General features: G+C 44.9%; 3 protein-coding genes across 4 annotated transcripts in view; 1 reads left to right on the forward strand and 2 right to left on the reverse strand.

Annotated features, from left to right (window-relative positions):
* Positions 1-3751, reverse strand: part of USP10 (ubiquitin specific peptidase 10) — a 34764-nt gene extending 31013 nt beyond the window's left edge. The window contains exon 1 of the mRNA XM_075576675.1: positions 3604-3751. Within this exon, the coding sequence (XP_075432790.1) occupies positions 3604-3663 (60 nt within the window). The 5' untranslated portion in view covers positions 3664-3751. The remainder of the gene's footprint in view (positions 1-3603) is intronic.
* Positions 3752-8325: 4574 nt separating this feature from the next.
* KLHL36 (kelch like family member 36) lies at positions 8326-27040 on the reverse strand. Of its 2 annotated transcripts, none has more exons than XM_075576676.1 (6): positions 26649-27040; positions 22368-22499; positions 21760-21837; positions 18686-19759; positions 17432-17589; positions 8326-11667 (listed from the first exon to the last, which is right to left on the reverse strand). In XM_075576676.1, the coding sequence occupies exons 3-6, from the start codon at positions 21817-21819 to the stop codon at positions 11112-11114; spliced, it is 1848 nt and encodes a 615-aa protein (XP_075432791.1). In that variant the 5' UTR covers positions 21820-21837; positions 22368-22499; positions 26649-27040; the 3' UTR covers positions 8326-11111. The 2 variants fall into 2 exon arrangements, with proteins under 2 accessions (XP_075432791.1, XP_075432792.1); XM_075576677.1 differs by lacking the exon at positions 26649-27040 and adding an exon at positions 23003-23694.
* COTL1 (coactosin like F-actin binding protein 1) lies at positions 27033-58442 on the forward strand. The gene is made up of 4 exons (XM_075576678.1): positions 27033-27680; positions 28495-28577; positions 55508-55665; positions 56791-58442. The coding sequence occupies exons 1-4, from the start codon at positions 27604-27606 to the stop codon at positions 56899-56901; spliced, it is 429 nt and encodes a 142-aa protein (XP_075432793.1). The 5' UTR covers positions 27033-27603; the 3' UTR covers positions 56902-58442.
* The last annotated feature ends 5405 nt before the right edge of the window (positions 58443-63847 follow it).

The following is a 63847-nucleotide window of genomic DNA, read 5'->3' on the forward strand; positions in this document are numbered from 1 at the left end:
CCCACTTATCGATGCATGTACTGTACTGCAATCGTCATATACGTGCATAACTGATGTAAATAACGCATGTGTAACAGGCTCTATAGTCTCCCCGCTTGCGCACAGCTTCGGTACAGGTAGGGAGCCGGTATTGCTATTCAGGACATGCTGACAGACGCATGCGCAAGCTGCCGTTTGCCTATTGAGCAATATGTACTTACTCGCGAGTGTACTTAAAGTGAGTGTCCTTAAACCGGGGTATGCCTGTATGCTCTCACACTTAAGAGATCTTTCTCTTCCTCGCTAACATAGAAATCTCCTAACTGTAAAGTTTCTAAAGTGTTGCTCTTACAGTATTTATCTGGGCAACATGTGTACTTGTATGGCTCTTCAGTGTCTTTACATTAAGGTGGCCAGAATCCTGTACACCATTTCCTGCGCTGGACAGGTGAAAGTTTGGTGCATGGCCAACTTACAATATGAAATGTAATATTTCAAGCGTACCACTAATTTACTTCTGCAGTTTTCAGACCGATTGCCCAAACTTTTCACTATGTCAAAAACATGTTTAACTATTTGAAACGTACGCAATCAGAAAGACCTGAATGTGAGAGAAATGTTTTACACAGAGGACTGAACCACATAAGCTACTTTTGCAATGCAAATAATGATTACACAAACACTAGTCCTTACCCATCATAGAATGAGAATGCCCTACAAATGAAAAAATACATAAATAACTGCCTATGCAGCAAGTAATCAAAGACACACAAAGGCTACTGATCAACTAACAGCAGATTAGTCCCAAGGAGAGAAAAGGCGGTGAAAAGTGTAGTTCAGCACAATCAAAAATGGTTAAAAATTATTTATTGGAAGGATGACATGGGAGGCATCAGGATAACGGGCATAACAAACTATATACATGATCAAGTGTGTTGCATAAATCTGTTTAATCACCATAATGCATTCTTATGCCTGACTCCAATATTCGGGACTTTATCAGATACAGACAATTTGCCTTTGCCATACTTGGTCGCACTGTTTTTTTGATCACCAAGCCCAGTCTCTCCTAATGATCAACTAAATCTAACTAATAGACCAAATAATAATTGTAAGTAAATGGCAGGTGCACACTATGGAAAGACTAAGCTAAACAAAATAAGAGAACAACTAAGGGCTCCCAAAAAGAAATCCACTTTGTTGCACACCACCAAAATAAATAAGTGTATAGAAAATAACTTTATTCAAAAAGAGGGTTTGCATAAAACATATCACTGTATAAATAGAACCAGTGATTAAAATATATAAAGTGTAGGCAGCGTAGCTACTAAAGCTTCACTAGTTAAACTGGTTGAAAAAATACCAGGTGTGGAGCAAGGAATGTAGAAATGATGGTTAATATCTCATCATCTCAAATATTGTGGCTAAATGGCCTGGCTAGAACATAAATAACCAGGTGCGCAATGGTGATAATAAATTCACCAATGTATAAAGCCACTGGGGGATTAACGATGAATACAACTATAGTAGTAGCCAGCAAAGAGTGTTAGCAGATGCACTACATAAATACCTATAGATATAGGAGTCAAAAACAGGTCAATATAAAACTGATCACTCTGTACTAGTATAGTGGCTGGTGGATACTCATTGCCAACTAATAGATACACCCGATACAATATATAGCAAGATGACAACACTGTAAGCTATAAGAATAAGTGTAATATTGGTGGTAGGCAAATGCCTACACAGCACATAATATAGCCAGATAGTGTTGACTAAGCTAGAATCAGAGTGTATCTGCCAATGCACGAGGACCAGCTACTAAATGATTAACCTAAACCTGCATGTATATCTCCCAAATTAGTACAAAGTAGCAAGAACCTCCATATATCATAAAAACAGACCCATAGCGGTTGGTGTCTGATGACGTGTGTGTGATGTGCCCGATGCACGTTTCCCTACTACTACGGAGCTTCGTCATGGTAACGAGAAAACTTTATCGAGCTACCATGCAGTTATAGGTCCAGATGTCTACCTTTGAAATTAAATCTCATTTCAAGTACCATAATAAATACACATGGAGACGTGATATATTTAAAAACCTCTATATACAGTATTACATCTATAAATAACTATTTGTTGGCTTAATTAAAAGTAATTACAATATGCAGATCTACACGTTGCTAAAACACACCTGTGCCAAATGCCATGCAAAAGGAGATTGAGCAACTAACTTCTGGTACACAACTGTGTAAGTGTGTATCCATTTACAGGAATCTTCTCCATTATCTAAAATTAAGGTAGGCGAAAGGAAGAGGCACATAAAATGTGTGCCTCTTCCTTTCTCCTACCTTGCCAGTACTTTTGGATCCAGCTTTGGGGCCCCAGGATCAACGGAAGGTGAGCACCAAAAACAAACACCTTGAGAATTTTTTCCCTTAAACAGTGGTGTGCCACTTATAATCTCCTTTGTATTATCTAAAATTAACACATTTTAACTTTCTGCACTTGAAAAAAAAACATGTTTCTGCACTCTCCTCCTGTAGGGATCTGTCATACATTGTTCTGCAGTGTTGCAGGCCTCTTTGGCAGGTAAAGGAAAAGTGAAAGCCCCCCCAAAAAATCAGCAACTTCTACCCAAGCTTCCTGGCAAAGTCACATGTCCAATACAAAATTGACATATTTAAACTGTTTTGCAACCACCAATGCAAATCCTTACAACATAGTATACCCAGCAACCATCAATGAATCAAAAAAACCTTCAGAAACCCTTGTCAATGATAATATTTCTCCAGTTTCCTAGAGATTTTCAATCTATGGTACAAAAAAAATGCATAAGAAAAAAAAAAGTAAATATTTAACATGTACATGTTGGTAGGAAAACAAGACTTTGATGAGACGGTTTCACTTCATCCCATGCTTAATACTGAGCCAACCCTGTCACACCAGCGTAATAACAGGCAATGGAGTCCATGTGGGCTGTATGAATGGATGGGAGTCTCTGGGTTGGGTCTATGGTTGGCTCCCCTTAAGTGACACTGTTCTGTGTGACAATGAGTGATACAAAGTGATCCCCCTTAGGGGCGAAGTTGTGGAGTTATATTCCTCTCCTCCCCAAACCTCTCCCACATGGTCTCCCCCCTCCTCGGGCCTGGCTCTCCTCCCCAAACCTCTCCCACAGGGTCTCCCCCTCCTCGGGCCTGGCGCTCTTTCTCCCCTCCTCGGGCCTGGCTCTCTCCCCTACTCGGGCCTGGCTCGCTCTCTCCCCTACTCGGGCCTGGCTCGCTCTCTCCCCTACTCGGGCCTGGCTCGCTCTCTCCCCTACTCGGGCCTGGCTCGCTCTCTCCCCTACTCGGGCCTGGCTCGCTCTCTCCCCTACTCGGGCCTGGCTCTCTCTCCCCCTCCTCGAGCCTGTCTCTCCCCCTCCTCGAGCCTGTCTCTCCCCCTCCTCGGGCCTGGCTCTCCCCCCATCTTAGTTGAATGAGGCTGCAGAAATCGAGCAGGGCCTCCCCGGTCACGGCCTCCCCCGCCTCCCCGGTCACTCCCAGGCCTCCAGCGCGTCCCCGGGGGGAAGGATAGCGAGGCCGCGGTGTGAGCCCCGGCAGAGGGGAGGTCGCTGCATACCTGAGCGCTCGGGGAAGCCATGGCGAAGCGTTTCAATGGAGCTGGGTGCGGGCCGCTCATGCTGCTTCCCCCGCCGCCGCCATCTTCTCTCGCGCGCGCAGACCGCGCTTCGCTTCCACGAGCGCATGCGCAGTGCGCTACACGAGGCGAGCTGGTGTGTGTGTGTGTGTGTGTGTGTGTGTGTGTGTGTGTGTGTGTGTGTGTGTGTGTGTGTGTGTGTGTGTGTGTGTGTGTGTGTGTGTGTGTGTGTGTGTGTGTGTGTGTGTGTGTGTGTGTGTGTGTGTGTGTGTGTGTGTGTGTTTTTTTTTTTTTGTTTGTTTTTTTGTTTTTTAAATACATAAAATGAAACATTTAAAAACCACCTAGTATTTTAAGTGTACTTTTCTGCCAGCTATCTGTACGATGCAGAAATTCCCTAAAGCATATTACTCACCGCTTCATACTTTTGCTTCTTGTGAAGTCTTTTGTCATGTAGCTATTAGGCTGCGGCCACGCGGCGCTTGCCGAGTTTAGTTCCTGCAATTCAAATTATCCCGTCTCCGCTCACGCGGTGTGCGCAGGCACGCACGCTCTCCCAAGCTTGGCTCTTGGGGAGACAAAAAAAAAGAGAGTTTGAAGCGTGCTCAACATGCCCCCACGCGCGCGCTTGCAAAATAGCCAGGACACCCGGCGCTCATGCTTGGAGAGCTGATGACGACACCGCTCTGAAGCATGAGCGCGGTCAGCACCAGTGGGGACGCAGCCTTAGGAATAGTCCATAGAGACTGAAGCCGTGCGGAGGCGCGCTGAGGCTCAGGGAAAGCGGTGCTTTCCCTGGCCTTAGAGCGCGCGCCGTCCGTGGGCGGACCAGTGACGTCATGGAGCTGGTTCACCCTCATTGGGCGAACCGCTCACGTGACCGGCCCTGCGCTCCGGCAAGCGAAGAAACTAAAGATTTCTTAAGACACACGCTTCCGCAGGCGTGCGAAAGCGTGCGCTAGCCCCTGCTAAAGCCGCTCTCATTGCGGCTGCAGGGGCTCAGTGCCGAGCAGCAGCGCGCCTCAGCACGGGTCAGCGCATGCCCGAGGCCTTAAACTGCAGCTGTAAAGATTTTCATAACTGTTAACCGAGACCAGTACTTGTTTAGAGCAATATCCACTCCTAAGAAACCAAAGTATTTTTTTTTCCAGCCCAGTAGTTTAAACAGGTTTTCAGTCTGCTTGCAATGGCTGTGCCTTCATTACTTTATTCTAGAAATTCAGTGATTAACTTGGAGATGGTACATTTCAGTAATAACCAAACTTGGCTATAAATTTCTAACCAGACACATGTCCATTGCTCATGTCTGCTTGTTTATGGTATGGGTTTTTGTATTTTATGTGACTGGATCTACAAAGGAAAATCTGATGGTCAACATAAGATTATTGTTTACCACTGGGGTGTGAATAAAACCTAGTATTTTCAGGGGGAAAAAAAGATATACCAGCTTTTATGCAGCATAATATAAGTTATAAAGTTGGGTTTTAGTGCACCACGGACCCTGTGTGTGACATATCTCACATCTGATCCCTCTTGCATTCTGCTCAACAATGTCTCCTGCCTACCCCATTTTTTTTTTATCTAAAACCGTCTGCCGACTAAGGCTGCATCCATAGAAGCACCGACAGCGCTGAGCAGTGTGGACGCTCCGCAATGAGCCCCGTCATCCTCAATGAGGATGTCTTCAGAAGGGGCTTCAGCGAGTGTCCGCATGCGCGCTTAAGTGCTGGGATTTTCAGCCGATAGCTGAAATTGTTCCCGAGCGCGCTGTCGTTTGAAACACCCAATCGGAGCGAAGCAGCGTGACGACATCGGCGCTTCGCAGGCTATTGGCCCAGTGACGTCAGTGCCCCACCTCCAATCGCGCACGCTGGCTCGCCTGCTAGTCCATGTAATCGCTCCTGATTGAGCAGGCGATGCTCAGCGTCAGCGCGTAGGAGCGCTGTCGGTGTTTCTATTGACGCAGCCTAAACCTTTGCTGCCCCACACCTCTGGAATCTGTCAAGCACCTTCTCTCTCCACCTTTAAAGACCATCTCAAACCTCACCTTTTTTGCAAAGCTTTTCCAGAGCTCCGAAGTACTCACCCCTTGCATACGCACTAACCTTAACACCTTTCTCCCTACATACCACTCACATTGTAAGCCCTGTAGGGAGAAGAAACTCCTTTTTCTAATGTTTACTGTTTAAAGCACTTCTTCCTATTATGTTTCACATCTCATATTATTATTATGTACCGTCTATTACTTTTGTGAAGCACTGTGTACATAGAAAGTACTATACAAATCAAGATATACATGGTAAGGCTGTGTATATCACGTCAGCTCTAACTGATTATTTTAGCATCAACAGGCTTCAATGGAGTCCCACTGATAAAATTCAGTACTTTAATATTAAAATGCCATGCTGTATTCCAAAGGTGTTATCTGTCCAAATCTTATTTTAATAAGTGCTAATGTTTATACTAAACTTTATAAAGTGAACAGAATGGAATTCACCAAGATGTCCATTTCCGGACGGTATCAGACTATAATTATAATAATTATTTGTTCTTGTACAGTGCTGCTATTTTTACATAGGGCTTTACAGACACAGTGCCTGCCCCATCGAGCTTACAATCTATGTTTTTTTGGTGCCTGAGGCACAGGGAGGTAGTGACTTGCCCAAGGTCACATGGAGACAACACCGGGAATTGAACCAGGTTCCCCTGCTGCAAACTCAATGCCAGTCAGTGTCTTTACTCACTGAGCCGCTCCTTCTCCAAACTACATTTTATAAATTCCAAAAATGCTGTCCAGCCTGTTCTCAGCCGATAATCCGTATTGAAATCAATGTGGATTTTCAACCAAAAATGTCCCGAACGTCTGCTTTGGGGTATATAACATTTACCTCTAAGCAGATCTGTTTTATAACTTTTTTACTTTTAGAGGCACGCAACACACACATCTACTGTAAATCAGGAACTTGATAAAGGGCTGTATTGACCCAAAACGTCACCCAGTTTTTAAAATGTGTTGTATTTTTGATGGATTGAATAAAAGTTTACTTCGGTGTGCTGTGAACATTCTTCTCTTCTTCCTGTATGTTCCTGGTCATCTATGGTGATTTTCGACCGTCCTACACACACCCTGATAAGTTAAACTGACTGTTACTATATAAGAGATGTTTAGTTCCCAGCTATTGTTCGTTTGTATATATACAGTATATATCAAAAAAAGTGCAATAAGCACTTACTACATTTGTATCAATAATGTAAATAATTGTGCTAGTGCAGTAACATCTAAGTGATCTAAAGAATCTCAGTGTTTTGTAAACAACAAATATAAAATGAATCTATAAAATATACATTACACAATTGTGACAGTGCTAAACGTTACAAATCCTACTGTGAAACATGTCCAAAGTAAATGTCCAAAGCAATATATCTGGAGACTTGGGCAGCTTCTTCATAGATGTACCACACCCAAAAAGGTAAGATCTAAAGGAAAAAAATAAGAAGCTCACGCTCCACAGTGCAGTACATTTTAATAAATGGGTAAAAAAACGTGAGTGACAAATGCCCACTCACAAGAAATCTGAGATAAAAGTACAGTTTAGCACAAAGTGCTGGTTACCACATCAGCTGAGAGATCTGTGAACCTCGAGTCTCGAGCCGCAAGATGTCCTCAGCATTATGCTGAATAGAGCCCTGTCCTCTGTGTAGGACCAAAACGTTGGATATCGGTTTCATTGGACTACAAATATCTTCCTCTTCAACCTATGACATATGGAGTGCTATCTATCACTCCATATACAGTATATATGTTTACGTACATACACTGGCGACACACTTTATTCGAGCTTGGCTAGTCCCACGAATTCGGGTATACCCGGGTGTATTGAGGTTTGTGACTGTTTTCTGCCCGAGTGCATTGAGTTATTTTCCAAGCAGGGATTGAAGCATTTTATTCCCGCTGGCTGCAATACTGCACAGTATATATATATAAACTGCATTACAATTCATGAATTTATGCCATCTGGTAGACACGCGAAGCATTGCAGCCTATTAAATCCTAATCATTATCATTTAACAGATCAGCCGCCCATCAGCCAGGCATGAACCCAGGCTGGGAAGGCAAACGCAACGGGGCTTGTCAGAGGTGAGGAGCGGCGCATTCCAGGTATCTGCCAGGTACATACCGGGTATTTGCTCGAATAAAGTGTGTCGGTGCAGTACAGTATATACATATACACACACGGCTTGACAAATTACCCAAAAAGGTACTGGCCCAACCCAAAAAGCTACTCGCCACCTAGCCCTACCCCAGTCCCTCCATTTTTTTGCCTGCAGAAACAAAAAAGGAAATCACCAATTATGCTGAATAAAACTGCACCATAATCCTAAAATGCAGCTTCTCTGCACCATAATCCTAACATGCAGCTTCTCTGCACCAAAATCCTAACATGCAGCTTCTCTGCTTTCCTGGTATTGATCCCTGAACACACCACACCACTTCTGTATCATTACCACACCTTTGCTGCACCATTTACATTACTCCCATTACTTCCACCTTCTGCTCTTTTGACAATGGGATGGTATGTACCCAGGCTGAACTTTACCTACTAATACGTGGGTGCCTGTGTCTCTCACACACACACACACATTCAATAATCAATAAAAGAGAGGAAAAAAGCATATTGCCAAATGACATCTCCCACACTGCACTAAACAAACACTTTTTTATTGACATAAGGCATGGACAATGTTTTTGTGAGGTCTTTCAATATCTCCATAACAGCATTAAAAAAAATGACAAAGGCACAGCTAAAAAAACAAAAGTGCAATTTCACGCGATGTTATAACAGAGCCCAGTCTAAGTTGTTCTAATTCACAGACAGATCATGGTTAGGAGAGAAAAAAACTCTGATACACAGTAACCTCCTTATTTCCTAGCAAATGCAGGAATAGAAATAAAACAATCTCATAAAATAGGTTAAAAAAAAAAACATTGAAGAGGCAGCATTTTTTTTTTTAAAAACATCTCCTTCACCAGCATGTGTGTAATTATTAATACATTGCACTGCGATGCACTGCGGTCCCCCTTAGCTGTGAATGGGGTTAATTAAGAACTACACACAATACCTTAAGAACAAGTATCTAACTACAGAATAATTGAATGCGAGTAACACTGACTGTAGACACAGAAATGACGGCTGCCACCAGCAGCATGAATAACCCGGGATTAACATTAATGTCTTGCTCCGCCAGAGCAACAACCAATTGGAGGCTTTCTACCATTGGTATGAAGAAAGGCAGCCATCTTTAACCAGTGCCCAATAATACATTTTAGGGCATGTTTACTAAGCTGTGCTACTCCAGAAGTCGCCTTCCAATTGCGGAAGACATCTTTTGGCTCATTTAAAGTGACTATACCTCGTTTTATTTGTGTACTAGTTTTGAAGCAGGGGGTCTCTGGAGCAGGACTGCGTTGATTTTAGCTCCAGGGACCGCCTGCTTTCCGAGATCCTTACATTGGAAGGGGCTGCCGGTACCAGCTCCGGTAGGGCACAGGAAATGTCTATTTAAAAGGTCTTGCGAGCCAATAGGAAGCCGCAACATCATCCATTGTGACTCCTATTGTCCCACGTAAAACAGGACCTTCAAAAACAGCAGTGAGATACCGGCATCACCTTCCGATGGAAGTATCTCGAATCAGGGGGTCCCACGGCGCTGAAATCAACGTGGTTCAGCTCTGGAGACCACAGAAAAAGCAGAGCACTGTAAAAGGTCCTGAGATGACTGAGATGACTGCTGGAACGATGTTATTTTTGTATTTTCAATACAAGTTTTTCTTCGTGCCTTTTAGTCCAGCTTCATTACAGGTAGTCCTCGCTATCCAACGTTTCACTTTACAACGAATGGCATATCCAACGCAACCCGCCACTTATTAACATGGGACTCGCTTTACAACGGTTTCACTATCCAACACTACTTCCAGAACAGATTCCGTTGGATAACCGAGGACCGCCTGTACCGGCTTTTGCAGTGCTCCGCTTTTTCTGCCTTTTTCTATTTTGCGTTACCCTTCCAGCTGGAGCACGTTCCAACCAGGAGAATCAGAGGCTGCATCACATCGCAACTCTTATGGACATGGACATTCGGGGGAACGTGAGTTCTTTTCATACTTTGTCCCCCGTTCACGATCTGCTTTTGGCCAGGGTGTGACAGCAGGAACTATTTGGGGACTTGACTGCGGCGAGGCTGGATATACCGTCACGCTGCGGGAGCACCCCAGCTCCCCCTCTCTTGTCCTTCCCCTACCTGCTTTATTGTCCACAGATATATGGGACACAGAATTTAGCAATTGTTGTGCAGCAGTAACATATATATCCTGGACTACTGGAATTGTATTATTGCCTGTTCATATGGACTTCTATACAGTCATCATATCTCCATTAATTGTCTAGTGCACCGGCTGCAGGGTTCGATCCCCCTTTTTTCTGCAGCTCTGGAGACCCCCATGATCCCCACCTAGCAGCATATGACATTTTGTTTCAAAGTCAAAAAGAACCTTTAAGTGAATAATCTTAAAAATGTTAAAACAAATAATATAGGCACAGATTAAAAAAACGTACAAAGTCTAAATGAAATGACAGCAATGTTTTAAACTTCTGATAAATCACGAGGGCGCCATCTTGGATTTATGATGTCATCTGTTACTCAGGAAGTGAATGGAGATGCCCCATGAATATTCCCTGCATCAGCAGAAAACAAATGAGGGCAGGTTTATGCAGTTGGAAAATAAGAAAGAAAAAAAAAAGGACAAGAGAACTACTCTGAGGAATCTCAATACGTTTAATCCTCATTGGGACTTTCAGGGTCTTTGTATCAGAGCAACACTGGTGCATTTCTGGGCCGAAAACAATTGCACCAGATGGATCACAGAAAAGAATACTACTGATTTCAATTGCCATTTTTTTTTCCAGATAAATCTGGTGCATTTTTTTGCCCCGGAATTGCACTTTTGTCTTAAAAAATAGAACCCTTCATGTCATAGTAAATTCCCACCTCCTGCCCAAATCATCCTCTTGTTGTTCTGAAAGATTGCGTATACATTTCAGCACGCTGTCCCCATATCCAATACGCTGTGTAGATGTTTCACCTTGCTGAAACGGGGTTTAAATCTACCCTAGTAAGAAGAAGACACCTACACGGCATATGAAATAGGGGCCAATTTTTACGAAGTCCTGTTTTTACGGATTAGACGCTGCTAAATTATAGTTAACATAAAATAATCACTGCCTAACGGGACAAAAAAGATCCTGTAGGAAGTGCTGATTATTTAATGGCAACTCAACTCCTGCAATGCCTTATAACCTTCCCAACCTGATAACATCACATACTGTGTGTATATATTATATAGCCTTGTTTTTTTAATTTCTGGTTTTCCATCCTATGCATCGTGTATAAAGAGGTCACACCACAAGTCCTGTTCTCCTTGTACCGTCTTCTCACCGGCCTCTGTCCGGATGTCTCTTTGTCTTGGTTTTCTTGTTTCGGTCATCGGCTCTGGTTTTCAGCACGCAGACGCAGGCGGACACCCCAGCAATAGCTTTGGGCAGGTCCGTCCCCCTGGCCCATTTTTTCCTCTCCTTGTCGTACACCTGCACGGTTCTGGAAAACGCAGTGTTCTCCCAGCTGTAACCTCCAAGGATGTATATTTTGTTGTCCCAAACAGCTACCCCTGATTCGCTGGTAGGCTGGAGCAAGGGGGCAATTCGCGTCCACTGATCACACTGGGGGCTGTAACACTCCACACTCAGTATGTCGAAGCGCTCCATGGACTCCAAGTTGTCATCACTGCCGCCGATGGCATATATACTATCGTCCAACGTACACATGCTGTGCCAGCCCCGTGCCGTGATCATGGGCCTCCTCTCCTCCCATACGTCCGCGCGGTGGTCGTAGCATAGCAAGTTCTTCCTGTAAGGCCCAATTTGGTAATCGTGTCCCCCGGAGATATAGATACACTCCTTGTGCACAGTCCCAGCATGGCCATACGTGAATCTGGAAGGAAACGTAAAAATATATAAAAAAACAGTCGTTCTTGTACATCTCCTCATGCATCGCAGATTTCTATGTGGCAGTGACACTGTTTGCCGTCTCATATATAACTGGGCACGCACATTAACAGTTGTGACTGTGGATATATTACAAACCATGAGACTGTAAGCTGCTTTAACCCTTGCCACAATATGTACCCTTGCACATCATGTGGCCAGGCCTCATAACGTAGGGCAGAGGTGCGCAAACTGGTGGGCGTGAGATTTTTGGGGGGGGAGGTGGGGTGCGGCGCTTGCAGAGGCCCCGTGCTCTTCCCCAAAACATTTAAATGAAATGCCGGGGGAAGTGCGCGAGGCCTCTGAAAGTTCCTTTACCACGTCTAGGACGGCTTCGGGCGAAGTATCGCCATGGCAACGCGGCGTCAAAATGACGCCAGAGACAAGGTAAGGGGGGGGGGGGCGAGGGTGTGAGCAGGGGGGGCGCAGGGGAAAAAAAGTTTGTGCACCCCTGACATAGGGTAGGCCATGCTGGAAATACTAGTTTTCTAGGGAGATGGTGATAAACGAAAGTGGAGGATACTCCCCTTCCGTTCATATCCTGCCCACAGCCACGTGATCTTTACACCAAGAGATACCGTGGTTGGTTGCCAACGACCGGTAGCACTCAGGTGCCGCTGGTTTTATGCGCTCAAATAAACATAGATTTTGACGGGAAATAAGAACCATTTGGCCCACTTAGTCTGCCCATTTCCCTATCTGCTGTGAAACCCCAAACCCTAGTCGATCCTCAGCTTTCTTTCCTATTTAGCCTTATGTATATCCCAAGCATGTTTGAATTCCCTTGTTGTATTAGCCACCACCACCTCTGCTGAGAGCCTATTCCACAAATCCACCGCCCTTTCCGAGAAGTACAGGCAGTCCTCGTTTTACAACGCTGCGCTTTACAATGAATGGCTTATCCAACGCATACCTATGCTCATTTTTACAACACCAAAATGGCTTATTCAACGCTCTTACGACGCTTTGCAACGTTGTGTATGTGTGTATATATATATATATATATATATATACACACACATATTCACATAAACAACGTTGCAAAGCGCCGTAAGAGCGTATATATATAATATTATACTATATAATATTATACTATATAACATATTATTTATTATGTTATATTATATATATATAATACAGTATATACACTATATAATGAATGTGTGTGCTGTATATCTTATTGCCTGCATGAAATATTTGGTGTATTTTAGTGTTAAAAATGCCTTCGGGAACGGAACCTTTCATTTAAACAGTGTTCCTATGGGAAAACGTGTTTCGCTTTACAACGCCATTTTGAGTAACGCATTGTGTCGGATAACCGAGGACTGCCTGTACGCCTAAAAGTGGCAAGTGAATAGTCGGTCATTGAAAGAGAACAAGGGCTTTATCTGATCTTAAGGACGGCAACAAAATATTAGGTGCCAGTGGTCAAAGCATCATGCTATTATTTTTATCCAACGCCAAAGTACAACTACTTTTTATTTACAAACGTATAATAGCACATTCTTTTTATACCATAAATACTTGTAATATTTTTCTAAAAAGAGCTCTGACCTAATGTTTAATCAATGTAGATCTTTTCATTCATTTTAAAATCAGGCCCGCGGCTGTTGAATTTGAATGGTGTTTAAATCTCCCCAAGTAAGAGGAAGACGACTTTGCATGCACATTAAAAAGGGTCCATTGTGATGCTGCAAAAACCCAAAGACCTCAGGTATTAATGGGAAAGCTTGTCATTTATTGCAGTCTAAGGCCTCGTTCAGGGTGGCAGAGGCAGGAGGTGGATGGCGCGCGTTTCGGGTGTGCACGCGCGTCAGTCTGCTGGGCGATGTGTGCTCATCACCCCCCAGCAGACCTTTGCTAGCGTTGAGGAGGCGGGGCTACAGACCCGAGGTTAGGGATGGGTGTTGCTCTTCTCACTACACTTTCCCGAATGATTTGATTGGCTGCCGAAGTACCAGTGACGCTGCTGCAGCTTGAAAAAACAACTTGAGTTGTTTATGCAAACTGTAGCCAGCGTCAACTCCGTACTTCGGCGACGGGGCAGCTGCTACCCTGACACCGATATTTACTTTAAATACTTTGTTTCGAACGTGCGCGCGCGCACACGTCGCGAAGCAGGCACCCTGAACGAGGCCTGAATGTATGGCAAGCAGAAGGGATATGGTGAATGACAGGAGGAAGTAGGGATTGAAGTATTTAGTAGGGTTGGGGTACTTGGGACTAGAAGCTGAACATCTGTGGCTAGTTAATAATCAGGTTCCATTAAGACACCAGAGGGTCTGGGCGGTTGCACCATTAACACCTGTATTGAAAGGAAGTTGATCCTTTGTAAAGCTCTACAAAAGCGTTGCTATTCATATTGACTGTTGCACATTACCATGACAGAAATGATCTCCCACCCTTTTAGAAACACTGAAAAGATTCATCTTTAAAGGATCCAAACCTAAACCATTGTCAAACTGCAGGAGTGTTTGCACTGCAGGGGGTCAAACCATGCATATTCTTAAGCAATTTATCAGTGTAATTCACCTATGACGGCTTCATAATTACTTTGCAGACAAAAAACAAGAGCAAATTTAACCATGTCCCTGTGCCTTTAACCACTGACAAATCAACTAAAGACGTAAGATAAAGATGGTAAAAGTTCTCCAAAGGTTTTGCTTACCATAGAAATGTTACATTATTTGCAAAAGTGGAACGGGACGACCAAAAAATAAAAGTGTTTATTGAAGCTTGGCAAACATATGAAATGGTCCCAGAGCTGACGCTCTAACGCGTTTCACACGCAAAGTGCTTTATCAAAGAGCCAGATCAACGAGTCAGGTCTTTATCAACGTGTCAGATCATGTTCTGTGCTGGAAAACCAGCATGAAAAGGGCGTGACGTCGCATGGAGTGCCAGACCCCAGGGTGAGCACGTCCTGGGGCAACCACAGGGTTGAACATCCAAGTGCCCTCAGTTGGCTAATGGCAGGACGCTGAACCAAATTACATCCAGTGGTTTAACCCCTTCGTTGCCAAATGGACAAACAACACGTTGTCCTTGTTGCAGGCCACGCTAGCGCTGGTTTAATTTTACTTTGGTGCTGCAACAAAAGGGATTAACCCGCTCGCGTTGCTATGACTCAAGGGGTTGTCCCCTCCCCGGAGACGTTCTCCCTGCAACCAAAGTCATGCTGGAGGGAGCTGCAATGCATTATGGGTCAGCGCAGCACAGCAAATGGATGCAGCGGTACTGCGTTGCTATTACTGCTTCCCAGGCACAGCAAGCATTAGCAATAGCAACAACACCCTCCAAACACGCATACGTGCTCAATATTATGCTTCATACATTAACCCTTCAATGTGTGGCCCGGGAAGGGTCTCGGAGCGGCGCTTGGGCGGTCTGTCCCTCTCATTGGTTTGCAGTTAATGCTGAAATGTACGTCTAAGCATGGTTAACAGAATTATGTATGATACAGAGGATAGCAAAATGTAAGTATAGTATTTTGAAGTTTATGGTAAATGATGTTACATTACAATGTTTTACTGCAGGACTGCGCAACGTTTTTTGCTGCGCCGTCCCTTGTGTGCCGGTCCCAGCGCTCGTGCTCCACCTCTCAAGTGACCTGGCATCAAATGACGCCAAGAGTCACGTGACCCCGCAGCATAATTTTACGTGCGTTACCATGACGGCGCATCACGTCACATGACCCGTCATGGCGATGTGACCAGAAGCCGGCTGAATCCCGGTAAGTTGATGTTGCCGAGGCCTCGCACGGACCCACGGCATTTAAATGCCTCGGGGAAGAGAGTGGGGCCTCTGCCACCGCCACGCTCCCCCCCCCCCACTGAAAAATCCCACATCCCCCCCAGTTTGCGCACCCCGCAATGTTTTTGGCCCTGCGCCTGCTCATCCCCAGTGCTCGCACTCCCCACCTCCCACCCACCTGGTATCCGGCGTCATTTGACGGCACATCACCATGGCATTGCGGGACGTCACATGACCCCGCAGCGTCATTTGACGTGGTGTTTGGCTTGGCGACGCATCGCCCAAAGCCGTCGGAGAGAAGGTAAGTGAGTAATACAGAGGCCTCGCCCGCTCCCCGGCATTTCATTTAAATGCTTTGGGGGAAGAGTGCAGGACCTCTGTAACCGCCGCACCCCCAAATTTGTGCACCCCTGCTTTAGTGGCCCTCATTTTTTCCGATCCGGCCCCTTTGGAAAGCTAGTTGAAGAACTATGCAAAGGGTTAGGCGACTAAAAGCAGCTCTTTGCCCGGCGGCAAAAACACCAGCCCACACTCATCCAGCCTTTGATTTCCCTGTCTTGGCTGCCTCGGAGTGGGGGATCCAGCAGGAACCCGATCACCACAAACAAAGTCTTTGCCTTTCTCTGAGGCACTCTGCTAATCCACTGGCAAGGATAACCGTGTTCAAATCAACACCTGGCCTTGCTGTGCTGTCCCATCTTGTTGTTGGTTGTACTTTCGCTGGCACGGACTGGAGGTGAATTAGGGAAAGCCAGGGCCGAGCACAGCACACACAATGCCCGTGGCGAATTTCATCAGCTCTGATTACTTAGCTCTATTACTTAAAATTAAAAGCAGCAGACCAAGTTACTTGTTTTTTTTTATTTTTTACATTTTAGTTTGTTTCCCCTTTAATCTGTGCATCAATACAATCCACACGACGATAAGTCATTAGCTAAGTTGCAGATCGATCCGTGAAGATTCGGCTTGGGGGGTTCACTAAATGGCTGTCAGTGCAGCAGAAGAGGACCCAAGATTCAAAGTTCTGTGGGGAAGATCATGTGACCAGGCAGTCACTAGATACAATTGGTGCACTGCTAAAGTGTGGGCAGGGTCAAAAAAAAAAAGGGGTGTGCCAGAACTTGTTTCAGAAGAGGAAGGGGGTGTGACTTTGTAAATGGTTGCTATAGAAACCAAAAATGCTTGTTACATTATGATACACTAAAAATGTCAGAGTTGTTTAAAAAAAATGCTACAAGTATTTTCTCATAGTAGAGAACTGATTTTTTATTTTAAAACCCACACATGTAGGATATTGCTTGGTCTGCAGCTTTAAAGGGACAGTCCAACATAGGCCCAAATTCACTAAACGGTACTAAGCTTTAGCACAATCTAACGTGCATTAAAATGAATGGGATTGAAGTCGTGCTAATGCTTAGCCCCTTTTAGTAAATATGGGCCATAATAGGTAAAAAAATTAAACAGCTGTTTAACGTAATCAGCTTCCTTAAAAAGTCCAATTTTCTTTCAAGTAAAAAGTTTACTTATTTTGTGTGTCCTGAGGGGGGAAAAAAAAAACATTTTATTTTCTATTTACTGGGAACTATCAAATGTCTTATCAAATACTTATTGCGCTACCTGGTTAAGCGTTTCTATAATTACTTTTAAAACAAAAAAGGACAAAGACACAATGTACCTGTAGGTTTTAGGAATCCGAATGTTAAACGTTTCATTGCCACTTAACTTTGTATGTAAGTTACAGTGCCAGCCAGCTAATTACCAGCCTATCTGCTCCTGTATTAAGGAGCCTGCAATAGTAATGATTTACAATATAGGATTAAACATGACAAGAAAACGCCCTAGTCTAAATTAATAGATTATCTCATAAACATGTTACCCAGCCACCCAACAGGTTTAATTAATTATACGGCCCAAAACGCTGAATGGTTTTTTTAATTACTATGTAATAACATGGCTACCTTGGCAGTTCTGACACGTATGTCCAGGTGTCCTGATGAGGGCAGTAGGATTCAACTGAAGATAGTGCCCCATTTTCATTCCTGCCACCTACTGCTACCAGTTTTTCAGCTGCAGCCGCGAGATAGAAGTCTACTCTGCTTTGGTTCATAGATGCCACCTGCGGAAAAGAAAGCATTTGTCCATATTTGGGATGAAGCATCTTTTCCCAATCATTATACACCTTGAGGATCTCAAAGCTTGTGTAAAAAAAAAAAAACATCCAAGAAGGACTCTTGTTTCTCTCCATAAACAAAATGTATCACAATCAACAAATTAACCAGATAATATCATGACGCCACTGCTAGAGTAAGCGAATTCCAAGCATGTCCCAGACATCTAGGTACCACCACTCTATGTGTTACCCGTGAAATGTAAACATGCTTTAAGGGGCTGCTGACGTGTCTAGAAAACGTTATGGGTTACAGACAACTCTCCAATCGGATCTACACCAGGGAAATCCACAAGGGTAAATGATGAAGCAGAAAGGGTATCACTTACCAAGAGCTACAGTAAAAACCAAACACTAAAAGGGCTTTAAAAATCCAAATGAGAAAAGGAGTGAGAATATTTGAAATTCCAATATCTTATAGTCTATGAATGGAAAGAAATAAGGCAATACATGGGCCCGAGCATGGAGGCAAGAAAAGGGCATTGTTTTTGGCTGTAGATAGGAACTATCAAATAAGTATTTTGAATTCCAACTACACCATTAGCAGAACAGGCCCTATTGATGGACTAGCTGAAATTATGTATTTTGTTGCCTTCTTTTTCATCTTTAAATTGTAGCAATTAAATGGTCTCTTAACAACGTGATTCATTTACTCTTATTTTCACTTGCATCGTGGTAAAATGTGTGTTTCCTGGTAGTTGTACATTATAAATAAGTTATGTGAGGCAGCATCAAAGATTATCCTTAATAATGTATTGAGGAGCACCCTGGAGGAACAGACCTCTCGGGTCTCAGTCACACATGGGAAGCAGCTTCTGCCATTTGGACATTCAAATATATTAGAATGGTTTCATTACAATGTCCTATTTTGTTTAAGAACCACCCAATCTCTCCGACATGGGCCTTGTGGAGTGTTTGATACGTTTGATTACTTGCATATAGTGGTATGGAGACTAAAACGCTATCATGTATTGCAGATGATGGGTGATCTAGCAGTACCACATTTGTAGGTATTTGTCTGCTTCTAACTCCGTTAGAGTCTCACCTTGATCCACTGATTCCAGCGGGGATCATACCTGTAGAGGAGGTTGGAGGCAGCGTCCCCTCCATTGTCCCTTGAGAAACTTCCCCCAGCAACAAAGATGAAGTTGCCGAGATCTGTAACACAGTGGTGACTCCGTCTAGCTGGTAGCTGCGTCTCAGACAGCCACTGCTCCTTCTTGGTGTCCAGACTGCAGACATCATCACTCAGCTCCAGGCAATGTTCAGAAACCTCCCCGCCAACGAACAGAAGCCTCTCGTTACCTGTGCGCAGGGAGCTGCGCGTGTTCTGGAGGAGAGGCTGTGCAGCCACATTGTTCTGATAAAATACGGCTTCCTCCACCAAGCCCTCACAGTTTGCTTCCTTTGGGAGGAGAGAGCACACCGCAGGCTTCACTCGTTGTAGCAGATCACTCTTAGGGATCAGTTGGAAATGAATGTTCTGTAGGACCTGGTATGCCTGGCTTTCCCTCTCAGAACACTGAGTGAGCCACTGCAGAGCAGACTGCAGAAGGTCGTGTTCGCATTGATGCTGCACTTGGTTGCTTGTCAAGTACTGGCACAGTTTCTGGGTGGAGATATTTTGCAGGAAGTCGGTTGTGAAGGAAAGTGTGCTATAGTTCTGCAGAATGAAGGAGTCAATATAAGAGCCCAGGCGTTCCAGGCTGTAAATCGAAGCCAGCTCCTGGAGGTACAGATAGTTTTCGTCGCTCACTTCATTCTCCAGGTACTCGCAGCAAAAGTCCACCACCTTCCAGATCTGCAGGAGGTGAGCTGTCTCCAGTACATAGTCAATGTTTCCCCCATCCAAGGACAGATCACTGTTGTACAGGAAGTCAATCACGGCCTTGAGGCCTATATAAGAGGCACCCACCAGTTCCACCTCCTTCTGATGGACCTCACGCATGCCAATGGTGAACATCGAGTTGAAGTAGTCGCTGCAGGCGGCCAGGAGGTTCCTGTGGGCTGGGACTCTCTGTTCATCGGCCACCAGGACAATGTCACAGAATAGATTCTTTTGCCTCTGTTCATTCAGACTGTGAATGACCAGACTGGAGTGGTCCGCCCATCTGTACAGCTGTGCAACCAAGAAACACCAATAAATCAAGTACAGGAAAGCATAGGTTCCTCTACCCTATGATACAATAACTATGCCCCTTCAGAAGAAAGGCCAAGAGCTCATATAGATCTCATACTTATTCTTAATGCTTATTTCTCCCTGGTTTTCTATTTGGAAAATTTTTAAGAGATAGGGCACATAATAGGGGGCATATTTAACCTTTCCAGTGCCCTAACAAACGTACCCGGTATGGCATGCGTCCTGGGACAGCAGAGGCCTTTATTATGTACCAAGTACATCATGGGCATTCAATCTTTTTTAGGGGCTGATCAGGTTGAGTGCTCTGATGAAGCATCCAGCTGATCTAAATGGAAGTGGAACTCCCTGGCACTTGGGCACGTCATGTGATTACTTCTGTAGCAATCACATGATGCTGAAGTGTCAGAAGTCTTGTGGCACCAGACCCCGGGCACTACAAAGGTTATTAAGAAGCCCCATATGGCCTAGTCACTTGAATGTGATGTAAGGTGCCTTAAGGGGTTAACAACACTTCGTAAATATGGCCTTAAAATGTTCAGCAAAGATTACTATGAATACATGTTCAAGAATCCTAATGACTATTTGAAAACGAGCGCAAGCCGGAAAAAACAAAAACAGAAACAGCAAAATGTAAGTCACACAATAGCCTAAAAATGCTAAAAATTGAATGGGTGATGGGAGGGGAAATAGGATGGAAGGAAGTAATACAAAATCACTCACATGGCCATGCGTGAGTGTATACACATCACAACAAAAGTGGCTTTAGCCTACGGCTTGCTTCATTGATCACTGGTCCTGACGGAGATCTCAGGAGAGAAGGAGGGGAGAACAGCAATAGGTGTATGACACTGTCAAGTGACAATAAATGGTGGGGTGGATAAAATAGATATATAAAAACCATTCACATGGCCATATGTGAGTGCAGACACTCAGAGATAATCCCAGCCTTAGAGGTGGCGCACAATCTTCTTTAGTAAATCACAGGCAGGGTACGCCAGGTAAAAAACAGAACTTTAATGAATAAAAGAAGTAAAAAGTCCAATTGGAAATGTCCCAGAACTCACGGCAGCTCTCCTGTATGGCGCGATCGGTGTTGTACCGACTTCCGCATCAGAAAAGTCTGGCGGCGAACGGCGATCCAGGTGAAACTGCGGTGGTATAAAATGTCCAAAAATCCTCCTTTTATTCATTAAACTTCTGTTTTTTACCTGGCTTACCCTGCCTGTGATTTACTAAAGAAGATTGTGCTCCACCTCTAAGGCTGGGATTATCTCTGAGTGTCTGCACTCACATATGGCCATGTGAGTGGTTTTTATATATCTATTTTATCCACCCCACCATTTATTGTCACTTGACAGTGTTATACACCTATTGCTGTTCTCCCCTCCTTCTCTCCTGAGATCTCCGTCAGGACCAGTGATCAATGAAGCAAGCCGTAGGCTAAAGCCACCTTTGTTGTGATGTGTATACACTCACGCATGGCCATGAGAGTGATTTTGTATTACTTCCTTCCATCCTATTTACCCTCCTATCACCCATTCCATTTTTAGCATTTTTAGGCTATTGTGTGACTTACATTTTGCTGTTTTTGTTTTTTTTCTGGCTTGCGCTCGCCTTATTGTGTCTTCATACTGTGTGAGGATTGTGGGAGATCCGTTACCGACTGAGCAGCAGCAAAGACCAGCAGCTAGTATTGCATGATTTTATTATTTATGTGCATCATTGCCGCCTATCTACATCCACTTTGAACTCCAACTAGATTTTGGGTATCAGTGTGTATAATTGTGAGGAGCGCCCCAGTTTTCTTGTATATTTTAAAACGAGCCATACACAGCAAAACGTGCAAGAGACAATGTAAAAACACTTTACATAACCAGAGTGTGGGAATATGAATTGAGACTTGTTGGTTCTATAGCATTAAATATTAAGAAGAACATGGAATTAGGGTTGTGAGAGAAAATGTCAGAAGGTTTACATACCTTTGAAGACTCACTGATCTTGTGTGGTCGGGACACTCGAGACTGTCTTGAACCTTCCATTTTTGCTTAGATGGTTCTCTATGAAAAAGAATAACCAAAGAATAAGCCAACCACAGCTCTCAAGACAAAGTATCCTGCAAAAACAGACCTGCACCTGGCCGCATAATACTATACTGTGTCAGGTCCTTCACAGCTCAGAGGAAGACAATTAAAAACTGCAGCATATGCCACATAGTCTCCAAGTATTTCACGCACGGGGAACTACTGTAGGTTCAACATTTTCACAAGTAGGTTTGTTGACTATATTCATCGATCTGCAAAGTATTCTTTATGCAAGATCTCAATTTACGTCATTGCTGATAGGGTTTGTAATGCACTGGAATACCCCCCAGACACTATAGAATTTGCTCAAGCAGAGGCCAAATTAGAGAAAATATAGGTCATTCTGACTAGCAACTGAAATGTTTTCTATCTGCAGGTATCCAGCTTCTTGATGCTTTCAGTCAGCATATTACTGTCAATATCTAGTTTTGTAACAATACACTTTCTCACACTACAAATTAGGACATCGTGGCCACAAATGCTGCATGAACAACACGGTTAGATACCTTGCAGTGGGTGGTTGTAGTCCCTTCAGTCTCTAGTTGATGGTAACAGCACAATGTCTTGTTGCTGTGAATAAGGAGTAGCCTTTTCCATCTATACACGTGCATATCTCAGGAAGGTCGGATCTAACAACACTGAAAACAGATAGATGACAGGCAAGTGACATTGAAATCTTAACGCAAAACAAGAGAAAAAGGTGTCCTATTCCAGTACTGCATGTGACAACGTGGATTGCAGACATTTGAAATATATATATAGTAAAAAGTAGCAATAACAAATTCATAATTAATTGTGCATCCTGAGACTCTGCCAACATTTACAAGATACTTTAATACCAGACTTTGGTTGTAAGAATCACCAGGTCAACCAATAAGTTTAGTTTTGACATCCAGTTTTGACACCCATCCACTGCTCGATAGAAATGGAATACATTCTGATGTTGTTGCATAAGATTATGTCACCAGACACTGTGCTGATGTAACCAAATAACTTACATCACCAGGCAATCAGAATCCCAATATAAAATGTGATCAGCTTCAAAAAGTACACAGCAAAATCTCCATTTGACCTTTATCAGCAAAGGACCACTTAATGTAGTATAAATGTAGATACCATCTGCCTGACATTGCAATCTCACCTCACCAGCCTTGTCTGCAACCCTCCTACCCTTAGGACCGAGCCTGCTGCTTTAATAGTAGGGTGGCAGGCCTCTCAAAACCAAGAACACAGTCAGGGTTCATGAATTTAGGTGGAGTCAGTGGATCTTATCATTGTGTGAGACCTACAGTATTCGTCAGTTAGTAACTGCCATTACTTTCATTGTAGTTGTGAGTGCAGAGTTACTGTAGCAGAAGCGCTAAAGGGACAGGGTTATGGTGGTATTGTGAAGCACATCTATCTGTAACAATACACAAGCAAATTAACTGCCAGCATTGGCCCTTATACAATATTCTGCAAAGACGCTTGCCTGTAAGAGTTTAGTCCCATTTATTTCAAAGGAGCTGGTCTTTTCACCAGTACCAGGAAGTAACTTCACAGCATATTGAATAGGAGTCATAATGGAGAGGGCAGCGACATCAGGATACAGGTAGTCCTCGCTATCCAACGTTTCGCTTTACAACGAATGGCATATCCAACGCTTTACAATGCAACCCAAAGGGCTGTTTTTCTACGCCGGAATGCGTTATCCAACGCTCACCGCCACTGATTAACATGGGACTCACTTTACAACGGTTTCACTGTCCGACGCTACTTCCAGAACGGATTCTGGTGGATAACCGAGGACTGCCTGTACTTGATAGACAGCAAATAGGAATAGAGAAAAACTGCGACGCACCAACGATGAGAATGAAGAGAGCGAAGGTGACTTCAAAAATAAAAAAGGTTTATCGGATCATGTGCAATAGAACCGACATGTTTCGCTCTTATGGCGCTTTCTCAAGGCTATATATATATATATATATATATATATATATATATACACATGTAGAGGTATCAGTACCGTGTTAGCCAAGCTTCAATAATCAAAAAATAAATAGATGATACCGTTCTGTGGCTAACGAAATGCTTTTATTTGTGCGAGCTTTCGAGATACACTGATCTCTTCTTCCGGCGATGTTACAATGAATGAAGCAAGGATTACTTAAAAACAGTGTCTCTTGGAATGTTATCTTTGCTGTTCCTTCCCCCGGTGTGGATGTGTTTTATGGCTAGAGGTGTCAAAGGGTAACTGAAGGCAAGTGAAGAAAGAGTGTGTATGTGTATCAGTGTGAATAAAAATGAATGGAGAGCCCACAGTATAAACAGTGCTCTACACAAGGTGTGTGTGGAGTGAGAGGGGATATAAATGGTGTGGGTGGGTGTGGAAATGTGAGAGTTTGTAGCACAACTAAAAGTGTGTGTGGATACTATGTGGTCCCTATTGGTGTATAGGGATGGAAAAATAAGGAGTATTAGTATGTGTGAGAGACAGCTGTGTGTGCATACATATAGCACAGTATGTACATACATGGCCTTTAGCGCTCATGGGAAGAGAGTTCGCTACTGTCAGTAATGACTCATAAAATTTCGATCTCTGTTTAGGCCACTGCTAAGTGTCCCGAACAGTTGCATAAATTTGTATTCATGCAACCGTCTCTCTTTCGGGGTTTTAAGATTACCTTTGAGTATGGCAACCCTCAGATCGTTCATCTTATGGCCAGAGTCAGAGAAATGTTCGCCAACAGGACCAATAGGGACCACATAGTATCCACACACACTTTTAGTTGTGCTACAAACTCTCACATTTCCACACCCACCCACACCATTTATATCCCCTCTCACTCCACACACACCTTGTGTAGAGCACTGTTTATACTGTGGGCTCTCCATTCATTTTTATTCACACTGATACACATACACACTCTTTCTTCACTTGCTTTCAGTTACCCTTTGACACCTCTAGCCATAAAACACATCCACACCGGGGGAAGGAGAAGCAAAGATAACATTCCAAGAGACACTGTTTTTAAGTAATCCTTGCTTCATTCATTGTAACATCGCCGGAAGAAGAGATCAGTGTATCTCGAAAGCTCGCACAAATAAAAGCATTTGGTTAGCCACAGAACGGTATCATCTATTTATTTTTTGATTTTATATATATATACAATGTTCGACAAACCTATACATTTGCACGCCCCGGGAAAGTGGATTTAACATCGTGGCGAGCTCCTATTGGCCCAAGCAGCACAAGTGTGGTACTAGGTGGCGAGTAGATTTTTTGGTGATTTGTCGACCACTATATATATATATATATATATATATGCAAATATAGCTGTATGCTCATCTGCATGTCTTAGGCAGGTCTGCAACCCCGCCTTTCCCCATTATCACCCAGCATACAGCACTTCCACTGCAGCAAGGGATTCTGGGAAATGACGTGCAAATGAGCACACAGTGTCACTTTTTGCCTCAATAACCATTTTTAACATGGTTCCCTATAGGCTTAAGCTTGCTGCATGGTCACAGCTTTGAGCACAGCCAGGGTTAAGGTGCATACCCAGAAAACCACCCACAGACAGCTGTTTCGACCTTGATGGGTCTCATCAGTGTGGGGTTGATTTTACTGGGAATGCAAGAGAGGCTATGGGATAGGCTAAACCATAATACTGAGTTAAGTTATGGTGAGTAAAAAAGTGACAAAAACCCTCCACAGGAAAGCAAATATGCAAATATAGCTGTATGCTCATCTGCATGTCTTAGGCAGGTCTGCAACCCCGCCTTTCCCCATTATCACCCAGCATACAGCACTTCCACTGCAGCAAGGGATTCTGGGAAATGACGTGCAAATGAGCACACAGTGGCACTTTTTGCCTCAATAACCATTTTTAACATGGTTCCCTATAGGCTCATAATGTGTGCTCATTTGCACGTCATTTCCCAGAATCCCTTGCTGCAGTGGAAGTGCTGTATGATAATGGGGAAAGGCGGGGTTGCAGACCTGCCTAAGACATGCAGATGAGCATACAGCTATATTTGCATATTTGCTTTCCTGTGGAGGGTTTTTGTCACTTTTTTTACTCACCATAACTTAACTCAGTATCACACACACACACACACACACACACACACACACACACACACACACACACACACACACACACACACACACACACACACACACACACACACACACACACACACACACACACACACACACACACACACACACACACACACACACACACACACACACACACACACACACTATTCATGTACTAATTGTAGTATTTTCTCAGTGTTGATAAATAGTAGTATATATATATATATATATATATATATATATATATATATATATATATATATATATATAAATAAAAGCTCATGTCTTTTCACTGTTGTAACAACAGAGGGAGGTATAACATTCACAAAGAATAAATGATTCCTCTGTGCAGACATATTTATCCTCTGCAGCCATTAGAAAGACAAGCGGGCATGCTGGTTATTCTGATCAAACCACGACATGACCACACCGGAGGGTGGAACACACACACACACAGTGTGTGTGTGTGTGTGTGTGTATATATATATATATCTCCCATGTGCTGTGATCTTGCTATGCAGTCCTGTCACTGCCGTCCTGCTGCCATTGACATCCCACCGCTACATGTCACATACACAACCCCGAATCTGCAAGAACCTTTAACTCTTTCAGTGCCTCCCCCCACCCCCTCCCACAACCTCCGGTCCCGGAGGGGGGGTTACCCCAACCCGGGGGGGTTACCCCAACCCTTGCCGTTCCCTACCTCCAGCGCCTTGCTGCCCTCCTCCGTCATGTCTTCCTGATCCGGTGATCATGTTGATTGTGTCTTTTCTATGCAAAGTACGATAGAAATGTCACATTGAGCTGCCTGGGAGGTGACATGTACTGCTGCCACACACTGGGGGGTGGGTGCTGCAGGCAAAGAGCTGAGTTTTCTGCAGCATTTGTGTGTCTGCTCATCTTTATTAGGGAGAGGCCTGGAATGGGGGGTGGTGGGGTATCAAGGCCTGGAATGGGGGGTGCTGAGGTACCAGGCCCGGAATGGGGGGTGGTGGGGGCTCCTTCTGGCACCATTCATTGACTCCCCTATAGTGTGTGTGCTCAGACTATGACATCACCCACATGAATATCCCAGTAATGCCCTGCTGGTCATTAACCACCAAACAGGAAGCAGACAAGGGGAAACCATCAGGCAGCAAAGCCAAAGGGGTGAGCCTAACCCTACTTCTTTTTTTTTATTGGCAGAAATCTGAGCTGAGAGAACCTCCCCTTGCAGGAAAATGTATATATCAGCAGTGTGCCCTCAAGCAGTGGTTTTTTTTCCTGAGCAGGGAGGAAGGGGTTAACAGCTTGCCGCCTGCTGCTGCTCATTCAGTGGCTGTGACTGAGATCAGCAGCATTAGCAACATAGTATCCCCAGCACACTCACAGCCCTGCTGCATCCCAGGATTGTTACATTGTATCCCCAGCACACTCACAGCCCTGCTGCATCCCAGGATTGTTACATTGTATCCCCAGCACACTCACAGCCCTGCTGCATCCCAGGATTGTTACATTGTATCCCCAGCACACTCACAGCCCTGCTGCATCCCAGGATTGTTACACTGCACCCATCTGGTTAAAGGATTTAGCTTTTTTTTCCTTCTGTCTGCAAAGAATTTGTTGGCTTTTTTGGGGGACCATTCATTGACTTCACAAGCAGTTTCCCCATCAACCCAATGGCTACTAAAATTGACAAAGAGGCATGCAGGGAATCCTACAATCTGGTCAGGGATGACACCAATGGGATCAGCTGGTAAGTTGCAGGATTTGGAACCTTTCTACATCTTTAAATCCTATTATACTGCTCAGGTCTGGCACTACTGGTAAACTGGCATTGCCACACCCTCAGACCCCTTCATACAGAGAGGAGGGGAGGTCTATTTGATAGTTTTCTCTTATTCCAGTAAATCCTGTTCTATGATGGACTGATATGCACAGTATAATCCTTTTCTGTATACCTGAGATTAGCTGACTCTAGCTATCCCCAGTGCTGTATAATAATAATAATACTGTACAACCACTAGGAAATTCAGAGAAATATGTATTAAGGAACATCAGTTCTAAAGTTAAACATTGGGATAATGAGCGCCTGGCCAATGAGTTTAAGCATTTATCATTTAAATGATTATAATGAGCTGGTATATGCAACGCAAATTACAATGTTTATGTTCCAGCATACCTGAGATTAATTATGTTATTTTTATATAGAACATTCGCCACGCAGACTGTGCTATACAGCACAAATATACATGCACTGTGAAATACAGGGGGATGCTAATACCATGTAGGTTTTAGGGCACCAAGAGTAAATAAACATTGAGGTAAACCCTAATGGGATTCTATGCAAAATACAGTGTTACTTTTGTGTGTACCTAGCTGAGTGTCTCTGTAGGGGGAGATTATATATATATATATATATATATATATATATATATATATATATATATATATATATATATATATATATATATATATATATATACACACACACACATACACACACACTATTTATTTGTATGTATGTATGTGCGGAACCCATTTGTATTAATATATATCTCTTTCCCAAGGGTAACATTTAAATACGATGGACCTAAAATAGTTCCTGGAGATCAAGGCTCAGACTTTAACGAATTTGTAAGCATATGCACAGGTAAGAAATCCCCATTACCTTCCCTAGAAATCCTATGAATGCTGACATCTACACCTCCTGGTTGCAATTGGTTCATTCTTTAAATAAGAACTAGTATGTGTTTAAATGTTAACATAGAGGCCACGTTATTGGCTTAGAAATGTTTGTAGCTGTAGCAATATAATAGAAAGTATAGGCAAAGGATGGCAATTATCAGTTGAGATTAGGAGGGGCTGGGACTGCCATGTTTGGAATGTGCAGCATAGATCTGACTAGGGGCTCACATGTTCAGTCCTGCAACACTGGACAATTGGACCATGAGAATGATCTTAACTTCTTCGCTGCTGTAAAGGTGACCAAAGCATTGAGTTACAGTCCCCAGCATCAGCAAACTGTTTCATATAATACAGAATGACGCAAGATGTAACAGCGATTTTGCCAGGCGATCCAACAGTGTGTTGTTGCAGCTGCCTCTAGAAGAGCATTGCACACTATACCTGTATTTATTGTTTCTCTTGGCCTTGCCATTTTGTACAGCGATCTGTATTACGTTGGCACATCATGTAAAAAGACTAATTATTTGAAATTTTTTGGCGGTGTGCAGAATTAATTAATCAGATATTTGTAATAGGTTACTGAGGTGCATTGAGTTTGGTTACCATCGGTGCGTAATAATAATAATAGCATGTTCTTGTATAGCGCTGCTAGTTATACGTAGCGCTTTACAGAGACATTTTACAGGATCGGGTCCCTGCCCCGTGGAGCTTACAGTCTATGTTTTTGGTGCCTGAGGCACAGGGAGATGAAGTGATTTTCCCAAGATCACAAGGAGCCAACACTGAGGAATTGAACCAGGTTCCCCTGCTCCAAACTCGGTGCCAGTCAGTGTCTTTACTCACTGAGCCACTCCTTCTCAAAGCCTGAACAGCAGTTATTGGCATGCCCATATGGTGGCTACCAAACCCTTTCAGTGCTTAGCTGTCATGTAACCGTAAAACCCAGCAATGATGTCTAATTGCAATGTAACTGTAGGATGTTACGGGATAATGTAAAAGTGCCTGGTTCACTGTGTTTAAAATGTTAACATCAACTTAATATGTAACAAAGTCAAATGTGTTATCTGAGTTCATTGTGCTACTGACCCTTCTTCCTATTCATCTTATCTCCTCATGCTGCCAATAGCTCTATTAATGTACATGTCAGCACATGCATAATGTATCTGCTCCTTAATTGAAGAGCATGGTTGAATTGTTTCAAGGTCCCATAACCAGTGTTCTAAATTAGATTTGATGCAAGGGCGTCCAAATAATTTGTTTTTTTTTCCCCTGTTGGTGAATAACCAATGTTGTCTGGATCTCGAGCCAGCAGAACAATCACTACTACTTTAACCCCTTTACTGCCAGACTGGTCTGCACTATGGTGCAGAGAAGGCCAGTTACACGATGACTGCCCAACTTTCAATGGACAGCTTTTCACCGTTGTCTGCTAGCATACAGTGCTTCCACTGCAGCAAGGGATTCTGGGAAAGGACATGCAAATAATCACAGTAACCTTTTGCTTCAAATCCATTTTAACATGGACCCCTTAAGGCCTTGATCCCGCTGCGGCCGCCAGCTGCTTGCCCCCTTTCTAGATGCCCCCGCTGGCTCCTTCTGGCGTGGCTGACTGCGTGCTGTGACGCGTCAGTCAGCCGGAGCTACAAGGAGCTTGTGGTTTTGACGAGTGTCGCATCACGCTACATCCCAGCAGCCAATCAGATTCCCCCCCCCCGTTCCGATTCACCCCCCATGTGTATTTGTGTATTTGTGTGTGTGTGTGAGTGCCTGTGTGTGTCCTTCCCTCTGTGCCTGGCTTCAGAGTGCGAGGGGCTCCGGGAGTGAAAGAGGGATCAAAGGGGGAGGGGGGTGTATGACAGCACGAGAGCCCCCCCACTCAAACCACGCCCCCCCGCTCCGGCTCCCTACAGACCGCAGGTAGCGGTCAATTGCCTGTCAGCGCGCTGACTGAGGGAGCGGGGCCTTAGGCTACGGCCCCAGTGGTCACGGCTCTGGCGGTGCGTGCAACCGTTTCAGCTGCGACCTGTGGTCTTGCAATGGAAAGCAGGAGATCCGACGGGGGTGGGGGGGGGATGGGGGCGTGGCCATGACGTCACGTGGCTGGTTCGCCCTCATTGGCTGAACCGCCTCCGTGACGTGGCCAATGCTTGTCCGCCATGCCAAAAGACAAAAATCTTGTCCTTTGGTCAAGGCGGTCGTGCATCGCACCTTATGCACGCAAACACGCCGACTGGGCCTGCCCTGTAGAGGGGTGTGCCCTGGTGTGTAGTGCGCACGCTGTACCGCGCGCAGCAGCGACCACTGGGGACCCAGCTTTAAGCTTGTCCGCCATATTGCATGGCTTTTTCAGCATAGTCTGGGTTAAAGTGAGTAACCAGTAAACCTACCCCAGACAACATTCATGGAAACGTTCTGACAGATGTAAACTACATTCAACTGTATGAGACCAGTGACAATAAGTGATGGGCTCTTTCTTTGGCCCCCTATAAAATATGTTGTGAAGCCATCTTCCCCTATCCAGGTGGTTGTACATAGAACATAATTGAGTCTGGTGCTACTTCTGTAAAGTGTAACATTCATGGTCCTCTATATCTGTCATCTTAAGCCCTTGTGCCCCCAATGCTGGGTGAAGCCTCCCCAATGATCCCCCAGGTACTGTGCTTGCAACTCTTGTTCTCCACGTCACTCCAACACATTGTCTGATTTCATCCTCCCATCTTGGTCGTCTTGCTCCATTAATTTCCCTTGGAATCCAGTAGAGTGCCATTCCTGCCCAATGATTTTTTTGCATGCATACATAGCAGTACGCCAACTTTCAATGCTGCTTTCACCTTGCTGCCGGAGGGGCCCAGAAACGTGCAGCCACGGGAAGGGCCGCTCCCGGGAAGGGCCCCTCCCTTACAAACCATTCACTGCTCACGGCTACAGAGCATGACATGACTTCTCAAGTGAGAAGTGTGTACAGTTTACAGTAAGTAGGAAGCTGCTGTTATTTGTGTAACTCGCGTAGCTGTGGCCGCTTCCCTTCCTTGTATAACTTCCTGCTGGTTATCTTGGAGCGTGGTGCCAAGCTGTCCTCCCTGCAGTGCAATGAGCAGAACTGAGGCCAGGATCTGCAGCTGCTTTAGTAGTTTGCCTGTTTCTCTCCCGGGAACGGTTATATTAATAATTGTCTTGCAGAGTGGCAGGAGAGAAGAGATCTAGGCCCTGATTGCCCCACATGGCACTAAATTAAATAAAAGCGTGGGATATGTTTAATAAGATAAAACTGGATGATTAATGCATTTGAAAACCTTTTTTAATGTATTTTTAAAAAAAATTGATGTTTGCCAGCATTTCAGTAGAGATAAGTGAACATTTTTTGAGAGACTCTTATCTTATAAAAGGATAAAGACAGTGGGCCATATTTACTAAGCAGTGTTCTGCCATAAGGCACCTACATTACAGCCAATTCAAATAGATGGACTGTAAGGGGTCTTCCCGTGCCAGGTGTCTCATGGCAGAAGACTTCTTATTGGACACAGTATGCGTCTCTATCCCAGAAGAGGGTAAAGTGCTCTGTACAGGTAAGAGCAGTAGAGCTCAGAACGAAGTACACTGTGACAGTGGTGCTAGCCATCCGCTGGTTTAGCTCACACTGTTAGTGCTGCTGTCCTGAATAAGGCCGCGAGTTATAGTGCTTGCGGCAGCGCCAAATCAAATACCTGCATTCCGTCGAAGGTGCACATAGTGCGCACGACAGAGCGGCTGTATTCTGGCATCATTTGTTTTCGATGCGACGGCTGCATCACGTGAATGTCGCACGCACCAAAGCCGGCACTATAAACGCGGCCTAACAGCAGTTGTGTGGGTTCAACTACTGATCTGGGTCTGTTCCTCATAAGGTGCCTTAAATGCAGGGCCGCAGACAGACTTCCCGGGGCCCAGGACTAGAGTTACGACCAGGCCCCACCCCGCCAACCCGTGTCGGCGGCCTTGGCCCCATCTCTTTTGCCCCCCATCCCATGCATTTCTCTCCCCTCCGTCTCACTCACTATGTTCCTCAATCGCCCCATCAAGTACCCGTTCTCCCTCAATCGTTCCCCGCCTTACATGTATTTCTCTCCCCTGTATCTCACTCTTACTCCCTTTTCCTCACTTATTCCCTCACTCACCCCCTCTCTCCTGTCACTCTCCCCCATCTGTCATTTACCCCACTCCTCATTCATTCCCTCCCCCCTCACATAATCCCCACCGCCATCAAATACAAAAAAACCTTCCCACCCCCCAAATACATAAAAAAAATCTTCACCTTCCAAATACATACAAAAAAACCTACACTCCAAATATATACACCCCCCCCCAAATGCATATAAACCGAACACCCCCTCGAATCTTATACTATATTAGTGAAAGCACTGTATGTTTGCCTGCCTGGATGTCCGGTGTCCCTAGCGGCAATCTGATTGGTCCCTTGGGCCGCCCGCCCCCGCACACCTTTCATTGGCCTCACACACTCACACCACCCCCTTGGCCCGCCCCCCACACCTCTCATTGGCCTGAGGCGGAGCGACGGGCCAAAGGTCCACAAAAAAAAAAAACACACACACTGTCACACACACACACACACACACACACACACACACACACACACACTGTCACACACACACTGTCACACACACACACACACACTGTCACACACACACACACACACACACACAACGGGGGGGGGGTGTTACATACATTAGCGGGGCTCATAGTGTTAGCAGCACATCTCCCGCTCTCTTCCCCACCGGTCCCGGAGGCTCCGCCTCTTCCTGTTTCCCGCGCTTTCATCCCCCCCCTCCACGTGGGAGCTGCCGAACGGGTGAGTGAGCTGCCGGACGGGTGAGTGAGCGGTCTTCACGTCCCCTCACCCCCCTTCACCTCCCCTCACTCACTTCCCCTCCACCCCCCCCCCGGCGCCGCTACAGTCAGCGGGGGAGCGGAGTGATCACCTCCCCTCACTCACTTCCCCTCCACCCCCCCCGGCGCCGCTACAGTCAGCGGGGGAGCGGAATGATCACCTCCCCTCACTCACTTCCCCTCCACCCCCCCGGCGCCGCTACACTCAGCGGGGGAGCGGAGTGATCACCTCCCCTCACTCACTTACCCTCCACCCCCCCCCCGGCGCCGCTACACTCAGCGGGGGAGCGGAGTGATCACCTCCCCTCACTCGCTTCCCCTCCACCCCCCCCCCCCCGGCGCCGCTACAGTCAGCGGGGGAGCGGCCACAACACGCTGCCTCCCGCCTCAGATCCACGTGGGAGCTGCCGGACGGGTGAGTGAGCGGCCTTCACCTCCCCTCACCCACCCCTCACTACACTTCCCCTCCCTTCCACATCCCCTCCACCCCCCTCCACCTCCCCTCACCCACCCCTCACTACACTTCCCCTCCCTTCCACCTCCCCTCCACTTCACCCCCCCTTCACCTCACTTCCACCCCCCCTTCACCTCACCTCCACCCCCCCCCTAACCACCCCACCACCCCCCCTCCACCCCCCCTTCACCTCCCCTCCACCCCACCTTCACCCCCACCCCCACCTCACCCCCCTTCACCTTCCCTCACTCCCCCTTACAACCTCCCACCACCTCCCCACCTCCCACCACCTCCCCCCTCTTCCCACCACCTCCCCCCCCCTTTCCACTGCCCACCCCTCCCCCCCTTCCCACCTTCCCACCCCCTCCCCCCCTTCCCACCTTCCCACCCCCTTCCCACCACCTCCCCCCCCTTCCCACCTCCCCCCCTTCCCACCACCTCCCCCCCCTTCCCACCTCCTCCCCCCCCTTCCCACCACCCCCCCCTCCCCCCTTCCCACCACCTCCCCCCTCCCCACTTCCCACCACCTCCCCCCTCTTCCCACCACCTCCCCCTTCCCCTCCTCCATCTCCCCCTTCCCCTCCTCCATCTCCCCCCTTCCCCTCCACCACCACCCCCCCCCTCCTTCCCCTCCTCCACCTCCCCCCTTCCATTCCTCCACCTCCCCCCTTCCCCTCCTCCACCTCCCCACTTCCCCTCCTCACCTCCCCCCTTACCCTCCTCACCTCCCCACTTCCCCTCCTCCCCTCCTCCACCTCCCCCCTTTCCCCATCTCCCCTCTTCCCCCATCTCCCCCCTTCCCCCCCTCCACCCCTCTTTCCCCCCTTCCCCCCTCTTTCCCCCCTTTCCCTCCTCCCCCACCTTTCCCCCCTTTTCCCCTCCCCCACCTTTACCCCCTTTCCCCCTTCACCCCTCCCCCCTTCACCCTTACCTCCCCCTTCCCCGCCCTTCCCACCACCTCCCCCCCTTCCCACCACCTCCCCCCCCTTCCCACCACCTCCCCCCCCTTCACACCTCCCCCCTTCCCACCACCTCCCCCCTCTTCCCCCCTTCCCACCACCTCCCCCCTCTTCCCACCACCTCCCCCCTTCCCCTCCTCCATCTCCCCCTTCCCCTCCTCCATCTCCCCCTTCCCCTCCTCCATCTCCCCCCTTCCCCTCCTCCACCTCCCCCCCCTCCTTCCCCTCCTCCACCTCCCCCCTTCCATTCCTCCACCTCCCCCCTTCCCCTCCTCCACCTCCCCACTTCCCCTCCTCACCTCCCCCCTTACCCTCCTCACCTCCCCACTTCCCCTCCTCCCCTCCTCCACCTCCCCCCTTTCCCCATCTCCCCTCTTCCCCCATCTCCCCTCTTCCCCCCCTCCACCCCCTTCCCCCCCTCCACCCCTCTTTCCCCCCTTCCCCCCTCTTTCCCCCCTTCCCCCCTCTTTCCCCCCTTTCCCTCCTCCCCCACCTTTCCCCCCTTTTCCCCTCCCCCACCTTTACCCCCTTTCCCCCTTCACCCCTCCCCCCTTCACCCTTACCTCCCCCTTCCCCGCCCTTCCCACCACCTCCCCCCCTTCCCACCACCTCCCCCCCCTTCCCACCACCTCCCCCCCCTTCACACCTCCCCCCTTCCCACCACCTCCCCCCTCTTCCCCCCTTCCCACCACCTCCCCCCTCTTCCCACCACCTCCCCCCTTCCCCTCCTCCATCTCCCCCGTTCCCCTCCTCCACCTCCCCCCTCCTCCACCTCCCCCCTTCCCCTCCTCCACCTCCCCCCTCTTCCCACCACCTCCCCCCTTCCCCTCCTCCATCTCCCCCGTTCCCCTCCTCCACCTCCCCCCTCCTCCACCTCCCCCCCTTCCCCTCCTCCACCTCCCCCCTTCCCCTCCTCCACCTCCCCCCTTCCCTTCCTCCACCTCCCCCCTTCCCCTCCTCCACCTCACCCCTTCCCTTCCTCCACCTCCCCCCTTCCCCTCCTCCACCTCCCCCCTTACCCTCCTCACCTCCCCCCTTACCCTCCTCCCCTCCTCCACCTCCCCCCTTTCCCCATCTCCCCTCTTCCCCCCCTCCACCCCCTTCCCCCCCTCCACCCCTTCCCCCCCTCCACCCCCTTCCCCCCTCCACCCCTCTTTCCCCCCTTCCCCCCTCTTTCCCCACTTTCCCTCCTCCCCCACCTTTCCCCCCTTTTCCCCTCCCCCACCTTTACCCCCTTTCCCCCTTCACCCCTCCCCCCTTCACCCTTTCCCCCACCTCCCCCCTTCACCCTTTCCCCCACCTCCCCTCCTCCCTCTTCCCCCTTCCTCTCCTCCACCTCCCCCTTCCCTTCCTCCCTTCACACCCCCTTCACCTCCTGTCACCACCCCCCCTTCGCCTCCTGTCACCCCCCTCCTGTCACCCCTCCCCCCCTTTACCTCCCCTCACCCCTCCTTCACCTCCCCTCACCCCCCCTTCACCTCCCCTCCGCCCCCCCTTCACCTCCCCTCCGCCCCCCCTTCACCTCCCCTCACCACCCATCCTCACCTCCCCTCCGACCTCCCCTCCGCCCCCCTTCACCTCCCCTCCCCACCCCCCACCACCCCTCCGACCTCACCTCCCCTCCTTCAACGCCTTTCGTCCGCCCTCCCGCCTCTGCCTTTCGCCCACCCGCACTTCTGCCTTTCACCCGCCCACCGCTCACACCCCTGCGCCACACAGCCGCTGCACGCACTCAACAGACACCCGCCACTCGACACACCCGCCGCCTCTCACCCACCCCACACACTCGACACACACCTGCCGCCTCCTGCCCCTACGCAACAATATCACTGACCAGCTGTCACCCGCACTCGCCACACACCCGCCGCCTCACACCCTAGCAGGACCCCGACCCACAGCCAGCACTCACTACCCATGCGCCACCCGTACTGAACACCCACCTGCCGCCTCACACCCTAGCAGGACACACGCCTCACATTTTCACATCACTTATGTCACCAAAATATACATTGTACTGTGGTGTGTTTACAATAAACCATTTTTATACAACATCGTATTACATTTTCTTCCATCTTTCTTTTCAACATTATTATCCAACCTTTACAACAAATACTCACCTATTGTTCCACGATTTATAAATAATACTACCTATTACGCATTTACATCCCGGGCAACGCCGGGTCTCTCAGCTAGTACATAATAAAAAAGAAAAAAAAACGAATACATATAAACCCACAAAATACATATACATATATATATAAAATAAAAACTCCAATACATATACAATGCAGACTTACCTTGGGGGCTCAAAGTCCTAACATACCAGATAAAATGCTAATATACCTCTATTAGGATTACAATTCTCATTTACCTCTATTAAGAGGGAGAAAGACCAACATTGGATCTATATCCAGTAAAATGAAAGGGACCTGCGAACAGGTGTCTGCCTTGTCGTGGCTCACCGGCTTACAATGCTTTGGCCAAAGGGTTAAACAAAATGACCCTTTTTCAAGAGAATATATAAGTATTTTACTGTGTATTTTTGTCATATGGGATGTAGCATTGGGCTTCTCTGTTGCTTGTTCTTGCTACATTACTTTGCAAGAATTCCCCTCTATGTTTTTGTTTTCTGTTCCCCACTCAATTTTGAAATTTAAAAAAAATAATCCTATTAGTGTGTGTGTGTGTGTGTGTGTGTGTGTGTGTGTGTGTGTGTGTGTGTGTGTGTGTGTGTGTGTGTCTATATCTCAGTTCTAATAACACTAATAGCTACTGTATCTCACTTTAGTGAATTTAGCCCTATGTATCTAAAATTAAAAGGTTTAGTTATAAACACGTCTGACATAATCTCTGCACATCTTGTAATTACACTGTCTTGGCAAAACTCCCCTCTTCTTTGCACTATATAATTATTCCATTCCCCTGGGAATCTGTGGCATGCGCACTGCTCTGTTTGCCTTTCATATTGCACTTTTATGTAGCCACAATAACAGGACTCCCAATACATCGCTCTTCTGTTTGTGTCGAGATAGCACCTGTTCCTTTTTGCACGCAACATACAAAACCACTCTTTCTCTCCCCTGTTCTCCATCTCAATCTTCTTAACAAATATATATAGAGGAGGCGGAAGAAAAATACTCCGAAAAGCTCCACACCCCAATGTATTGTCCCCCTGCATCATTTTGCTGTAATAGGACTCTGTGTAATATTATTATATTTTTCCATATTTATTTTGTTTTTGGACGTTGTTTGCAATGTCAAAAGAAATTATAATATTCCGTTTACATGGCAGCGGAAAATATAGAATCTCCTTATTCTGTGTTTGTCTGAATTGCCAAAACTGTACCGTTTAGTCTTCTCCTGTCATTACATAGAGAAATTCATTGGGGTTCAAATGTTATGTCATTAATTGGGATATTTTTATGCAAAAATATTGTGTGTGTGTGAACTGCAGACCTTTCAGTGTTTTAACCCATATCTCCATATAGTTTGAAGGTTAAACATCTTTGGCCAATTCTGACTTCTGAAATGCTTCTAGCCAACATAAAAAGATAATTGAGGGGGGAATATTCAATGTTCCTAAACATTAAGACACATTCTCCACTAGTTACTGAAATCTATTTCTACTGAAGCCAGTATTTCCTACATGGACTTGTTTGGTAATGTGAAATACCTAGGCATGTCACTGGGTTGAAGCAGTTGGACAACACCCACCTTTTTAAAAACAAACTCTTACAAATGACCACTGACCACTCTGATCACTGCAGGTTTGCATTTGCTGCGGTACTCCTAGGGGCTTCTATATTCACTGACGTGGCTGAAAATGATCTGAAAATGACATCAATAGGGAATTTCGGGAGAAAACACCCCAATCGGGTGATTTGGGGAATGAAGGACAAGCCCCCTTGGATATGAGCCTGTAAAAAATGTTTTATTTGTATATCATGTGATATATATCATGATACTCCAGTTACATTTTGAGACCTACCTTTTCAAAGCTGTACTATGTAACTTAAACTCAAAACGGCAGAGAAACTATTGGAAGTATTTTTCCTTGTGGTAACAAATGGGCTGAGCTCCACCCTACAGCTGAGATATGTTAGACTTCTACCTGTGAGAGGACCATGAATAGCTCCACCTTTTATCCTCCCCAGGTAGTCATTCTGTCCTATTTTAGATTAGGTACCTTAGATGGTTGATCCAGTGGAATTCTGGCCTCTCTCTCCTTCTGAATCCCGGATGTTTTGCACTCCAGGGAGTTGCATGTCTGTGGTGTCAACAAGACTGATCTGCTGCAAAGACCACAGAGGTAGCAGCTTGAAGGGGTCTGTAAGACTTGTGCTGCAGCACCTGTTAGCTCCATCTCCTGCTGGAATAGGCTGCCGCTACCACATAGCGGGGGTGGTCGAGCCAGAAGCTCTCGTCACGCAGAAGAGAGCGCTCGGACCATTTAAGACGCCACTGCTTTGTTCCCTATAGTTGACAAAGCACACAAGGGAAGACAAAATACCCAATGCTACATCCAATATGACAAAATACATAGTTAAATACTTCAATGTTGGTATTCTCATGAGTAAGGGTCATTTTTAGTTAAACCCTTTGGCCAAAGACTTACAAGCCTGCAGCCACGTCACGGCATGACCAGTATGCAGGTCCTAACACTACCTGTGAAAATTCTCATTTACCTCTGCTAGGGGGGAGGATGGCCCCAGTCCTGCACAGGAACATGAAAAAACCTGCTACTTAAAAAGCACACAAGGAGCCTGTCCAAATAAAGCAAGGTTTGCACAAACGCTGGGATCCTGCCAAATAAAAACCTTACAAAACCGAGCAAAAACTTGTTTAAAGTTGGATAGTTATTCAGCAAAAGGTGATATTCCTAAGAATACAAGGTAAGCCCCAGGTAGTTAGTTAGTTTCCGGTTTGCTTTGCTGCTTCTGAGAGATGGTAACAATTCACCTATCAATCAGTACTTCAGGTATACAGCCCCAGGAAGGAGGGGCTAAGATAATTACAACAACTATCATTTTAAAAAAAGCTACAAGGAAAACCAAATACTGTACTGTGCGGCCTGTGAGAAACAGACGTTCGAAAGCCAGGAGCTCTGGGAGGACTCACTTAGAGAAGCGGCAAAGGACCATATCGAGCCAATGTTACATTTCATGGATGAAGGATGTGGTAACACAAGGCATTGAAACAGTATCCTTCAAGGCTGCAAGTAGAGGCCAAAAACATACAAGGACACACACCAGTCTAGAGAGATCGTGGGATTCCTCGTCAGAAGAGGAACAATTCTGCAGCATGGAGACCAATATTGGGTCCTCTGACCATGACTATTCCACAGGGGAATTTTCGGTGTTTGACTTGGAGCTCATTAAGATGCTTAGTGAAATTCTACACACAGAACGAACTCTACCCTGCGGAGCCGGAAGATCGTATTTTCAGAGGCCTCCTTAGAAACTCTAGAGCCTTTTTTCGTTCATGATGTAAAATAAATTAAGATGTAATGGACACAGCTAGAAAAGTATCAATGTCCTGGAATTCACTAAAATGTACCCTTCGAAGACAAAAACGTGGATGTCTGGGACTTCTTTTCTAAGGTAGACACTGTAATTTTGAGATTTGTGAGACGGATGATGCAGCCTCCTTTTCAAGATGCTATGGATAAAGCCATGGAGGGTGCCTTAAGAATATAATTTACAGCTGCAGGAGAAGCTTGCCGGCTGTTAGTGTCCATAACATCAGTGTCTAGAGCACTAAAATTGTGGAGGCTCTAGAAAAGGGAGTCAAAAGATCCCAGATCATTAAAGCATCTCTGAGCTGAAACTGGCAGCGGATTTTATATCCAAGACGTCATAGGATTCAGTGAGGCTGGTGGCAAAATATATGGTGTTATCAGTAGCAGCCAGAAGGGTGCTATGGCCTTGGCAAGTAGACTCTGCATCTAAACAATTTGTCTTGATTTTGCTTTTGAAGGAAATCACCTTTTTTGCAGGAACTTAGACAATCGCGAGCATCAGGAGGAAAGGGTATTTTCTCTGAAAGACACTTGCCTTCCATGTGCAGCAGTCCAAGTTATTGAGGTTTGCCATAGGGCAGGTGCATTATGAGTTATATCCTAGCTAATCACTCCTGAGAACCTACATGAAGGTACTAAGGACTCTTGTGGCAAACTAAGAAAAGAGGGAGTTTAGATCTTCCATTATCTGGACAACATTTAAAAAAAACACAAGACCAGACCCAGTTGTTCCCAACAATTGGCAAGAGTGCTACATTTTCTAATGGTACATGGTTGATTGGTCAAGTTTGGGGAAAAAATCCACCTAATCCAACACCATTTGTTATTTAGGGGTGTAGTTCGATACGATGGAAGCAACAGGTTTTTCTTCCACATGACACAAGGACGGCAATCATTCAAGGGGGACAATGAGCATTTTCAAAGACCATGGGACAGCCAGACTAAATATCCACTCCAGTCAATTGGATTGCCACAAAGGTTAAGAGAATCCCTAGTATGGTGGGAGCAGGGCAAGAACAGAAACAGGTCGTCCTCTAAAAGATCAGGTCTGGCTCATACGACTAGTGCAAGTGGCGCAGGTTGGGGTGCCCAACTAAATGCCAATTTAGCCCAAGGAAAGTGGCCTGCCAGGTGTCACAATGTACAATTCAATTCCTGAATTGAGCGCAATAGTGGTAGCAATGAATTACTTATTACAGATGGAAGGAAGCAGCCTCAAATTTGGTTATACAATCGAAAGGTAACTTTTTATATAAGGGAAGAAGAAGCCCAGTTCTACAGGAAATATCCCCCATCATTGCCTGGGTACAACAACATCTGACGGATCTTCTGGCAATCTGCGAGCCGATTTTGAGTCTAAGGTTGTCGGAACCAGGAGAGTGGTTCCTTGCACATAGGTGTAGAGGGGGGTTGGCCCGGTATTAAAGGGGTTGCACCCCATTTGGCCACCCCCTGACCTCACCAGGGAGGCAAGGGATTAACTGGACTGCGGTCCAGGAATGTGGCTTACACCTTATCATGTCAGGAAAATGTATGTTCCCCTGTTCCCATGTTTCATTATAATGTCAGTGTCTGCACCACACACACACACCGGAGAATTTTGTGTTAAAGTATGAAACGGTTTAAGTGGTCTCCGGTTCTGAAGGTCGCAGCAGGCTGAAACTTGGATCATATGATGTCCCAGTTCCGGCATTAAGATCTGGAAAGTTTGGACCCGCTGGACGTAACGGAACCGGATATTTTAATATGTCTGTGTTTTAACTTTAATATTGTATTCCAAGGCGGGGATAAAAACCCGCGCAGATTCCTTCACACAAAGGAATGCAAATGGTCCAGGGGGCGACCCAAAGTTTAGGAACCAAGTACTGATCAAAAGACTCTGCCACTCTAACTGTTTGGCGGAGAAGCATCAAACTGGAGTGGTTTGTAAGTGTTATATCTACACCTACAAACAATGAAGATCCTGCCAGATACTTCATCTGGTAGACTGGTCGTCGCCCCTGATTTAATTATGGGGCTACAGAAATAAGACCCTCAGAGTCCCAGTACGCATGGGCTAACTAGCTGGGGGGCATGGGTTAAACTGTGTTTCCACGTTAGGGATTGGATACAGATAATTGTTCACCAATAGTCTGTATTCAATGTTAAGAATAGGGTTACAAAGGTATATAAACTATGTCAACCCTACAGTTCTAGTTCTTCTTCTGATTTCATCTTGAATGTCACTGGATTGCTGGAGAATTGCTAGCTGATACTTCTCCATTCCCCAACCCTAAGTAAGTGTTACCTTCTTGCCTGTGAATTGTACTATATTGCTGTGTTCACCTTTTTTAAGGAATAAATATATTTTATTATATCTAAGCCTCGTTCAGTTCAACCCAGATATTTGGTGTTTGTTATATCTTGTCATAAGTTACCGTGAAGTATATAGGAGAGTGAACCCCACAATGTCCGGTGCTCCACAAACACACATATGACTGGGTATATATATGAATAAGTGAGCAGTCTCTGACCAACAAAATGGTAAATAGGCAACTAAACTGACACTGAAACAACGAAGGGATAAAAGTCATAAGAAAACAGGAAAACAGACTAAAAACCTAGGTGGGGGGCTAGTGAACAGGAGATAGAAAGGATGAGAAGCAGCCGTAGGATGCCCCTCTCGTGTACTCACGGATACTATTGCCTGCTGCCCTTACCCGACCCGGTGTCTTCACTGCCCGTGTGTTGCCGGTCCCAGCTGAACAAGCGCCGCGCTTGTGGAAGACGTCATCACAGGAAGTAGATAGTTGTGCTGGGACTGGTTACAGCGTGCCATGCGCTCCAGCGCTCTTAGAAGTCCCAAGGGGGGTGGCACCAGGCGCTCACGCTGAGGGGGAGGGGGGGACCCGGCTCCCCAGTCAAGATTAGTTGCCTGCGTGCTCCACGCAAATTGGTAAAGTAGAGAAAAAGTTGGTAGGTTCCACAACGGAACGAAACGCGTCAGAGGTGCTCTCTGTGATGTGCAGCATTCAAGTTTAATAAAGCTGATTTTATTTTATCATTTTTGGCTGAGTTCCGTTTGCAGTGACCACCTACCAACTTTTTTCATAAGTTACCGTGACAACAGGATCTTCAACCAGCTGGTGGAGAGATGGAGACTTCCTGAGAGAGATCTGATGGCGATAGCGATAAACCAAGCTTAAACAAATTCCTCTGATACAGAGGATGCTCAGAAAGATAAGACCTGGATGGGGCAGAAATGGTGACAGTAGTTCCACCCAGAGCCTGACTTCCGTAATTGATCAACATGCTGATGGAAGAGCCATGGCAATTGCGAGTTCCTCCGTCTCCTGTCCCAGGGCCAGGTCAGCATCCCAATCCAAAAATTTGGAGGTTGAGTCGAACCTGCTCAAAACAAAGGAGGTATCGGTTATATAGACCTTGATGGCAGCAAGGAAAATGTCAACATCTACAGTTTATTACAGGATTTGCCAATTCTTTTGTCAGTGGTATGAACACCAGAATATTAAAAAAAGTTGGTCCCGCAATTGTAGAATATTTAAGAGGGATTGGAGCTAGGGTTCCATCTTGGTTCCCTGAAAGTACAAATAAGTACTTTATCAGAATTGCTGAGTAGACTATTGGTTACTGCAGATCTTGAAGCAATTCCCCCAGCTCATCGGAAAATTAAACCAATTTAAGGATCCAATTCCTGCCTTGTCCTGCAGGAATTGATTTGAGCTCCCTTTGAACCACTCCAGAAAACTTCAGACGTGCATTTAATGCTTAACTGTAACATTCGCACATAGAACTAGCGAGTTAAAAGTACTGGCCATAAAAGAGCTTTTCCTTGTTTTTCATCAGGACAAGGTCGTCCTAAAACCAGTCCAGCAATTCTTATGTTAGATTATCACCACCTTTCAGTTCAATCAGGAGTTTGTGCCCTCATGGTGTCTGAATCCTTAAGGAACTGGTATTGCACACTCGATAGTGTAGTGATGTCTGAAACCATATCATGCCAGAATGGAGAGCTTCAGGAAGTCAGACAGGTTATTTGTGCTCCCGATGGAGGAAAAAGGGGGCAATCGACCTCAAAAGTGACGATAAGCCATTGGATCATAATGGCCATCAAAAAACCATACACCATCCAGCAGAAACCAGATCCTAAACTGGTTAAAGGCTATTCTGCAATGGCCGCATCCTGGGCGGGAAAGACTTCTTCTCATGCAGGGCAGCAGTGGATAATAAATATTCTCATGTGGCTGTGCATTTTTTTTTCTCCCCAGTTAATTTTATACTGCTCAATAAATAAACTTTACATTGCCATTATGTCTTCTGTGCTAGTGTGGATTGAACTGGTTCTTCTCACTCCCAGCCTGGAGTTCTTCTGCACTGCCACAGGCACTGCTACTGTTCTCTACAGAGAACAGTTTGAAGGATTTTGATTATCTAATTCCCAGCACCTGTCCATCGCCGCTAGCCAGTCCTATATAAGGTCTAGTCTTCATGTGCCTGTTTATTTGGGTCTCCTTGTAAGCCAGCTCTATGCCCCCTCCGTGCCTTTACCTGTTGCTGTGTACCAGACCCTGCTTGGACCCCTCGTCGCCTGCTTTTCTCCAGTCCTGACCTCTGCCTGTCGCTGACCACTGTTGCCTGCTTGCCACCTGCCTTAACCTTTGCTTGTGACCCATGACTCTGATCCACTGCCACTTGCCTTTGGCCTGTTCACGGACCATCGCTACCCGTCTGCTAGCCTGTCCCAGGCAGTCCAGTCCCGCATTAGCTCCCCGTCAGTCTGTTTTGGGTACAGCTTTGGCAAGTCCGATCAGTGACCACTGCCACGGGGACAACTAGGAATAGAGAATTGTTTTTGTCTTTCCGTCATTTTCTTTTCCTGGAGTCCATCCATGGCAATGTACACCAATTCTCACCCAGTTACTTGTTTGCATGATGATTAACACTTCTATATTACATGTTTCAGCTTTGTATCATCTTAAGACTACCTGGGGAGGAAAGGTGGAGCTATTTAAGGCCCTCCCATAGGTGAAAGTCGTCTGTCCGATTTCTACTGTAGGGTGGAGTTTAACCCAGTGGTGACCACTGGCATGGATAGGCTCTAGGAAAAAAACTATGGTAAGATCTAAAACAATTTTCTCTTGGTTACACCACCAGTAAGTGTTGGATTGTAACTTCATGTCACATTCTCTTTAAGTATGGTGGGAGTAAAACTCCGTCTTCCAAACATGAGTTTCTACTTTGGAGAATATTTTATTCAGGTAGCAAAGTACTTTTTCGTGCTTTTTTTTTTTCCTTCCTTTGGGTGGTCTTGGGAAAACCCAAAATGTACAAGGACTTTTTGTTGCAGATTTGAATGCGTTCGTAGTGTGAAGGGCAGTCATTGCTCAGCCACAGAAAGCTCAACGTTTTGACAGTGACTCAGTGACTTTATTCTGGCACAATGTTTTAATACAATGCTCTGACATGCAGACCAGGATACGGTCATTGGGACATAAGCCAAAGGTGTAGAAATAAGCTGGCATTTACATCCACATTTACAAGTGGTACTCTGCTGCCATAAGACCCCCTTCTGCTGCTGGCACATTCACATAGATGGGCTGTAAGTGTCTTTTGGCAGAGCACCGCTTGGTACACATGGGCCTTAACCTCTTCAGACCAATGCCTTGCAAGTCCTTCCAACGTTGAAAGGGTTTACCTTTCGTAATTCATTTCAGCCACAACTTGTTGGCTTGCATGCCAACTGGCTGAAAGGCTGTTATTAATAGATGTATTATGCGAGCAAGCTTTATACGAAGACAATTGATGATTTGGGATTTCTTATAAGCTTGTTGTACGTAGTTTGAAAGACACAATGCTGATAGAGCAAACTGCTTACAAATAGATGTATTAAGGAAATGCAATCAGAAGCCGGATTTAAAAACCCTTAAGTGGGTCCCTTTTAAAATGGCCAACGTAACATTGGTAATCTTCCAAAACGCTGCATAGCCCTGTGGGAGAGATCTGCATGGCACTATTTTGGGGGGGAAATGTACAATAAAACACTATTGCCACTTGGCAGGTTCTATTAAAGATGCATTAAAATAAAAGCACTCTGCCAAATGCAACCATGTTTGCTTGCTTCATCATTTTAAGATTAATTCCCTACCTTTCCAAATTGAGACTCAAAATCTATACTTCAAATGGCACTCTTATACAATCCAGGTTGCTCTCTGCTGAAGGACACTTATAATTGGCACAGTTTGCATTGATGAGGCAGGCGATAAAGCCCTTCTGAGTTCTAAAACTTGCCTAGGCTCTGTAGTGTAATGCCATTGTTTAATAATGTAGTTCAATAATGAGTGTTGGTCCAGACTGGGATTTTGTGCGAAGTTTTTTGGAAGAATGAATAAGGGCTGGGTAGTGTGTGTTTTATTTTATTTATATAAATGTTTGTTTTTATTGGACAGGATGACCAAAGATGAAGAGGCATATATTTGTGTGTTGTAGAACTGCAGTTCATATTCATCATTCAGTTGTCGTACGGGTTTGTGTTTTGTTATCCTGTTCTTCATGGCAGTGGGCAACGTAGGGTTAACTCCATCCCTAGCTTGAGTGACAGGAAATTGAATTCTGCAGGTAGTACTATAAAATGTCCCTCCTACCTGCAGGTAGTACTATACCATGTCCCTCCTTCCTGCAGGTAGTACTATACCATGTCCCTCCTTCCTGCAGGTAGTACTGTAACATGTCCCTCCTACCTGCAGGTAGTACTGTAACATGTCCCTCCTACCTGCAGGTAGTACTATACCACGTCCCTCCTACCTGCAGGTAGTACTATACCATGTCCCTCCTACCTGCAGGTAGTACTATACCATGTCCCTCCTACCTGCAGGTAGTACTGTAACATGTCCCTCCTACCTGCAGGTAGTACTGTAACATGTCCCTCCTACCTGCAGGTAGTACTGTAACATGTCCCTCCTACCTGCAGGTAGTACTATACCACGTCCCTCCTACCTGCAGGTAGTCCTTATTATTATTTTTTCTTCCCCCTGTCCTACAGCTAGGAGCAGTGTTTGTTATTTTTTAAGAGGGCTCGCCAGACTGCAGCTGGTGCAGTTAATCCCGGGGGTTATGAACCCCTCTCCTCCTGCAGCTCCAACGTATATGCTCTGTGGGTCGATGCTGATCGGAGGCCCATGCGACTAAGCAAATCGCAGCTGCGCTCGGGAACACCGCAGCCAGCAGGGACATTAGCTTCTCATGGCGTCCCATGTGGTTGCACAGTGCGCGCCTCCCACATGCAGTCACAAGCACGGCTGTGCAGAGATGCCTTCAGCGCTCTGGATAAACAAACTATGACGTCCGAGAGATGACGGTCTCAATTTATACTCTGTAGCATGGAGAGCAGAGAACAATTTAGCTGGGAGGATTTTAGAAATCGGCACGGAGACCGGTACAAAGGGTCTCTTCCTAGCAGGGTGAAGTTTAGTTGATGTGAAAAGAGTTGATTTATGCAGGACTAAAAGTATTTTTTTTTTTGCCACCGTGGTTCCTCGGACGCAGCCAGAAGAGGGCACATCGAAGTGAAAATGCAGTTTCTGCATTCTGCATCAGAGAAAGAAAACTGCAACAAAAAACAAAAAACTAAAGTATGGTCAGCTTGTGATGACCTGCATTGGAAGGGAAGAAACGCCATCACTTTTTTTTTTTAATGCAGTAGTAGATGAATATACTGTAGGACGACTTTGAAGCCTAAATAATAAAGATGCTAGATTGTCTATATAAATATCTATTCAGCATGTAACTAGTTAACAAGTAATTTAGTATTAAGTTAGAAATTTATATTGGAAAATATTAGCTGCCTCTGCAAAGATGAGATAAATCAGTGTGAAGACCGGCAGGTGTAGAAATGCTTTGTGCTGCAAGTTGAATAGTATGATATTGAGTTGGGAATCAAAGGTTAGTTAAATAGTTAGTTAGTAATAAAATACAATACAATAGAGAGGTCTTAAAAGATAAGAACATAGTTAATTATATACTGGAGTTCCTTACTGACCGAACAAAGTTGGGTTTCTAAACCAAAATAAATATTGCTAAAGGAAGAACCAGTGTTCTAATGTTGATGATTGACTAAGAATAATTTGGCTGACAGTGAGAAACAGGTGATTGCTAAAATGTATAAAGGGTGTATATGGATTCATAGTATTCAGAATCATTTAACACCACCAAGCTAAGGATTCTCCACTCTAACTAGATTCTATGTGCCTGAATGATTCAACTGACTGTTTTCTATTGTATACACACACGGAGCGCAAGAAGAGAAAAAACAAAGACTAAATTAATAACAAAATTATACTTTATATGTCAAATAATAAAAACATATAGCTTCCAAATTAAAAGAAAAAAGATCTGATAGATCCAGTGGTCTGAGTACACACAATAAAGCATAAAGCTCTCTACTGAGAAACCCCGCATCCTAAAAGTGTCCTTAGATGTTGAAAAGGGAAAAGTCCAGATGCAGAGATGAAATACAGCTACCAGCTTTAACTTTCAGTCGGCGTTCTCGTGGTGTACTCTGCTAGCAGCTTCCGGGTATTCGTCGTCGCGTGTATCCCATCGCAGCCCTGACCTCACCACAACGCGTTTTGTATCGCTTAGACACTTCATCAGGGGAATGGCCTTAGGATCCCATGGCACTCATTTAAGTACCCCGGCTTCAACACCTCTTTTCTACTGTCTCTGAATAAATAGAGAAAAGAACCGGACCGTGGACTATTTGATTATATATTGAAAAGTGGGACATTTATTTGCATCCATCTAATGAGCAAATATTCACTAGACCCAGGTCAGTTGTCCGAATACACTTTTTAGTCGGCCATTCCTGCCATCTGACTCCAGAGCATCCGTGTTAATAATTCCCGCTGGTCTTTCTTTATATTTTACACGATTCGATCAGGCCAGTAAATATAAATACAGAACAGCACTGGATCATTATCACACAGGTGACCTGGAGTTTGGCGACCGGTGTGGGTTGGGCGCATTTAGAAGCGGTATATAGAGGATGGAAAATTCCAAATCAATATATTTTCCTGGGTCTGAGATGAGGCACGTGCAAGGGTGGTATGACATGCAGAAGGCATCACATGAGTCTTGTCAAAGTGTTTCTAGGCTATTATTTTACACTAGTGGGGAAAGATGTGGGTGACGGTGAGCTTTACGTGGCGTATCCATATGTGATCCTATACCTTCTTGTTGGGATACATTGTGACAAGATCCCTTTCTATTTAATTTTTATATGGCATAGCTGTGATATGATTAACATTTGATAACATATCTTGTATGTACAGTAGCACCAATGATAAACAAATAACTTTACAGTTATATTGCAGCCATAGTCCTCCCGCTGCCCTTGCATGACCGCCTTCAAAAGGGAAGCAGATTGTATGTATGTCTGTCTTTATTTATATAGCGCCCACAGCTGTAGTTCGTGCTTTACAAGAAACATTACAGTACAGGGATTTATAATGCAATGAGTGCAACAAACAAGATCAGACAGTAAGAAAGGAATCCAAGAGGTATATTGGGAGATTTGGGCAGCAGGTGAGGGATTAAGTGCAGTAGATGACAGCGCTTGGTCACACTGGTTTGTAGGAATAACTGTGGATGGGGGGGCAGTAGCCAAGAGTCTGGGCTATTGAAGTGTTTTATTTAAGAGGTGAGTTTTAAGGTTTGTCTTAATGGTAGGGAGAGAAGGTGCGTGGCATATACAGAGTGCGCAGGAGTTCCACAGGTAAGGGGCCGTGAGGAAACTGTTTAAGGCGAGCGCAGTAGAGGTGAAGGGGGTGGAAAGGAAAGTTATGGGTAGAACACAAAAGACGAGCAGGAGGATAGCGAGACGTCAAAGCTGATCTGTAGGAAGGAGCAGATGAGGGGAGAGCCTTGAAGGTAAGGAGCAGAACTTTGTGGTGGTCCGAAACTTGATGGGAAGCCAGGAGAGGGACTTAAGGAGGAGATGAGCAGAGATTGTTTTGGAAGAAAGTGAAATTATTCTAGCAGCAGAATTTTGGATGAATTGCGAAGGAGAAAGGTGTGAGACAGGGAAGCCTTTTAACTGTGTTTACAACAATAAAGATGGGAGAGAATAAGGGCAGGCATTAGTTTTAGTCGTAGCTTTACAGAGGAAAGAGATGGACCGTGGCAATATTACGGAGGAAGAAGGGACCAGTTCTAGCTATGCCATGAATGTGAATGGAGGAGTCAAATGTCACTCCTAGACAATATGCTTTGGCGACAGGATTGATGGCAGTACCGTTTATGGTGATAGAAAAAGTGGATATTGGGCCAGGTATAGGTGGAAATGTGCTCGGTTTTAGCCATAGGTTTAAGGCGGCGCAGTGCCATCCACGAGGATATAGCCATGAGGCTATCAGACTTGGGACTGGATTGCAGGAGAGGATAGGGGTGCATAGATCTGCATAGATACCCAAGGCCAAAAGAGTTGATCAGGTCACCAAATGATTGTGTAGAGAGAAAAGGAGAGGTCCCAGAACAGAGCCTTGAGGAAAACCAACCGACAGATCAACATATAAGATTAAGACATGTTGGCAACAGAGTCCGAAAATGTGCGCTGGTAGTTGAGGAAAACCAGGATAGCGCTTTGTTGCGTATGTAGCAGAGAGATCGAGCTGGATTAGTAGGGGAAAAATGACCATGGAATTTGACTTCATGTATATCATTGGCTACTTTTAGTGAGCACGGTCTGGGTGAGCTGTAAAAAAGCCAGATTTTAAAGGGTTCAGGAGGGCATTGGAATTAAGAAAGTTGATCATATGGGAGAACACGAGACGTTCTAGCCGTTTGGAGGAGGGAGAGACACAGGGCGGTAGTTGGTAAGGCACGTAGGGTCTGAGGTGTTTTTGAGAATAGGTGTGAACACTGCATGCTCAAGAGGGGAAAATGCCAGAGGACCGACGAATTGACAATATGGGTGAGTGGGGACTAAAACAGGAGTAAGCGTTCTGATGAGGGGAGAGGATATGTGGTAGAGGGAGAAGAGAAAATCTGCTTAGAAACGTCCAACTCTGTAACCAGAGAAAAGGCGTTGAGTAAGGAGGTTCAGGTAGAAGCAGAGATGAGGGGGAGTGGACAGAAGGGAACTCCTTGTGGTTTGCATCCACCTGGCCTTTAAAGTGGTCGGCTTGAGGTGAAGGAAGAATGGTAAGTGGGTGGAGGAGGGTGTCAAATACAGAGATATAATGGATTGGATTTGTAAGGGGGGGGAAATAGTGTTTGGCCTTTAGAGGCGAGGTAAGGAGGGGGCGCACCAGGGAGGCGGTAAGGCGGGGCGGTGGGGGGCGCCGCAAAGGTTTGCGTGCCCCTGCCGTAGAAAGTTAGTCTTTAGGTGCGCGAAAATTGTCAGAACCTAGAAAGCCAAGTTCTCATAAATGCCGGGTTTTTGGCGAAGTGCTAAACTCCGTTCTTGTATTCTTCACCGCCAATTTTAACTCCAAACATTCACATTAAAGCCTCGGATATAGCAGGCGTGCACGTGACGGAGCGCATGGCGTCGTCGCACGTGCCTGTAGCTTGAGCGCCCTGTGGCCTTTGGGATTTCTATGACATGGGAGGCGGGGTGGTGACGTCACGGGGCTGGTCCGTTCGTCATTAGCTGAATCGCTCACGTGACCCGGCCACACTTTTTTTCGTCTCGCGAAAAATCTGTAGCGCTTGATCGCGGTCGCGCACTCTATGGTCTGCCCCCATTGAGGTGCAGCCTTTTCGGTAACGTGCAGTATGGACAGAGCCCAAGATGTTACACAGCCATAGACATTGGAACAGCAAATATAGATGGATTTCAAATATAACACGACAATACAATGCTGGTACTGTCTAATCCGAGGTGGGTAAGAGTCAAAGATACAGTGGTTTACCCAAAATGATATGGAGAAGAACCCACAGTCGGATGAACAACTAAATCATATCTCCTGCAGTAATTATCATTTGTTTTCATAACCGATGAGACAGGTCGCATTTTTCTCTTCCCTGCTTCTGACTTCATGCAATGACCTGTTATTCTGCCACGTTTTCTTGTCCTTGTATTACCTTTCATGACTTTAGTTTTTTTTCTTTTTTCCCTTTAAATTCTGTGTCCTAGACACGCATCATTCTCATTTTTCACCTGGGCGACATCGCCTGCTCAGCACAACCACATAAAATATTGTAAAAGTACGTTTTTAACAGAACATCTTTCGCTTAAGTCAACTTTCTTCTTTTTCTTTTTTTTTTTTTTTTTTCTTTCTTTATTTTCTTTCTTTTTTTTTTTTTGCTGAGCTGCTATGAAAAGAAGCCATTTCCCAGCACAATAGTTAAAATTCTTTCTGGCAAGCTACGAAAACGCTGCTGCGTCAGGAGAAGTTACACAATGTCTTTTTATTTCTTTTCGCCTCGACCGTCAAACAGAATTTAGCTAATTACTGGACAACATAAAATAGACACAGAATAGTAGGATTAATGCACTGCAACAAAAATGTTAATTTTAACATTTATTTTAAATTATCTTCAAGGTTCATTTGAATCTTATTTATAATGTAACTTGGTCAGTTTTCCATATGTTAGATCTGGGAGTGCAATTTTTTCCCCCTGCGCCCCTCTGCCGTCTGTTCCACTCTCTCCGCGTTTCCCCCCCCCCCCTCTTGTGTTGGCATGTTGACGTCACATGACCTCGCGGTGTCATTTGACGCGTCTCCAGAAGCAAGGTAAGTGTAGCAGAGGCCTTCGCCGCTTCCCCGGGACTTCGGGAAGCGCGAGGGGCCTCTGTAAACCCCGTCCCTCCCCTCCCCCACAGACAATCTCGCGCCCCCCAGTTTGCGCACCGCTGTGTTAGGCCTTGGCCATGTTTAGCGCTTGCTGGCGGAAGCGTGTTGACGCGCGCTCCCGCTCAGCACTGAGCCCCTACAGCCGCAATTAGAGCGGCTTTAGTAGGGACTCACCTGCGCTTCCGCAAGCGCGCGGAAGCGCAGGTCTTAGGGGAATTTAAAATTCCCCCACTTGCCGGCGCGACAGGCCGGTCACGTGAGCGGTTCGCCCAATGAGGGCGAACCAGCTCCGTCACGTCACTGGCCCGCCCCCTGACGGCCCGCTGACAGTGCGTGCGGTAAGCAACTGCAAGGCCAGGGAAAGTACCCGCTTTCCCTGCGCCTCAGCGCGCCAGCAGGGAGCATGGCCGACGCCTTAGATGTTTGTCACTCTGTTAATGGCTGCATTTCCTATCTCTGTGATTTTACTGTATATTGAGGGTGATCCATTCATTAGGTAGAGCAGCGGTGCGCAAACTGTGGGGCGCGACCCCCAGGGGGGGCGCGACACTGCCGACGGGGGGCGCGGGGTTTACAGAGGCCCCGCGCGCTTCCCCAAGGCACTTAAATTAAGTGCCGGGGGAGCTGCAGGGCCTCTGTAAACCTAACTTACCGTGGCTCCGGCGGCTTCCTCCCTGCGGCGCCATGGCAACGCGGCGTCAAAATGACGCTGCGAGGTCATGTGACGTCACGTTGCTATGGCAACGTGACGTCATTACGCCGGAGCGCGGGTAAGTTGGGGTTGGGGGGGGCGCGGGAGCGAGGGGACAGCCGTCAGGGGGGCGCAGGGAAAAAAGTTTGCGCCCCCCTGAGGTAGAGCATGTTTTCGGGAGAACTGTAGTTTGTCTCCATTTAAAAAAAAAAAAAGGACCGTTGGCCAGTACATGTACAGCAAAAATTAATCTAATGGTGATCAATGATAGAGGAAACTTTGATCCAGATCATGGAGTGACAAATTGCTTTCCATGTTTTTAAAGTGTGTGTGTGTGTGTGTGTGTGTGTGTGTGTGTGTGTGTGTGTGTGTGTGTGTGTGTGTGTCTTCAAAGGAGAGAACACACAGCTGTTTTAGGTCCACTTACCCACTCCTATCTCCAGCTAACCTTTTGAACTCTTTTGAACTCTTCACGTTATCACTAGTAAGGTAATCGCAACAACCCTCTGGCTATGCGAGCGTTAACACAAGGCCATCACCTTCCTCTGAACTCCAGATAGGTTCATTTAATCCAATCCGCTCAGATTTGAGGAAGGTTTAGAATTAAAAAACAAAAATCTCAACATATAACCAGATTCAAACCTAGTCTGCTCCTTACATAGCAGATGCTAATTAAGACAAGGGTTCCGTGTCCTAATTACATATTTAGCACCACTTTATTAAAAAAAAAAATCTGCAAATATTTTCGTTCAAACGTAAGCGATTTTGCTCAGCAAGAATATGTTGGCACCGGATCCTGGGAGTCTCTTAAGAGATTTTCTGTAGGATGCAAGTCTGTGTGGTAATTCCTACAGCTGCGGTTTTATGTCCAACCCTGGATCAGCGATTGTTGGATGATTCGATCTTTCCAATACGAACTTGACCAATTACGTCTATAATACACAACTGTGCAGTGCACCAGAGGCTATGGAGTCCAGCTTTTCCAACAGCAGATGTCTCAGCCATTTAAGTTTTGCTGGTTGAGAAGCAGGCTCATGGGACCAATGATGTTTGGGTTGACTAAGCCAGCCTTTTGGGTTTTAATGGGGTCTCACAATTGTGGTTTAAAACAATGCTTTGACTGCCCCTTTGTCAGCAAGTTGTTTTTTTTTTTTTTTTTTAGGAGGAAAAGAAAACAGTAATTTATTTTTTTTGAGAAAAAAAAAAAAAATACTCTGCAATGTGACGAGAAATTCTGATTTAAGGCATTATAACTTGACCTGTGTAAACGTTGCAACTTTTGAGACAAACAAGTTTATTTTACAATAGAGCTCTAAAGACTGCAGAACAGCCAGTGTGTTTTCTGGGGTTAAAGTGACCCCAAATCTACCAAACCTCAGTACTTGGGGTACTTGGCAACCACAAGTTTCTAGTTACTCTGCTGAATGCACTTTTGGACCCTGTCGTGATACGCAAAGCCTTTAAGTGCTGGAGACTGTCCTCCTCAGCACTGCAGGTCCCTTGAGTTGGAGCCGATGTATTGGTTGTGCTTCTAGAAGCCTTGGTTGTAATATTCTGTTCATCACGTAAACCTTCTGCTTCCCTCTTGTTTCTAGATGACATTCGGCTGTATGCATATATCCGGTTCACTACCGGAGACGCCATGAGCAAGAGGATCAAGTTTGTCTTAATCACCTGGATTGGTGAAAATGTCAGTGGACTCCAGAGAGCCAAAATTGGAACAGACAAGACGCTGGTTAAGGATGTCGTGCAGGTAACTCCCCTTTAACGATTCACATCCGCTGAACTTTGGGTTAAATCGACTTAGAGTTCCTTAGCGAAAAACGTTTTATCTGGCTTTTTATTTTTCAAAGAGTCTTGTATAATAAATCCTTCAAGTGTCACAAGAAACCTTCAGTTATTTTAAAGGAATCAAGACAGGTAATTTTGTTTAAGCCGCCACAATTGCTACCATGAGAAGTTGATCTCCATAAAAACAAATGTATCTGCAGTCACATCGTTGAAGTGTCATTGGGTGTTGGAAGTTTTGTCAGGTTGGCAACATTTTTAAATAGTTTTTTGCTGAAACTCAATTAAACCAATTATAAGGGAGGTATATTGCTGCATTAGGATTAAGCCTAAATCAGAGCAGGCTTCAATTAAAATAACAATTAGGGTTCACAAGACACATCTGGAAACACTGGGTAGCATTTTCAGCTCAGTTGGAAGTCTTCTACATTTTAAAAATAAATAACTAATATGCATTATTTATTCACTGTCCTAAGGCTTATTGTGCATAAAAGTAGTACCTGCAGGTGATTGTGCTAGAGCAGCCAAGTAAGAAAATGTATAGACTCAAAGTAATCCAATGGGCATGTTTTAAGTGTTTAAGCTATCCTAATCGTGTGACCCAGACTGTATTCTAGTCTCCAGCAATGCATACATTCTCTTCACTCAAGGGACTACAGGCCCAAAACTGGCTGTAACATCTGTGTCCAGTATCCCAAGTTTGCTCCCAGCGACTTTTTCAAAGTCTGCTTTGTGACGACCATATGGTATGTTAGTCTGCCAGCTTCAGTGGTAGAACTGAATGGGAAGGAGGGAGCAGGATTCATAATTAAAGCTTTCAGGCATACACCTGGAGTCAATAGTAGTCGCTATTGAAATGTGAACAATAGCTACTTGTGATACATGGAATGGATTATTGTAGTCTAAAAAAATAAATAAATATGTATAATGTCAGATGTGTAATACTTTGCATGTTCACAGGAACCGTGAGATGAACCTGTGATGTTATCACTATGTGGGTTATGGAGCATAAGGTTACTGTAGGTTAACTGCTATATACTTTTTGGGTTTTTATGAACACACCTTCATTTCTCTCTGCTTCACGTCTTAGAACTTCGCCAAAGAGTTGGTGATCACGGACCACAAAGACCTGGAAGAAGGCTACATTAGAGGCGAGTTGAAGAAAGCAGGAGGAGCCAATTATGATGCTCAGATTGAATAAGAGGTGAACACCTGCCTGGTGCCACCTGCCAGGATCGGGTGGGACAAGAAGACCAATGGAAACTAGAGGAAGTCAAACAAAGACTGGTTATTTCTTTGTATATGTCCCTCACCTTACTGTCCAGTCCACCCAGGACCTCTGGATATTTTTTTTTCACATGAAAGCTCTATTAAATCAATTGCTCGCACCTTGTTGATGCCTACATGGAAAGCTCCTTCTGGGTTGTATCTATGCTATATTTGTTATTATCACAGATGCAAAATGTGATAAACTTGTTAATGTGTTATCTTTACTCGGGGCTTCCATCTGGTTCCACGTCTCAAAAAGGCAGAATCTGTCCAGGTTTTTAAAGTATGCTTGGGGATTTGAAAGGTCAAACTCGATCTTAAATTGGCATGAAGGGTTTCTCCATGAACAGACTGAGTTCAGGCCTTTTTAAGTTTTCCATCCTTATGTAAAATCCTTAGCATTCCTGTCCTGTATGACTGATCTGGAGCCAGATGGCAATCCCACCAATATGTCAATTGTGATCCTCAATGCAAGATTAATTCATAAAACCCTACCAGTTTCTTGAGCTGTTGAAGCTCTTTTAATTTTAAGCAACTCTACTAACCATTAATAAATACAAGATTTACATACCCAAGTTGCTAAAATATCGGTTTGCCCTAATAAATGCACTGTACTAGAACATTACTGATTTGCAAGATCATGACTCCATTGCAAGCTCTTAAGTTTTAGCATCAATGTAGAAGACTCTCCAAATTAATGAGACTTGACAGACCTGCTCTTAACCACTATATGACTTTGTCACTTGGGTGTCTGGTTGGCTTGTATCTGGTACTCATTTCTATTCATGGAGAATTCTTCAATGGAAAACAATGCTCTGTTCTATGGTGTGCTTTACACACCTCCCACAACTTTACATCCTGGATGTCCTAATGACAACACAATAAAAAGGTCCCAAACTGTATAGGTATGGGAGAAAAAGGTTTTGTTTTACATTCCAGCTCTAAAATCACCCCTTCTGCAGTGGTTAATTCTAACACAGCCATGGTTTGCAGCCAAAGGGAAAACTCTGGGGTTTTTACATCCATAAGTGACAGTAAAAGTGCTCCAAACTACCATGTGTGTTTGCATTAACCATACTGCATGAAGAATAGACCTGAACAGCTCCCCAATGCTTCTTAAAGGTTGTCCTCATTGTGAAAAAGTGACATGTTTGCAGCAGATTTTACCTTAACCCTCCTGTTGCTGGCAGTGCCTGCAACACGTTGCTTGTAGGACAGGTTATTTTGCTTAAAGTCCTGTACAACCTACTGGCAATTTGCCTTGAAGTTTCTGAGTACATAGGGCAGATGCCTCGATTGTCAGGTTGCACGCTGCTGTGTTCCTGGTCCCACTGGCAGAGAATGGTTTGCAGATCCTAAACCAACCACTTGGTAACTTTAAGGGATTAAAAAAAAAAAAACTGGAAAAGCATTATCATTAAGAATAAACCACTTGACGAAAAAAATAAATTTGTTTTTTTTTTCTCTCCAGAAGTTGTTGTATTGTTGTTCTTCCTTAATTGTTTAATTTACTATTATATAGAATAGAGACTTTGTTACTAGAAGGTAAAATGTAATCAATGTGTCATGTAATGAATCACTTGTTCGACCAGATAATACAACCTCCCCTCTCCCCATACAGATGTACCAGGCATTATTGTGGATTCAATGGCATGGTAGCCCTGCCATTATTCGCACACATCTAGTGTACACACAGTGGTGGTTTCTGGTGCGCTGTTTGTCTCTGCAACATGACAGCAGCAGCAATAATGGCTGGTGTGTGTGTGTGTGTGTGTGTGTGTGTATATATATATATATATATATATATATATATATATATATATATATATGTGTGTGTATATATAATCACCCATATGCAGGGGTGGACTTACATTTTTGTTGCCTGAGGGCGTCCCTCCCTAGCGTAGTGACGCCGTGTTGTTGTCATGGCAATGCGTCGTCATTTGACGTCTGGTCGCCATGATGATGTGACGCTACAGGAGCGGGATCACTCTGTAAAATGTAACACACACTTCCGCCCCCCCAAAAAATTGCCACAATAGACTACTCGGCCTTATGGGAAATTCGCCCCTGCCCATATGGTGTATGCCAATGGTCTCTCTTGGCATCACAGTACAGGCTATTGCTTTAATTATTTTATGAGAACATAATTATGGCTTTTTTTTTTTTTTTAATTTTCCCCTCCGTAATAATACATTGTTAAAACAGTCATACGTTACAAAGTGTTTAGGCAAATTGGATCAGGAAGGAAGAAGGTAAAATGATTGGGCTGTATGAATGCAAAAGACGTTTCAGACAGGACCACATGTCTATTCATACTCAACATTACTCTGTCGGGGTTCCCTGAGGACTGGAGTTGGAAAACACTAACAGGTCAGGTCTTAAGGATATCCCTGCTCTAGCACAGATGGCTCAGTCAAAATGACTGAGCCGCTGATTGAGCCACCTGTGCTGGAGCAGGGATATCCTTAAGACCTGACCTGTTGGGGTTCCCTGAGGACTGGAGTTGGGAAACACTGCTTTATATTACTGTGTTGATGTTTAGGAAATAAGGGGAGTCCTATGTGTAAGAATTAGGCTTTTATTATAACATATGAAATGATATAGGATCTCCCAAAACGCCATTAGATGACCATATACATAATACCCTAAAATTCCATTGGTTAAAGTCAATATCTGAATTTGGAAATCAGACTTTAACGTTCAGAACTGAACTGACCGTGCACGGGAGGCTCCAGCTGCTTGTGAGAAATTCCCTAAAAAGTGCTTACGTGTGTCAAGAGACGCTAGCTGCTTTCTGAAAGTACTACAAAAAGATATTGGGCAACTTGTGGGTTTCATATCCCTGGTTACAAAAAAAAAAGGAATTCTTAAAATTAAAATAAAAAAATGTAATGTTCCTTTTTGTGATGGGAATGAGGCATAGACACAATCTTGTTTTAAAGGGGGATTGTTCGGACAGCTAATACGTTTACCGCAGACAAATGGTATTATTTATTTTTTCACATCAAGTTTATCACCTATAATTGGATGTTTGGTTTCTGCCATTCCAGGCCTGGTGGATTTTAATTGAGGCACAAGAATAAAATCAGAGATGCAGGCAATTTTGTGTCTCAGTGCAATGTACGTGAAAAATTCTGACCTCCACAACACCCAGTTCTCCATATAGCAACCCCCATAAAGAGCTGTGCGAAATGCTACAAAATACATTATTCCCCCCCTCCCCCCCCAAATGTAATTCCTTGCGAAACGTTTCACCAAAGTCTTAAAGGGCTTTAACTTTCAGCAAAATGTCGACAGACAGTGAGTGAAACATGGTGTCCTATTTATAGTGTGAGCAATAAGCCTAGTGATTTTTAGAGTATTCTGCAAATGGCCATATTAAACCAAATTCCACGTCAACTTGATGCTTGGTGAATCGCTTGCGTTGACTGGGTAATTTCGCGGCTGAAAAATGTTGCCTCGATTTGCGACCTTAGGTAAAAGTTTTGCACACTTCTCCTCAAGTCCTTCATAGACGGGAAAAGGGCAAACAAAACGTGCATGGTACATTTGTTTAAAAAAAAAACTTTAATTTGGAGTGATAAAAAAAAAAAAAAAGCAAATGTGCCTTTAGAAGCTTAATAATGTCCCTTACATATTATATGTTAAATTGCTGCTATAGGAGAGGTTCTCCATGTCTTGCTGGCAGTGAATAGGTTAACATGACTTTGCTATATGTTCTTTATGACAATAGTAGGTAGAAACCGCTGTTATCTATGATAAAGCTAAAAAAAATAATAAAAGGTGCTTAAAAATGGCAAATAACGATAGTGTAGTCAAAATAAAGTGATACAAAACCTGTGATCAATCTAATATATATATATATATATATATATATATATATATATATATATATATATATATATATATATATACACACATACACATACACATACACACACACACACGTTATAAAGTGTAATATGTGATGAGAAACGTAATTAGAAAATAAGGTGTGACCGAAGGTGAATGGTTTTCCCATGTAAGGCAGCCCCCGTTAAATAGACCTCCCCAAAATCCTCTTCATGCAAGTTCATAATCGGTTTATTGGGGCGCACGCGGAAAATGAGAGAGAAATAGAAAAGAAACCATATTTTTTCTTATCTCTTGTTTTCTCCCCTGTTTTCCATGTGCCCCTGAATAAACTATGTTCTCTTTGAACCTTCAAACTGAAGAAGGGTAGCTTCAGTCTTTCACATATTTAGTCCGTCTGTTTTGTTTTTCAGCAACAACTTTTATATCTATTACCGGTTTACTCAGACATGTATGTACTGTACATTAAGATGCCCTCAACATACAACTGAACTTGTCTTCCACCAGGAATGGACTGATGCTGACATGTGCACCATTACTTCACATGGAAAGAGAGAGCCGTTTTTGAGTCTACGTCCGAGTAGTTTGCAGAATGACATAGGACGCCTGAGGCCAGACCTCATTGTGAGGTTCCACTGCTCCACAGTGCGTGTGAATACAGATGGGCTTTTCTGCCTACAGCTGCCAAATATGCTAATGTCCCCTTGAAACTTCTTCTCAAACATGGAAAACGCCCCAGCCAGGGCAAGAAGAATTCAAAGCTCTATGAAAGAAGAATGGAATAGTTGAGATGTTTCTTTACAACTTGTAGTTATTCCTACAACATGCAAATTTTATGATCACAATGTGTACACATGAATAGTCAATGGTCAAGTACTATTTCAAATGTAGTGGTCCTGAATTTAAATTAGTGGTGGGCAGAGAGAGAGAGAGAGAGAGAGAAAATAACATTATATTTATACAGCGCTTTACAAAATTACAATACAATTGTCACATTATGACTTGTAAAGCTCTCTTGATTTGGAATGTTCTGGTTTCATAGCTCATTTTCCTACTAAAACATTGCATTTTGATTTGAAACTTTTTTTTTTTCTCATTGTTTTTTTTTTTTTTTTTTGTAAATCCACAGAAATAACACATTTAGCAGTCATGGAAGCTAGGGACTTCTTTATAAAACACAAACGTATTACGTATGCAGCTTTTAAAGTGAAGCATACACTTATGCAGTTAGTATAGAAACAACATCTGATCTGTGAGAACAATAGATTCTAAACGGTAAGCTCCTTGGGGCAGGAAGCTGCTTCCTGTTGTCTCAGTTTGTCTTAAAATATATGTACTCTTGTCATACAATGTTATTGTCCTTCCTCCCACATTGTACTGCGCTGTGGCATATGTTGGTGCCATATAAATAACATATAATAATAGAGAGAGAGATGGTGTACTTTGCGGAGCCTCAATGTTGCCAGAGTGGTCTGCAAAATCTGCAGCAAAGAGCTTCACTAAACTCTCTTATTGATGGAGTGGCTTTCACGAGCCAGCTAGCTAATCTCGTCCAAATGAGAAGAAACCCATCTGAAAATGTGGCCCCTTAGCAGCTCTTAAAAAAACACGGCTCTGCCCATTTGATTAACATAGCAACAGAACATTATAAGGCTCTGCAGTCTATGGCTGATTAACAGGCTCCGAGTTAAGACATGCACCTGAAGGCTCAAACATTCATGCTGAATATTAGTGTAACCCCCCTAGGGACTACTATGTCAGGTAAAAGGTTAATGGCCTTAAGGACATTAACTGTGTGGGCTCACGCAAGGTAATGCCCCCTCCCATCACATGGTATGGATTGACTTGGCAAGAAAGAAGTCACTCCGTCTGTATGTATGGTGACCAGGGACGTCACAAAAGGTGGCCATGGGGTTCTTGGGGTCCTGGCCAAGAGAGTCATTGAAAGCCCCTTAAAGGTTTGAATTTCTGACTTCAATTTCACTTTACCCTGTTGATGAAGAGACAATGAACGTATGGACTCAATTTGGGGCCCCCCTAAAGTGTTGGGCCCCGGGCAGTTGCCCAGGTTTATCCTTAACTAGGGCCTCTATTGACATCATCATGGGGGGGTATGTATAGTTAGCCCGGAGGTTCTAGAACTTAGGTTCCTGGGAGTGACAGTTGGAGGAGCCTCACTGTTAATAATATAAATATGTTCTCGTGTATAGTTAATGTATAGGGACACTGCCCTGTCCCTGTTTGTTATTTTGTAGTCAGGGAAAGTGCTCCATCCAGTTAGCGTCCATAGCCATTAAGCTACTGAAGTCTACAGGCTATCAAAGAGGAGGGCTATGTCCTATAGGGGTTATCACAATAGTAGCCCTGGTACCTAATCAGAGCGTCCCTGCTGAGACGCCCCCTGTTGTCTTCGAAATAGGGTGCTTAAGAAAGGCATGCAATACCTTGCACCGGAATAGTGGTCCCACAGTTTATTATAAGGGTAACCTAAGATGGGGCCTAGTTGATACAGAGATGCTACGCAGGTGACCACTTAAGATGATGGTATACGGAGTCCGGAAATGGAATGACCTCCCCTTATCTATCAGAAGCAACAAAGACCACCCACTTTCAGAAACCAGCTCATGGCTTTGAAATCATCTTTCTGAACTCAGATTGATTCTTTGCTCCATCTTTGGAGTATTTAAAAAGCACATAGTAGAAGGGGTCTGTGTATGCACTTTACAAGACTGATAGATAGATAGATAGATAGATAGATAGATAGATAGATAGATAGATAGATAGATAGATAGATACTGTAGATAGATAGATACTGTAGATAGATAGATAAGATAGATACTGTAGATAGATAAATAGATAGATAGATAGATAGATAGATAGATAGATAGATAGATAGATAGATAGATAGATAGGTAGATAGATAGGTAGATAGATAGATAGATAGATAGATAGATAGATAGATAGATAGATAGATAGATAGATAGATACTGTAGATAGATAGATATTCCAGTTGGGCGGTAACA

The sequence above is a fragment of the Ascaphus truei genome, chromosome 19 (genome assembly GCF_040206685.1).
Source record: "Ascaphus truei isolate aAscTru1 chromosome 19, aAscTru1.hap1, whole genome shotgun sequence".
Lineage (NCBI taxonomy): Eukaryota > Metazoa > Chordata > Amphibia > Anura > Ascaphidae > Ascaphus > Ascaphus truei.

Bases quoted from the DNA above. Each gene is read 5' to 3' on its own strand.
- KLHL36 (XM_075576676.1), bottom strand. From the start codon at position 21,819: ATGGAAGGTTCAAGACAGTCTCGAGTGTCCCGACCACACAAGATCAGT. The intron at 19,760-21,759 runs GTATGTAAACCT...TTGGTTGCACAG, and splicing joins AGATCAGTGAGTCTTCAAAG to CTGTACAGATGGGCGGACCA. The intron at 11,668-17,431 runs GTAGCCATGTTA...GTTTCCTTCCAG, and splicing joins TACGTGTCAGAACTGCCAAG to ATTCACGTATGGCCATGCTG.
- COTL1 (XM_075576678.1), top strand. From the start codon at position 27,604: ATGGCTACTAAAATTGACAAAGAGGCATGCAGGGAATCCTACAATCTG. The intron at 27,681-28,494 runs GTAAGTTGCAGG...CTCTTTCCCAAG, and splicing joins GACACCAATGGGATCAGCTG to GGTAACATTTAAATACGATG. The intron at 28,578-55,507 runs GTAAGAAATCCC...TCTTGTTTCTAG, and splicing joins ATTTGTAAGCATATGCACAG to ATGACATTCGGCTGTATGCA.